The sequence below is a fragment of the Gossypium raimondii genome, chromosome 12 (assembly GCF_025698545.1).
Source record: "Gossypium raimondii isolate GPD5lz chromosome 12, ASM2569854v1, whole genome shotgun sequence".
NCBI lineage: Eukaryota > Viridiplantae > Streptophyta > Magnoliopsida > Malvales > Malvaceae > Gossypium > Gossypium raimondii.
In genome coordinates, this window is record NC_068576.1 from 9,167,628 (window position 1) to 9,239,716 (window position 72,089).

The 72,089-nt window shown below is 34.4% G+C and overlaps 1 long non-coding RNA gene and 1 pseudogene across 1 annotated transcript; one reads left to right on the top strand and one right to left on the bottom strand.

Moving 5' to 3' along the window:
• Nucleotides 1–15,408: 15,408 nt before the first annotated feature.
• LOC105763167 (ABC transporter C family member 12-like) lies at nt 15,409–55,044 on the bottom strand (annotated as a pseudogene).
• Nucleotides 31,725–33,334, top strand: LOC105763169 (uncharacterized). Its single transcript, XR_001124110.2, has 2 exons — nt 31,725–31,995; nt 32,283–33,334. It is a non-coding gene; the product is annotated as an uncharacterized LOC105763169 (long non-coding RNA).
• Nucleotides 55,045–72,089: the final 17,045 nt, after the last annotated feature.

The window sequence follows — 72,089 nt, forward strand, 5'->3', positions numbered from 1 at the left end:
TATGTTCCAAAATTATATTGCAATCTGATTTCTATTACCAAACTCACCCGTGACTTGAACGGTGTAACTAAATTTTATCCAAATCTTTGTGAATTTCAAGCAGCAGATTCGGGGAAGGTGATTGCCAATGCTAAAATGTGTGGTGGTCTCTACTTGCTCAAAGGGAACTCTCATCTATATGGACAAGTTCATTTTGTGTTTCTAACTCTCTCTAATTATGTTCCTGTTTCAAATGAAAATCAAGTCATGTTATGGCACTTTCACCTTGGTCACCCAAATTTTCTATACCTTGAAAATTTTCTTCCTCATTTGTTCATAAATAAAAATTCAAAGTTTTCATTGTGAAATATGTCAACTTGCTAAACACACGCGACATGTTTATCCTAGCATTCAATATAAGCCTTCACATCCCTTCTCTATAATTCATAGTGACATTTGGGGACCCTCACGAGTGTAAAATATTAATGGGGCTTGTTGGTTCATATCTTTCATAGACGATTATACTAGAACCACTTGGGTGGTCCTTATGAAAGAAAAATATAAAACTGAGGAAATCTTTAAGTCTTTTTATTCCATGATTCACACCCAGTTCAAAAGCAAAATTCAGATTCTTAAGACCGATAATGGTAGGGAGTATTTTACATCAGCCTTGGGTTCCTATTTCATAAAACAAGGAAGTATTCATGTGAATTCTTGTGTTGACACCCCTTCAACAAAATGGGATTTTCGAGAGAAAAAATAGACACTTGAGGTAGCTAGATCACTCATGTTTACTAATCATGTACCTAAACACTTTTAGGGTGAAGCCATCCTTACTGCCACCTATCTCATCAATAGAATGCCTAGTCGAGTGCTAAAACTTCAAAGACCTCGTGAAGTCCTCCTACAAGCCTTTCCTCATGCTAAATATTTTTCTTCTGATCTTTCATTCATATTCTTTGGTTGTTCAACATTTGTTCACATACACCAACGGCATCGAACCAAACTTGATCCCAAATCAGTCAAATGTATTTTCCTAGGATATTCTTCTAATAAAAAATGGTACAAGTGTTATTCACATGTTACTCCAAAGATGTACAATTCCATAGATGTCACCTTTTTTGGACACCAATCTTATTTTTCCAAACTCGAAATTCAAGGGGAGAACTTGAAAGAATTTTAACTTTGGGACATTCTTCAAGACACTCAATTCGTGTATGTTTCACCCCAAAGTGTCAATCCGGCATCCTTACCCCCTTTCGAGTTCTCAAATATCTTACCACTTCCGAGTCCTCAAAGTCTGAATCTCCATTCCACATCAGGTTCAAACAACACACCATCCGAGTCTCAGTTCCATGAGTCCACTAAACCTCAACTTGGTGCAAATCATCAAGAACTTCGTGGCTACTCTAGAAGGAGACGACTACTGAAAATCTAGAGAACGGAACTAAAATCGGATATTGACAAGAACTTGAATTGGAGTCTCCTGCTTCAAAATTTCATACTGGTATAGATTATTCAACTCGTGAGCCTCTTGATCCTTTTGTTGATGATTCTGATTTGCCTATTGCTTAAAGAAAGGGTGTCCGAACATGTACAAACCATCCTATTGAGAAATATGCAGCATATGGGAAATTACTTCCGTCATATAAAGTATATATTTCAACGATTGATAATATAAATATACCAAACTCAATTTAAGAAGCCTTAAAAAATCTAGTATGGAATAAGGCTGTTAGGAAGGAATCAGGTCTCTAGATAGCAATAAAACTTGGACTCTTACTGAGTTACCTCAAAGGAAGAAGCTAGTGGGTTGCAAGTGGATATTTGCATTTAAGCATAAAGCAGATGGAAGTATTGAGAGGTTTAAAGCTAGACTGATAGAAAAGGGCTTTACTCAGTCATATGGAATCGATTATCAAGAAAGCTTTGCACCTGTTGCCAAGTTAAACACAGTTTGAATACTACTGTCATTAGCAGTAAACAAAGACTAGTTGTACCAAGTAGACATCAAAAATGAATTTTTGAACGGAGATCTTGAAGAAGATGTTTACATGGAAATAACTCCAAGTTTAGAAAACTCTTCAAAAAACCATCAAGTGTGCAAGCTGAAGAAATCATTGTATAGGCTAAAACAATCACCTCGTGCCTAGTTTGACAAGTTTTTCAAAACAATAGTAAAAAATGGATACAATCAATGCCAGACAGATCATTCCTTATTTGTGAAATCCTCATCAAAAGTTAGAATTGATATTCTCATTGTTTACGTTAACAACATCATTCTAACTGGAGATGACTCAGAGGAAATTATCAAACTCAAAAGATTACTTACTGCTAAATTTGAAATAAAATATCTTGGCACTCTCAGATATTTCCTAGGCATGAAGGTTGTTCGATCTAAGGCAGGGATTGCTATATCCTAAAGAAAGTACATCTTATATTTGCTAAATGTGACTGGCATGCTTGGGTGTAAACCTATAGAGATGCTTATAGACCCCAACCTAAAGTTAAAGAAAAATGTGGAAAGTGTACCAGTGGATAAAGGGCAATGTCAAAGATTGGTGGGCAAATTGATCTATCTCTCACATATAAGGCCAGACATTGCATTCTCAGTTAGTGTTGTTAGCCAATACATGAATGATCTGCATAAGGAACATTTAAAGGCTCTGAATCGGATTCTCAGATACCTAAAGATGACACCAGGCCACGATTTACTCTTCAAAAAGAGTGAAAGTTGTGAGATAGAAGTTTACACTGACGCAAGTTGGGCTAGAGAATTGATTGAAAGAAGATCAACAAGTGGTTACTGCTCCTTTGTTTGGGGCAATCTTGTTACATAGAGAAGCAAAAAGAAGTCTGTGATGTCAAGAAGCAGTGCATAATCAGAATATCGTGCTCTTTCTTTGGGTATTTGTGAAGGAAGGTGGATTCATAGATTACTAAGAGAATTAAAATTTGATTTTAAGGACCAAATAAAATTACATAGCGATAGTCAATCTGCCATAAGCATTGCTAAAAATCCAGTTCATCACGATAGGACCAAGTATATTAAAATTGACAGGTATTTCATTTTAGAGAAGGTCAACAATGGAATTGTCCAATTGAACTACATCCCTACTCAACTGCAACTTGCTGACATTCTCATCAAAACTCTTTCAGAAATCAGCTTTGATGAATTCAACTCCAAGCTAGGATTGTATAACATATACACCCCAGCTTGAGGGGGAGTGTAGAAAAGAGCCAAATTAGCTTGTATATATTAGGAATTTACTGATATGCTATAATATGGTAGATTAGGATTTATTATTTAATTTTCTATGAAAAATAGGATCAGTCATTATTGATTTCTAATTAGTTTCTTTGCTAATTTATTAAGGTTCCTAACTTTGTGGGATTGTTCCATTATCTTTCCTAGAATAATGGACTGAAATGTCAGTCATCCTAATATATATGTTAGGTTGTATTTCCTTTATAAGGAGAAGAATTTTTTTGCATTAAATTTCTCACTTCACTTACAACAAATATCAACTCTCCAATAAAGCCTATAAAAAAGTGCAAAGTACAAACATAAACTAACAACAAATACCTAAGTAAAATGTAACACAAGCACTTATAAAAGATACATCAACACATATGATAGCTTCCTCGTGTAGATAAAATCACGATTTGATTTGCATCATTATCCAGGTTAAATTCCTTCAATGTTAATCTCAAATAAAATCTTCAAAGCCAACCAAAATAGTCAAATTGATCACCAAGGTTTAAAGGATAAGGATAATTTCTTGAGATAAGGCAAGTTAATCATTTCTCCTCTTCCTCTTTTAAATCCAACCATAATCATTGAAGATAGAGTAAAACATGGCTTGAGGATCATTTTCTAATAAATGTAACATATTATGAAGATCAAGATAAAAAAAAAATGTCAATAATGTATTGCACTTAGGCTATCCTGAAGAGATATTCAAACTATTGTCCAAATATATGTTCAAACATGATGTTTGAACAAGGGTTAGATCATGGTGTTTAAACATGCAATTCAGGACAATTAAGGTCTCAACATAATGGTTTGAGTTGCTAAACATACAATTAATATCTTAACATTTTGGTTGGAGATTGGGTTCCTCTACTTGAGATATGTTGCATATCCAAAGACTATAGACTTGGTTCGAACCATACATCAAAATGAAGAGGTCGGGAAGTTTTGACTACTAAAATGTGTGTGGTATTTGGATATAGTAATATGGTAAAATTTGTCTAAATTATATTTAGTTTAGAAAGTATGTGAAATGGTGGATTGATTTCTAGACGGTATATTGTATTTTTCTACATGTTAGGAAGTCTGTTTTTGTCTCACGGGATGTTCAGTTTGCCATATAATTATGCTTACTTCTCCCTCGTAATTTTCTTATTGTAATTGGTTCTCTTTTTAAGAAAAAAAAAACAAAAAATCGCAAAGGGATTTTCTTCCTTTAAAGTTCTATATGTTTTGGTTTGTTTGAGATCATCTTGTGTTTCATTTTGTTTAAGAAAGTTCACTTTACATCATAATTATGTTGTTATTTAACCGGTGTTATTGCATCATTTAAGTGATATTTTAGCCTTTATTGTTACACTAAATAACCATTATCGTACACTAATGGTGTTGAACATAATAATGTTATCTGAAACAAACATGGTGTTTTAAGTATTTTGTAATATGATTATATAACACTTTTTTCCATCTAAAACGAAAATTACTTCAATGAGTGAAATACCTATATTTCATTTTCAAGAGATAAATTCAGGTCTTAAGGGGAAAAAAAGTTTGAGATGTAAATTAAAGTGTGAAAAGAAGTCCTTTTAGTTTACTTTTCGATGTTAATTTTCAATATAGTTTACTTCATTGGAGTATCTTGATGAGATTGGTCCAAGATTTTTATTTTATTTTATTACTTCCATATGTAAATTAAAGTTTAATTTTAGATGGATTATGGATAATTTTAAATATTATATAAAAATAAATTGTGTTGATTACAAAAAAATAACTTTACGTGGAACATGAATTTTAAAAAAATGTTTTTAAAGTTTTGGGTTTATTAATCTTAGTGGTTTCTAAATTTTTAACTCCTAGCTTTTTAGGAGTTGTGGCATGTGGTTAAGTATTCAAGCATTCTAGAGCAAATCATTCTTGCGATATATGAGTGATTATGGATTTGTTAATTACATATAAATAACTTAATTAAGTTGTGGAACATGAATTTTAAAGGAGATTTCCAATTCAAATTTGTATAAATGTTTAAATAATTTCAAATAATTATAAAATAAATAAATAGTTAAAATATTTATATGAACACATAAAATGATACATCATATTTAACAAATAATCATAATTACTTCAATAATAAAAAATTATAATATTATTTTATTTATTAAAATTATTACCTAACTTATTTTAATAATTTCACGAATATCAAATAATTTAATATTTTCATTATATACAATTTTTAGTCTAATGCATTAAATAGTCATATTCTATTCTTATTTCACTGCAACCACTACAATTGATGTTACAATATATGCATTAATTAACTTTGGGTTGAGACATTTATATTTATGCACTATGTTAGTAACGGAAAAAAGTTTATCGGTTGATTCAATTAATAGTTGACCTGATTTGAAAACAGTGTCCATTAAAAATTCAGGGTTATGACTTCTAACGAATTTGACACTATTCACGATGCTAAAGTGAATTACCGACAGAAACAAGTTGATTTGAGATGTCAGAACGATGAATTGATTTTTGTTGAGTTTGCTAAGACTCATTATGGTTCGAATAAGATTTCAATGATATCTGCACATAAATTGATTCGGTAAGACCGTAATGCATTGTTAGCCTATATCTTAGATTCTAGAGTATCTAAAATAAAACTTGATCAGTTACTAATAGTTTTACAAGTTTACAGATGTTTTTCTTAAAGAATTATCAGGTTTATCACCAGAGCGAGAAGTTGAGTTTGCTATAAAATTAGTGTCAATGATTGCTTCAATTTTGATTTCCCTGTACAAAATGGCTTCAACTGAATTAAAATAATTAATAGTTTAGTTGTAAGAATTAATCGACAGAGATTTTATTATACCAAGTACATCACCTTAGAGCGCACTTGTTCTGCTTGTGAAAAAGAAAGATGGGTCGATGAGATTGTCTATATATTATTGGCAAATAAATAAAGTCATGATAAACAATAAATATTCGTTGCTTCGTATTGATGATTTATTCGATCAGTTGAAAGGTGCCACAGTGTTTTCGAAGATTGTTCTTAGATTGGTTTCTACCAGTTGCGAGTTAAAGGTGTTGATACACCGAAAATAATATTTAGGAACTGTTATGGACACTATTAGTTTCTAGTTATACCTTTCGAATTGATTAATGCTTTTGTAACATTTATGAATATGATGAATCGAGGTTTTTTTTAGCCAAATCTCGACAGGTTCATTGTTGTTTTATTTGCTAATATATTGATCTGTCATAAAACTAATTCAGAGCATGCTCAGCAATTAAAAAAATTGTATTACAGATGATTTATTAAGAATGCTATGATAATTGTATTGCTGAGGAAGAAGCAATTACAGGAAAACGTTAAATTTGTTGGATCAGATAAGTGTCAACAGAGTTTTAACTAGTTGAAAACTTTATTAACAGAAGCTCCGGTACTGATTCAGCCTAAATCCAAGAAGGAATTCGTTGTTTGCAGTAATGCTTCTCTCAGATGACCCTAAATTATGTTGGTTCAATTATCATAGAGTCGAGAGTTAAACCGTTAATTCTTCAGAGAATTTGTGAGTTGCAAAGAAAATATTCGAATTTGTTAGCTAAATGGGAACAGATTCAGAATGATTAGATCACTAATTTCAATATTGTTTGTGATAATAGTCTATATTTCCAAAATTGAATATGTGTGCTAAATAATTCTGAAATTATACGAAATATCTTACACGAGGTTCAGAGCAGCATTTATTTGATTTAAACCAGGCACCGACAAAATGTGTAATGACTTGAGATAGAGTTAATGGTGGTCGAGAATGAAACATGAAATTTCAGAGTTTGTATCGAGATGTCAGGTATGTCAACAGGTAAAAGTTGAATATCAAGTTTTCTCGGGGTTATTACAGCCTGATATAATTTTAGAATGGAAATGAGTTCTGAATGGAAATGAGAGTTAGTCACGATGAATTTTGTATCTGGACTATCTTTGACGTAGAGAAAGAAAGACTCAATCTGGATTATTATTAATAAACTGATGTAATCTGTCACACCCCAAAATAGGACTTAGGATTTTTAGGGGTATTTTAGAAATTTTAGCCTTCGAGTGTTCGGAATTCTATGACATGGCATATCGGTAATGTTTTCAATTATGATTTTTGGAAAATTAAATCAATTCCTAAAAATGAGTTTTAAATACCTTTAATTTTCAAAAAAGGACGGATTTGTAAAAGAGTCAAAATTATGAGTTTTTATGAAGTAATTAGACCATAATTTCAAAATCAACCTAAAAACCTCATTCAAACAGCTTCGTTTCACGTTAAGTTTTGCTCCTCACTTGCTTGTGTCATTTTTTCTCTTCTTTTTCTCTTCTAGTTTCTTTTCATCTTCAATTCCTAATTACCATTGAATTCTAACACCCTTGAACCTTAAATCTTCATAAAAACCAAGAAAATCACCCAAACCTCATCATCATCATCATCTTTTCCAAAACGTGAGTTTTCCAAATTGGTGTCAAAGCTTGTTTTTCTTTCGTTGAAGGTAACCATTAGACTGTCTATGAGTTTTAAATGATATCTAGTCCCTTAAACTAATTTTTTAGCCATTGAAACGCATGTTTTAAACAAAAGTAGAAATCAAGTCTTTAATGGTGAATTCCGGGTTTGTGGATAAAAAATTGATTTTTAAGTATTTTTCAACTTTTTTTTACATGATTAGAAGCTTTTTAAAGTAAGTTTGAAGTTTCGTCAAGGATTTCTCGGGTTTCAATGAATTTTTGTTGTAATGGCCAACACTTGTCAAAAAAATTTGATACCTTAAAAGGTGTAGTTTTGCGTAGTTTAAAGATTGAGAATTAGTCGTAGATGAATATGTAGATAAATGGAATTCATTTCATGCCAAAAGATTAAGTGTAGACCAAGATATTCGAATTTAAAGTTTTCTATGTTGAAAGTTTCGGTTAAAAGATAAGGTAGCTTAGGCTTATGTTTGCGACTGTTTTAATGAAGTTGATGACTGATTGTTGAATGTGTGTTTGTGTGGTTTGCCTTGTTGAAGCGTCAAAGTCAATAGGACCTTCAACGAGTAGAGATAAAGGCAAAGAAATTTTTTTCTAAGTTTTTAGGTTTTCGGCAAAAGCGAATATTTCGGTGAGTGTTTTAGAATAGCTGCTCATAAGCGATTCGTTGTGTATTTAGGGATTTAGAGGTAGCCTAAACCCCTCCTTTAAATTTCGAGTGTAAATGTTCTTTTACTTATGCTAAATATGTGATAAATATGTTTGTGATAAATATGATAAAGAGGATTATGATGTGATGAAATATGAACATGTTGGGATGACTATTGTGACAGTTATTATGAGGGTAAGTTAGTCATGCCATGTGACAGTGTGTATAATGTGCTAATGATATGATTATGTGGTGAATACATACAGATAGTTGGTAAGTAATATTTGATGACATTATGGATATTTTGGCCTTGTGACTTAATGAAACCGTTGGATATAGTTGGCATGCCATAGGATTGTGAGTACTCACTTATTTGTGATTGTGGTATATGGGGCGCTGAGGCCCAGGGATAGTTTTGGAGAGATAAGGGAATGTGAGCCAAGCTCCATTTACCAGGATATGTATGTGTGGTGTGTTGGAGAGCTTTAGCTATATGCTTCACTTATGGGATATGTTGACTCAACAAGTTTATGTGTAGTGTGTTGGAGATCCTTGTATTCGATGTGTGGTGATAGAGTGCACTTTATATTTCATAAACTCAAGAGTCAAATTATCATACACTGTGACTAATGTGACTAAATGTGCTTATATGTTCTTATATGTGATTGATGTGTGTCAGAAAATTGATATATGTATGCCTAAACATTTGTAAAAATAAAATGTAAAAGAATGCAAGGAATATGACTAAACATGTGAATCATGTCACTTAGTTAATGATGTTTTGGGAATAATTTGTATGTTGTTTGGTTGATGCATGACGACTTGTTTGCATAGTGGTTGTTTTGGGCATTCACGGAGCTTGTTAAGCTCACCCACTCCATGTTATCCTTTGTAGAGTAGAAGCATTCCCATTTTGAGGTGTGGTCATCGAGGGATTGATCCAAGCCATTCTTTACTCATTACAGTAGGAGTTTTGCTTATTCTAGTACTAGGGAATAAAAAGACAATGTGGTAGACATTTATATCAGTTTATTAAGACGTATTTGGGATTATTTGTATATTGTGTATGTTTGGGAAGCTTGTGAACTTAGACATGGTGTTTGGTTTATTGTTTAGACACTTTGATACATATGTGACTAGGTGAATGAAGCATGATGTTTAGAGACTAAGTTTTAATGATTTAAATTCTCTTATATGTTGAATTTTTGTAACCTGAAGCAGAGGTATCGATATTAAGGCTTTTAGAATGATACCTCTATATTTTCGAAACTGTAGGGAGTCAGGATATCAATTTGGTATCGATAGCTTGGCTCGAGTATTAATACTCATGGTGTAATTACCGATACCTTGCAAAAGGTACTAATATTTTCCAATGTTTTGAAATTTGGCGAGAAACAGAATGCTAGTTTGGTATCGACACCTACGTAACATTTTTGGGAAATTTTGCTAAGTGGGCCCAATGCTTGAGATATGTATATTTTATGTTTCTTTGTTGTATGTTAGTATGATTAAATGCTAAACTAAGCTTTCCTGACTTGATATTCTCATAAATGCTAGAATAATTAAAGTAAAATGAAACTGCATGTTTTTCAACTCTGATAATTACAATGAAATTGACGTGAGATAGTGGTGTGGCATCTCGGTATTCGACCTGATGTCCAAGCTAGGTATGGGGTGTTACAAAAATCGACTCATTTTATTGTAGTCAGAACGAATTACTCGCTTGAAAAGCTAGTTGAGTTGTATGTATCTAAGATTCACCTTTAGATTATGGAGTAAACTTTACAGAGCTATAGTAGAAATAGACGGATAGTCGGAACAAGTAATTCAGATTCTGGAAGACATATTACAGTGTTGTATCATTGAGATCAAGAGTAATTGGGAAAATGTTTATTGTTGGCTGAATTCGTTTATAATAACAACTATCAATCTTGTATTAAAATGATACCGTTTGAAGCTTTTTACGAACAGAAAAATATAGAGCTCCTTTATACTGGTCAAAATTGAGCGAGAAAAAGCTAGTTGAGATAGGTTTAACTTGGAAAAAAAACCGAAGAATCTTTGAGAACACAATAACCAAACTATTATCAGGTGAGAAATTTCGAGGATGAAATTTTCTATGGGGGAGAGTTGTAACAGCCCATTTTAGTGGTGCAGGAAATAGTGGTTTTGAGACCATAAATCTGACAAGTGAGTCCGCAAATATTATTTTTTAATATTTATGAATCAAATATAATATTATATTGAATTTTGATTTGATAAATTTTGGTAATTGGACGAATAGTTAAGTTCAGTGATTTATCTTTAAAGTAAATTGGTTTTGGAAAATGAGCTATCGGGACTTCATTTATGTAAATCAAGCGAAAATATTTTATTAAATATAATAAAATATTTCTGAGTTACTATATAGGTGTATTAAATTTAGTTAGAAAATTTTAACTTTTAGATAGTTATTTAAGTAAAAAGAACTAAATCGTAAAAGTCGCAAAAGTTAATCGCTATTAGTTTATATGAGCTAAATGGGTATAAATGAATAATTTGATGGTTTTAAATGACAAATATGTCATAATTATTGTTTTCGGACTGTTAGTGATGAATTATGGAATAAAATAATGTTTAAATTATATTAATTAAGTTAAAGTACAAACAAATAATAATGGAAATGCATAAAAAAACTATCATCTTCTTCTTTTTTATCTTCCTTCCACCGAAACACCATGGCAAGAAGAACACCAAGATCGGCCAAGCCATTTCCTTTTGCATGGTATGAATTGTAAGTCCATTTTTAATGCTTTTTATGTTTTGAGACCGTTGTGGCTTAATCTAGCTAATCCAATGATTAATTCGTAAAATTGTTAAATGTTTTGATTTATGTCATTGATGAACTTGTGATATTTTTGAAGTTTGATAATAGATTATTAAGCTTGATAGTTAAATAAGACTATTTGTAAAGTGGTTTTGGTTGATTTTAAAGTTTAAGGACTAAATTGTTAAAATAGTAAAGTTACTTGATTTCTTGTGAAAAATTGATAACTATGATCTGTATAGATATTATATAAAATTTTTCTAGCATTGATTTGATTAATTTGTGATAGATTTAAAAGTTTCGGCTTTAGGGACTAAATTGAATAAAAGGTAAAAGTTTAAGGTAATAGTGTAAAATATTATTAAAGTATTGAAATTAGATAATTGAATTAAATTATTATTTTTAGTGAAAGAAACGGATCAATCGATTGATAATCACAGGAAAGGAATAAAGTCATTGAGTAATCATCGTCGAGGTGTCAGTTGCTATTGTGTTTTGGTAAGTTCGTAAATTGATTAAATTAATTAGTTGTTGTATTTTTTTATTTAATAATTATCTATGAATGTGGTGGTTAAGTTTGTTTGCTTGATAAATGGTAATTGATGAAATGAAATTAAGTTGCATTGTTAATAAAGTTAAATGTTATGATTGAAAATGGAATACTATATAGTTGAGTTCTTGTGATGAAGTAATGTGTATATATATAATTAAATGATACGGCTATGAAACATGATGCGTATGAACCTCGTGAATACTTAGGATACAAATGACATGTCATTAAGGTTATTTACTGTTTCAGGTGCTGGTCTTGGATGTCCTACTGATGGTTGAGGTCTTGTTTTTGTTGCCGATTCTCCACAGCTCGTGTGAGCAGCATCGTATAGTCTAACATCCCAACCTACAACTCATGTGAACAGACCCATTTTACAGCTTGTGTGAGCATTGTTCTCGTGTATCCAATGCTATTTCATTGTGGTTCATCAGGTGAAAACTGAATAAACTGTTACAACCTTACCATTTCTTAAGCACTAATTACAAAATAAGCATTACATCATTACCAAGACCATAAGCTTAGTAAAATCATATACAAGCACCATCAAACTCACAAGTTAGTAAGTTCATACATGATACATATGAGTTCAACCATATAATAAGTAGATTTCATGTACACATCATTTAACTCATTAAAATTTTCATAAGATCATGAACCATTATCCAATTGTATACATACCTTGCCATTAACCTTTACATACTTGTTAAATCATCTAGAATTGCATTGGACACTCGAGAATGCTCACACATAGTGTGCCTTTCCAGATAAGCATAACATTTCCTTTTCAATAGTGCTCACATGAGTTGTGAAATGGGTCTGCTCACACGAACTATGGAGAATCCACAACAAATGTAGGACCTCGTCCATCAGTAGGACATTCAAGACCAGCACTCGAAACATGAAATCCTTAATGACATGTCATTCGTATCCTAAGAATTTTTACGGTTCAAACGGGATTATTTATCCATCAATTACTCAAACATCAATTTACACGTATTTTCAAGCCAGTTTATGAATAACACAATATAATCGATAATTAATCAAACTATCGTTAATAAGATTATAATTTATACGAACTTGTCTCGATAACTATAGTTGTAGAAGTAGAATTAGAGACTATCCACAGCTTTCGCCTTTCCTCGATTTAAATCTAGTTGTTGTTTATCTTGACCTAAATAAATAATTTCATTCAATTAAGTACTTCAATTAACCTCACATATTCAATTCAATCTTTAATTCGTATAATCATAAAATTACAAAATTACCCCTTTTATTTTAACTTTTTTACACTTTAGTCCTTAAGCTCATAACTTGAAATTTAACTATTTTAACCTAAACCCATGTTAATTGGTTCTACAAAGGACCTTGGAACAGCCCATAATTACCAACAATTCACATTAAAACCATGGATTTTTACACTTTTAACAATTTAATCCCTAATCCCAAATTCATCAAAAACCACTTAACAAAACAAGTTTGTATAACAACAAGATTGATAATACATCAATTAACATCAAAACACATTCAAAAGAAATCATGGAAAGTCCCTCAAACTTTAACAATTTTGCAAATTAACCCATGGGCTACCGAGACTAAGCTAAAACGAACTCAAAAACATAAAAATCAATAAAAATGGGACTTGAAAACCTACCATGCCCAAGATACAAATGATTGAATGCTCCAAGCTCCCTTTCTAATGGTGATTTTGGTCAAAGGTTGATGAAATGAGGAAGATGATGATATTTGGCTTAACTAACTTTATGTTTATTTACTAATTTACCATATTACCTTTATTATTAATAAAAAATTTCAATTAAACATTGTCAATAGCTATCCACTAACTTAATTATTGTATAATTACCATCTAAGTCCATTAATTTACCTTTACATAGTCATTTAGTTCTTTTAACTAATAGAATTCAACTTTTGCACCTTTTTCAATTTAGTTATTTTTACTTAATTAGCCATTTAAACTTCAAAATTTCTCAACAAAACTTTAATACAACTTTAATATAACCTCATAGACCTTAAATAAATATTAAATAATGACTCACTTATTAGATTTGTGGTCCCGAAACCATTGTTTCTGACACTACTAAAAACGAGTTGTTACAACATCATTTCTTCATTTTAGAATCCCTATGAAGTTCTGGATGATATGTCAAATATATAAGACATGATATGCTTGTGGTTACCCTAAACATTCCCCAAATTCCGTATTGTAGCTAGAATTCTTGTGGCTTCATCAGATATCAAACACAATCCCTTAATATTTTGAGCCATATATAATCATAAATACGTTAGAAAGAATGCCTAAGCCTCCTCCATCTCTTTCTCTACCAAGGAAAAAGAGGATCAACATTTTTATTCCAATCCTAAGAAACAACCACCAACAGTTTCTTCTTGTACTTACCATAGAAGAATGTGTCATTTTTGAACAATGGGTTTAAAGTCTAAAAAACTTCAATAAGTAACTTGAATGTTTAGAATAAACGATGAAATATATGCGTTCCTTAAACAAAATTAGTAGCTAGTTGTACGATTGCACCCGATCATCATATAATCACCTTATAAACTTTTACTTCACCTACCATGCTTTTTTGTATGAGATGGGATAATGATATCTACTCCGAATCTCGAGAATTAAAACTAAAACGGGCATGTGCAAATTTGATACAACCAATGCAATGATGGAATCACAAATTAAGCTATAATCTAATTTTGAATGATCTTTCAATACCCTTGTTCAAACGCAAATATGTGGGTTGTTATATTTGTAAATTTTCCACATATGTTTCTTTCGTATATAGGCTACTCAAATCAGTTACATGCATACCTAGTCATATTTAATGCATTTACATACATAATCGTTAGCATTGACTCTATGATATTGAAATTTGATGACTATAATGTTGTAATCCTCAGTTCTTCTAGTTGTACGATTGCACCCGATCATCATATAATCACCTCATAAACTTTTACTTCACCTACCATGCTTTTTTGTATGAGATGGGATAATGATATCTACTCCGAATCTCGAGAATTAAAACTAAAACGGGCATGTGCAAATTTGATACAACCAATGCAATGATGGAATCACAAATTAAGCTATAATCTAATTTTGAATGATCTTTCAATACCCTTGTTCAAACGCAAATATGTGGGTTGTTATATTTGTAAATTTTCCACATATGTTTCTTTCGTATATAGGCTACTCAAATCAGTTACATGCATACCTAGTCATATTTAATGCATTTACATACATAATCGTTAGCATTGACTCTATGATATTGAAATTTGATGACTATAATGTTGTAATCCTCAGTTCTTCTCTTCATAACATCTTTCGATGGAAAAAGTAGTCTGAATGTGAGCTCACCATTGTCATCAATTGGAGGGTAATTCAAATCAAATAGTTCATGAGCATATACGGGAAATTCATGGCCACAAGTGTGGACACCTAACATCCAATAATAGCATAGCAATATATATATATGTACAATGATTGTGACTCATTCAGATAGAAACTATTGGTTCGTCTTACAACTTAAGATCATTGGCAACTACAGCTTTAACATCAACTTCTTTCTAGGCTTGGGCTTTGGCTTTAGTGAAGTCACTAAAGTCATCATATGTGATTTTCCCAATCTCCAAAATCAAATCTTTAAAGATCATTTAGAGAAGAACTGAGGCTAACGGGTAGGGCAGACTGTGCATCGGCAATCCAATGGGGTGAAGCTTGCCCTCTCTTCTGACCATCTAACTGCATGGCATGTTCCTTACTGAACCTTTTTTCGTCACCTTCAAGAACTAAACTACATAAGTATTCGGCATTTGCAGGCTCTGTACATTAAACCATTTTTGAGAATGCGCTTTCTCTGTTAACTATCAGTTCCTTTGGAGTATTGTGTTCTAGAACCTGAAAAAGCAACATCAAAAGTTATCTAGTCACCAGTAATGAGTATCTTTGTTTTTATTCCCTAATCCAAAGGTAACTTAATCAAGCACAGTAAAGTATATAGTTGGTAAATATTTTCCAAGTCACTCTGAGAATGGAGTCAATCTTGCCTTGAAGATATCATACAACTACAAGCAATCTATTAAATGAGATGGAAATTTTGCAAAAAGGAAAAGAAGCCAGAAATATGAAGGAATAACACAAGTGAGAAGGAGCACCTAACCAGCATCAAGTACAAGAATCCGGTCATAGTTAATGATGGTATTTATTCTGTGAGCAATAATCAGGATGGTGCAAGATTTGAATTCTTCACGAATGTTTTCTGGATAAAAACATCAGTCTTAACATCCACTGCCACAGTTGCTTCATCAAGAACCGGAATCTTTGACCTTCGCAACAATGCTCGGGCAAGACACAAAAATTATCTTTGCCCAATACTAAAATTCTCCCCACCCTCCAAAATCTTGAGGCAGACGATGAGAATATTATATCAACACTTGACTTCTTGCTTTGATTAATTTATACATAATTTTCTTCATTGACAAAATGTTATACATATTAAAGTTTACTTTAAATACCATTCAAAGCTTAATAGACATAGAGTTCGAGCAAATATTTGTAGAAACACATGATTTCCTTTTTATTTTTGACTATTTTTCTGTTTAATACCTCTGCATTCACACCAAAAGAGTTCCTCAAGATGACATCCTTCAAATGTGCCCTTTCTAAAGCCTCCCAAAGGTCATCATCATTGTGCTCATTAAATGGATCCAAGTTTAATCGCACAGTTCCTGGATAAATTAAAAATGACCATTAAGATGAGAAACTTTAATGTTGGATGATATTCTCTAGCAAATATTGTGCCATAAAGCATAATAATTTAAAACATAAAACGAGAACTAGGTCGAGAACACTCAAGAGTAGGGGATTGTAGTATGATATTAAAAACCTTCTGCACGTCTGTCAGTCCAAATCTGGCAAGATCACAACCATCAATCAAGATTCTTCCTTTTTCCAACTCTACAATTCCAAACAAAGTATACAACATGCTGGATTTCCCCGCACCAGTTCTTCTAACTATCCCTAGCTTCTCACTTGGAGAAATAATAAAGGACAATCCACACAGGATCGGTGGAAGTTGAGGTTTATAACGTAGGACAACATCATCAAAGTGAATTGACCCAGATGATGGCCAACCAGATGGAGGACTGCGGTTCTCAATTACGTTTGGAGCCTCTAGAGGAAAATTGATATATGTACCCACACGTTCCACAGCATTCAAGCTGTTCTCAGCTTTGCTTGCTTGTCTTAAAACACCAATCAATAGCCTAGTGATATTTAGTGTATAACTGAGAAGTAGACCCATTGTTCATGCAAATGCTGCCTTGTTTTCTACTCTTCCATTTTGCAGAAGAGTGACGGTTGCTGTTAACCAAATAATGAGGCCTCCTAAAGTTTCTAATCTTATAGCCAGCCAATGATTTGAACTAGTTTTTGCCAGCGTGAATCTGATATTATTATCCATGGACCTCCCAATAACATTGGCAATCTGATCATAAGCTCTGTATGCACGAATGGATGAGAAGGCATCGAATGCTTCTCTAAATTGTGCATAAATAGGTGATCTAGTAATAGAATCTAAGCGTTTTACTTCACAAGATGTGCTCGGCAAAAGCAAATGGTTATTGAAATTTGTGAAGAGAATATATGTGCTAGAAGAAAGATAATAATTAGTAAAGAATACTTAAATTTCACGAAACTAAGGTAGAATACTTGCTTATATACATACTGAACTAGGAAAATAAAATGGCATTTACAGATCACAAATTGAGTGAAAATTATGATGCTGGAAAGAAGTCTCAACTTTCAACCTATGTTATTTGGACATTCAATTTCCCAAAGTACCAGCGTCCAAAAAATACTCAAACATGGTATGAGGTCTAGTCCTCCAAATATATGGAAAAATTTAGAAAAAAATTGAGCATAGACATATACAAGGAACACACCCCTGAGTCTAGGGAATATAGATCTCTGGTAATTAGAAAGTATTTTTTCTTAAATTTCCACATGTAACTAACAATTATGGAGCATACCTGATAATATAGATAGGCTGCATAAAACAAGATGAGAAGTGGCATGATGGCCCAAAACGAAAATATGCTCACGATGCTTATGAGTGTAAAAGTTGAAAGAAGTTGCCACAACTGATTCAAAAACATATCCATAGAAGTGACAACTAAAATATGTGTAACCCATATATTTTGGGATATATTTTAAATTTATTTAGGTAGATAAATCTTAGAATAAATCATTTGAGATATTCTAAGAATATTTTATTTTATCTTTTAGTAGTTTATTAGAATAAGGGAATTATTTTCCTTATCTTTTAGTACTTTATTAAAATAAGGGAATTATTATCCCAATTAAGTTATGACTCTTTTCTCTATATAAATTCAGTTGTTTAGTTAATAAAATATAGAACAGTTTTATTAAATGCTCTCTTGAAAACTTTCATGGCATTTGAGCTAGGTTATCTCTAGTAGCATCATGGTTAAAATAGCCTTCATTGGAGATAAAAGATCCAACAATCAAACAGAGGAAGAAAGTTTTACAGTTGAAACTACTAATGAAAATTATGCGGGCCAAAGTTCTCTAGAAGGGTCTCCATTCACTAAGGAACAACTAAAGCATCTACACAAGCTTTTTCAATCACCATAATTTCGGATGAATTCTTATCTTCCTAACTCATCCAATAATCTTTCTTCCTCCTTTGCCCAACTAGGTACTAATTTTTCTATTTTTTTAGTGCCAAGCCTTGTAAAACAAACACGTGGATCGTTGATTCTAGAGCTAGTGATCACATGACTATTAGTCATTTTCTTTTTTCAACTTACACACCTTGTGCAGGAAACAAAAAAATCAAAGTAGTAGATGGGTCGTTCTCGGGAATAGCCAGGAAAGGCACTATTAAAATTTCTCCTTCCTTGGTTTTACATGATGTTTTACATGTGCCAAATCTAGCTTGTAATCTCATATCGGTCAATAAATTATCCCAATCCTCGAATTGTCATGTTATATTTGACTCATCTATGTGTAAATTTTAGGACATAGTCTCGGGTAAGATGATTCGCAATGCTAAAAAATCTGGTGGAATTTACTTTCTTGACGACGACCATCTAAGTCAACCAACAACTACTTTATGTTTAAATTTTACTTCTAGTTTTGATAAGGTTATGATTTGGCATTATAGGCTTGGACATCTTAATTTTTACTATTTAATATATTTGTTACTTGATCTATTTAAAAATAAAAGTCCTTCATATAATTGTGAATTTTGTGAATTGGCTAAACATCATCGATCATTCTTCCCACCTCAAAAATGTAAAGCTTCCAAACCTTTTTCGTTAATTCATAGTGATGTTTGGGGACTTTCAAGAGTCTCAACCTTTTCAGGAAAACGTTGGTTTGTCACATTTATTGATGATACTCGCATTTGTTGGGTGTTTTCATGAAAAGATAAGTCTGAAGTTAAAAATGTGAGAATAGAAGTACTTCGGAGTGACAATGGTGGGGAATTTTTTAGTGACCAAATAGGTGTTTTCTTAACCAAACATGGTATAGTCCACCAAAGCTCTTGTACAAATACACCACAACAAAATGGGGTTGCAGAAAGAAAAAATCGACATCTTTTGGAAGTAATTAGAGCCTTGATGTTCACTAGTCAGGTACCACATTATCTTTAGGGTGAATCCATGTTAACAGTTACATATCTTATTAATAAAATGCCTAGTAAAACTCTAAACTATAGAACTCATACTATAGAACTCATTTCAATCTCTTTAAAGATAACTTTCCTAACTCTAAATTGATCATAGATTTACCCCTCCAAGTTTTTGGGTGTAGTGTTTTTGTTCATCTTCACAACCAAGGTAAACTAGATCCTAGAGCAAAAAAATGCGTCTTTATTGGCTATGCTTCTAGTAAAAAGGGTTACAAATGTTACGATCCAATTGATAGGAAGATTTTTGTTACCATGGATGTCACATTTGTTGACACGCAATCTTACTTTGATTCTAATCTTCAGAGAGGGAATTATAGTAAGGAAGATTCTATAATTGATCAAGAAAACACTAAGAATATACAACATAGGGATTCTAATAATAGGGAGGGTGAATTTATGATTAACACAAAAATTAATGATGTTAATGTTGTTAATAAAAAGGAGTATGAAGGTGTAGAGTCTGATCATGAGAATAAAGAACAAACAAATGAGTTAATTGTCATGAGAATAAAGAACAAACAAATGAGTTAATTCTTTACTCAAGAAGAAATCGAAATCAAGAAAGTGGAATCACCAGATTCATCACCAAGAATCCAACCCACAAGATCTTGTCAAAAGTTCAGGTAAAGCTCATAATCCAACCAATGAATTTTCTGATTTAGATATTCCAATTGCTAAAAGAAAAGGTGTTAGAAATGTTGTCAAATATCCCATGTCTAACTTTGTATCCTATAAAGCCTTGTCTTCGACATTCTCAACCTTTGTTTCGTGTCTTGATACTGTGAAAATACTCAAAAATTTGAAATATGTTTTACAAGTTCCTGAGTGGAAGGAGGCTATTTTAGAGGAGATGCGCGCTCTTGAAAACACAGGTACATGAGAAACAGTGGAATTACCTGTAGAGAAGAAAACTGTGGGCTGTAAATGTGTGTTCACAACCAAATTCAAACCGGATGGATCTTTAGATAGATACAAAGCCCGACTGGTGGCTAAAGGGTACATTCAAACATACAGGATAGTTTATCTTGAAACATTTACTCCAGTAGCCAAATTAAATTATGTTAGAGTTTTTTTATCAATTGCTATTAATCTTGGTCCTTACAGCAACTAGATGTGAAGAATGCTTTCCTAAATGGGAAACTTGAAGAATAAGTTTACATGGATCCTCTTCAGGTTTTGAAGAAAAATTTGGAACTGGAGTATGTAAGCTCAGGAAATCTTTGTATGGTTTAAAGTGGTCTCCTCGAGCTTGGTTTGAACGGTTCACTCAAGTTGTTAAAAAACAAGGTTACTCACAAGGGCAAGCTGATCACACAATGTTCTATCAACACTCACAAAGAGGTAGAATAGCAATTATTATAGTTTATGTCGATGCTATCATTCTTACAGGAAATGGTGTGGATGAAATAAGGCGTCTCAAGGAGCATCTAGCAATGGAGTTTGAGATCAAAGACTTGGGTCCTTTAAAATACTTTCTTGGATTGGAAGTTGCTCGATCAAAGAAGGGTCTTGTGGTCTCTCAGAAAAAAATATGTGATTAATCTTTTAAAAGAGGCTAGGATGAGTGGTTACCACCTAATTGACACACCAATTGATCCAAATGTAAAATTTGGAAAAAAAGAAGGTTGATTAGTTGATAAAAGACAGTACCAAAGATTAGTTAGTAAGTTCATTTACTTATTGTTGACACAACTTTTTGAATGAAACGGGGTCGACTTGGATTTTGAAAAACAAAAACGAAAACGGGAGTCGCCACCAATCCTTTTTGATAAGGTGTGATCGGATCACCTTGAAAAGTGGTTGTTTTTAATAAACAATTTAATTTTAGTAAAACAACGATTTTGGTCAACGAAATTTAGAAAAAAGGGTTTGGGAGTCGGTTACATACGAGGAAGGATTAGCACCCTCGTAACGCCCAAAATTGGTACCTAGTTGACTACTTGATGTCTTGGTGTCGAAAATTAAAAACTCGAAAAGAATTTAAAAATACGATCCCTCTTTATATTGTGTTATTTTAAAGTTACTCGAATAAATTTAAATGGAAAATGCCTCCTTATCTCGAAGTAACAAGATGTCACATCCAGTAAGTTAGGACACGACACCTCATATTTTTGAGAGTAAGCTTGCCTTTTATTTTCTTATTTAAACCTCATTTATTTCAATTTTAAAAGGATATTCGATAATTAGGATCAACACGAGAAAGTTCGAAGCCCAGTAAGTTAGGGCACGATTTCTCGAATTTTCTAAATACGGAATATTGCCTTTATTTTTAAAATTTTATGTGTTTGAAAATTTAAAAGGATATTTTACTATTTAGGTTTAACGAGAAAATCGAGACCCAGTAAGTTAGGGTACAATTTCTCGAATTTCCAAAATGTAAAATATTGTCTTATTTGAAATTTTTATTTTTTGAATAATAGCGTGTACAACATTTGAACGAAATACGTTTATTTTATTCATGACGAAACATAAAAGTTTATTATAAATATATAAAAATCGAGCGCAACTTTTGAAGTGATGAAATGGAATGATAATGGAGCATGAAATATCAACTTACGAATAAAATGATACATTAATGCATGGCAATAATATGAAAACATGAAGAAGCTAATTATAGAACATATGCAAGCAACAATCACGTGATGCACATCATTTTAATACTAACATTAACAAATAGAAGAAAACAAGACAAAATATCATGCAAAAACAATTTAAAGTAAATAACAATTTAAAATAAATAATTTACAAGAACAAATCAAGAATAAATAATAAAAGGCATCAAAAATATATATAGTATATAAAAGCTTAAAGTGAATATTAATAGTTTAAAACAAATAAATAAAAGGCATACCACAATTTTTTGGGATATATATATATATATAGGAATTTAAAAGAGTATGTACATATAATGATTTAAAATAAATAATATATTAAAAGAATTAAATAAATAGTATGCAAAACAGTTTATAATAAACGATAAATAGGAAACTTAAAACAAATAATAATAAAGGAAACCCCGTTTTAAAATGATAAACAAAAGATAAAATAAAATAAATGGACTAGGGATGATACTGAAACCAAACTAGAATCTGGGGGTTTTAATTGCAAAAACCATAAACAGGTCACAAGGGATTAAAATGGCGCGCGCGCGAAGAATGAAGGACTAATCGAGCAATATACCCCAGTCCTAGAGTGCAACATTTCAGCGCAAAGGACCATACATGGTCAAAGGACCTAATTGAAGCAGAAACAAAAATCGCGGCCCAAATTAAAAAAATAAAAAGGTCATATTGCACTTCAACACAATATGGAGGGACCGAATGCGTAAATTACCCATTAGGGCAAAGAGGCGCTGGTCACCCCCATTAAACGACGCCGTTTTAATTACTATAAAAACCAAATTTTTTTTGCTTTTTTCTGCTGTTTCATTTGCTGTCAAAGAACACAAAAAAGTAAAAGGAGGTCCCCTTTCTCTGCTAGGGTTTTAGACCAGGAACCCAGCCGCCGTCACGCCTCCACTGCCCGGTGGCTGGAGCCTTGCGAGGGCGTCTCCCACCCGCGCGTTGGAGCGCGTTCAGAGACCAAGGCCCTGAAATGGGAAACGGGGAGAAAATGGAAAGCCCCTGCCCCCTCCTTAACCCGCCTTCGGGAACGGCGAAGAGCCAATGACGACGTCGGATTCAGGGGCCGATTCAAGTGAGTTGATTCCTTTTCCCCTTTTTTTATCTTCTTTGTTAATTGTTTTGAAATAGATTAAAAAGAGAAAAGGAAAAATAGATAATAAAAAAATATAAAAAACGGAAAGAACAGTTTTAAAAAAACAACCTTTAGAACTTTAATTTCTGACTTCGATTTTACCGATGTCTGTTGGTAAAAAAATCTACAACGATAGTATCTTGGCCTTTATAGCCACGTTACAACCCTTTGATTTCTATTTTCTTTGTCGTTTTGTTGTTTGGTTTGTTCTGCTGTTGTGTGTAGTCTTGGTTTGTAGGTGTCAGGAGGCTGGTGATTGGCGAGTGGCAGCGGTGTGGGGTGGTGGGCATGCGCAGAAGGTGGCAGCAACAACATGCGGCTAGGGTTTCTTTTTGTGTTTGAAAGCTGGTGTAATTTGGGCCAGTTGGGTTTAGGGTTAATTTTGGGTAGTGGGCTAGTATTGTAATTTGGGCTTGTGGGTTCTAATGGACTGTAATTTTTTTATTTATTTTTGGGTTGGTTGGTTTTGCTAGTGGGCCGGGCAGAAAATGGGTCTTACAGCTGCCCCTCTTTGCTCGTTGTCGTGTAACGAGAATAGAACAAAGACTAAGAAAGACCAATTTTGCCCGGTCTCGCCGAGTCTTGACTCCTTGGTGCCTTTCTTCTTCAAGTAGCCTCACTCTAGTCCACTGCGTCTTATTACTTTGATCTACTCTACTGTAACTCTATGGGGATGAGATTTGTGGTTTTAATCCGCTCCACTGCAACATCAGGGAGATAGGATTGGTTTTTTTCTGCCTGCTCCACTACTGCTTAGGGAGATAAGATCTATGGTTTTAATCCGCTCCACCGCAACTTCAGGGAGATAGGATTGGATTTTTCTGTCTGCTCCACTACTGCTTAGGGAGATAAAACTTGATGCGATCTGCTCCACTACTGCTTAAGGAGATAAGATCTGTGGTTTTAATCCGCTCCACTGCAACTTTAGGGAGATAGGATTGGTTTTTTTCTGTCTGCTCCACTACTGCTTAGGGAGATAAGACTTGATGCGACCTACTCTACTACTACTTAGGGAGATAAGATCTGTGGTTTTAATCCGCTCCACTACAACTTCAAGGAGATAGGATTAGTTTTTTTCAAATTGACTGCAATGTCGGGGAACAAGATTCGCCGTCGTAGCTTCAATCTATTCCACTGCACCGTCAGGGAAGTAAGATTCACCGTTGCGGCTTCAATATTTTTAATTGCAATGTCGGGGAAGCAAGATTCACCGTTGTATCTTTAATCTGCTCCACTGCATTGCCAGGGAAGTAAGATTCGCCGTTGCGGCTCTAATCTTTTAAATTGCAATGTCAGAGAAGCAAGATTCACCGTCGTAGCTTTAATCTGCTCTACTGCACCGCCAGGGAGGTAAGATTCGCCGTTGTGGCTTCAATCTTTTTAATTGTAATGTCGGGGAAGCAAGATTCGCTGTCGTAGCTTCAATCTGTTCCACTGCACCGCCAGGGAAGTAAGATTCGCCGTTGCGGCTCTAATATTTTAAATTGCAATGTCGGAGAAGCAAGATTTGCCGTCGTAGATTTATTCTGCTCTACTGCACTGCCAGGGAGGTAAGATTCACCGTTGTGGCTTCAATTTTTTAATTGCAATGTCGTGGAAGCAAGATTCACCGTCGTAGCTTTAATCTGCTCCACTGCATCGCCAGGGAAGTAAGATTCGTCGTTACGGCTTCAATCTTTTTAATTGCAATGTCGGGGAAGCAAGATTCGCCGTCGTAGCTTTAATCTGCTCCACTGCATCGTCAGGGAAGTAAGATTCGTCGTTGCGGCTTCAATCTTTTAATTGTAATGTCGGGGAAGCAAGATTCGCCGTTGTAGCTTTAATCTGCTCCACTGCATCACCAGGGAAGTAAGATTCGCTGTTGCGGCTCTAATCTTTTAAATTGCAATGTCAGAGAAGCAAGATTCACCGTCGTAGCTTTAATCTGCTCTACTGCACCGCGAGGGAGGTAAGATTCACCGTTGTGGCTTTAATCTTTTTAATTGCAATGTCGGGGAAGCAAGATTCGCCGTCATAGCTTTAATCTACTCTACTGCACCGCCAGAGAGGTAAGATTTGCTGTTGTGGCTTCAATTTTTTAATTGCAATGTCAGGGAAGCAAGATTCGCCGTCGTAGCTTTAATCTACTCCACTGCATTGCCAGGGAAGTAAGATTCGCCGTTGCGGCTTCAATCTTTTTAATTGCAATGTCGGGGAAGCAAGATTCACCGTCGTAGCTTTAATCTGCTCCACTGCATCGCCAGGGAAGTAAGATTTGCCGTTGCGGCTTCAATCTTTTAATTTGCAATGTCGGGGAAGCAAGATTCACCGTTGCGGCTTCAATATTTTAAATTAAAATTTCAGGGAAGCAAGATTCGTCATTGTAGCTTCAATCTGTTCCACCGCATCGCCAGAGAAGTAAGATTCACCGTTGCGGCTTCAATCTTTTAAATTACAATGTCAGGGAAGCAAGATTCACCGTTATAGCTTCAATCTATTCCACTGCATCGCCAGAGAGATAAGGTTTGATAAGATCTTCTCTACTGCAACTTTAAAGAGATAAGATCTATTTTCTTCGATCTACTTTGCCACCAGTATGGGAAGACAAGATTTACATCTTCGATCCACTTCCTACCAATATAGGAAGATAAGATCTGCATCTTCGATCTACTCCGCCACCAATATGGGAAGACAAGATCTACATCTTCGATCCACTTCCTACCAATATAGGAAGACATGACCTGCTATCTCCGATCTACTTCACGCCAATACATGAAGATAAGATCTGTTTTCTTCGATCTATTTTGCCACCAGTATGGGAAGACAAGATCCGCATTCTTCGATCTACTTCACGCCAATACATGAAGACAAGGTCTGCTTTAATGACTTCAATCCATCCCACTACAACTTCGAGGGTATAGGATCTGTTTCTTTGATCAGTTCTCTGGGGAACATGACCTGCAAAATCCATTTCATGGACCTATTTATGCCTAGTGTTTAGGATGTTATGATTAGAATGAATCAAATGCTCCTAACTAGATGTGTATGAATGATATTTGCATTGAATGATATTTGTATAAATGCAGAATGTCATTTTTTGAGAATGATCATCTTCTACTGCTTAAGTTGTCATTACTCGCTGTTCGTCAATGTTCTATCACTGATGCTTGTTCAGCTGATATCTTTGACAGAAAAATCAAAGAAATAGTCACAATTTAGACTATTCTTTCTCCAATGCTTCTAACCCTTAAGTCAGTTGGTTCTAAACAATAGCCCTATTTCAAGTCCTCGTACTATTTAGAAGCTTTTTAGAGTAATATGCAGAACTCCTTCTGCTTGAATATTATCAGTCCATTAATTGTTATTTCAATGAAAAATGCTTGAAAAAGATTATCAAAACAGACAAGATGAAATTTTATTGAGAGCAAAGCTCGAAATGAATGAATCAATCAAGATAGCAAATTTTGCTAGAATACAAAATGAGAATAAATTAATCAATGTGGCGTATTTTGTCAAAAATACAAAAAATTAATAAAATGAAAATAGGTGCCCCAGATATCGTAGCATGAGCTTCTCTGCTCCAAACTTCTTGAGGACCCTTTTGAACTTGATATGTGTTTAGAAGTCCTAGAAGACTTTATTGATGCCCCAAGATGTAGCATCTCTCCTTTTTATTAATTCAGATAGGACAAGACTACTGCATGCCCCACCTTCGATCAAAATTTGAACTGCCCATTCCTGAGTTTTTAATTCAAAACCCCTTTGGTCTCAAGATGCCCTTTGCGGGTTTTCACCTTAGCCTCTCCTTTTTCTTTTTTCATTCTTCTTTTCTTTTCTTTTCTTTTTTGAGTGAAGTATTTATTTCTTGAATCAGAATTCTCAAGGTTAGGCAATTTCTTACCACCCATCTTAGTCAATATCGACGCTTTTTCAAATATGGCCTTCCACATAAGGTCCTTTCCAGTTTGGCATCCATTTTCTTCTAAAGTCCTTTTGTATGGAAAGGATCTTCTTCGATATCAGGTCCCCCTTAACGAATTTTTTTCGGGGCAAACCTTTTTTGGTGAGCTCGCATCATTCGCTTTTGGTACATTTGACCACGACGGATAGCTTTCAACCTTTTCTCTTCAATCAAGTTCAGCTGATCATATCGGGATTGGACCCATTCTGCTTCGTCCAACTTCAACTCTGACAAGACTCGAAGGGAAGAAATATCACCTTCGATGGGTAGGAATGCCTCTATTCCATATACTAATGAGAAATGAGGTGCCCCGGTAGAGGTTTTTTGTTTTTTTGTCTCTTTTGTTCTTTTTTTGTTTTTGTGTTTTTGGTTTTTATGTTTTTATGTTTTTGTGTTTTTTTACCTCTACTGAACCGTTCATTTTGGGGCGACATGGTCTTAATCTTGAACAGACTGCAAACTTTTGATGTCGTGCCCTTGTTCAAATTCAATACATTGTCTGATATGAGCCTTTTGGCATTCCATACCGATATATGATTTCTTTTTCAGGAATTTACTGACTGTTAGATTTGTGATATCGGCATATGAAGCAGATTTTACCCACTTAGTGAGGTAATTGACGATCATAAAGATGAATTGATGATCGCCAAAACCTTAAACGAGATTGGCTTAATGACATCCGTGCCCCTCATAAAGAAAGTCTATGGAAAAGTCATAACATGAAGAGATGAAGGAGACACGTGAGTCATGTCTCCATAAATTTGGAAATTGTGGTATTTCTTAGTATAACTGATGCAATCCTCTTCCATGGTGGACCAGCAGTACCCATATCTCATGATTCACTTGGCTATCGCAAAATCAATGCATGTGTTCCTCAGACACCCTTATGGACATTTTCTAATACTTTCTTAGCCTCAACAGCATCCACACATCTCGGTAGTTCAGGCATATCTTGATCATATGAAAACATTATTGAATTCTTAGAGTAACTTAATGACATCTCGCTTTGTCTTTGTAGTGATACATGCTCCGATCTTCACCTCTTTCTTTTCTCCTAAGCCCACAATCTCCGTTGATTTTTTGTAAGGTAGGATCTGTTTTTCGACTTGCTCTATCATCCTTAACAAATAAAGAGATAAGCTATAGTCTCAATCATCTTCGAAGTCTTGAGGTTCCTCTAGACACATAACTTGCTCAAAAGAAAGTTCTGAGTCAATAGCAATATCGCTTATATCATTGATATCTGGAGACCTGTTTTAGGGACGAAGGAAGACTCAAAGAGCTTAATGAATCAAAGGATAATTATCTGCATGGTATGAGTATGAATGAAATGAAAGGAACAAAAGAATGTTTGCCAAGACAAAACACAAAGATGCATTTCATTGAAATAAAAAATAGTGGACATGTACCTTTTTCACAAAAGGATTTTCTATTGCTCACAGGCTTAGAGCAATAAGAGTGTTCCAAATATTACCCTAAAATGATCCTAAAAATTACAAGAATCTCCTCCACAGTCCAGTTGTTAAGAACGCCTCTAGGGATGTAAAAACAAAATCCTGATAGTCTTTTTAGTTCCTTCTTCAAAGGCACAAACATCTTTCCTTTCCATATCATCGATATCTTCAAAGAATTCCAATTTTATCATCTATCTGGCTCTGTACTAGAGTTCTGAACTCAATACACTTTTGGATTTTTGGAAATTTATTGTATGCAATGAAATGTAATGTTGATGCATGAATGCAAAAAGGGGTGTTGATCTTGATTCAATTCTATTAGAACAACTTTTCTAGAAAAAAAATCTCTTTACATAAAGTGGATATATATACGGTTTTGCCCTCATAGGCGGAGACATTCGATCCTCTTCTTCATTCGAGCGTTAAGATAAATCTCACGAACTTTTCAAAAGGGATGTCTCTTCTATCTCTTTTTTGCTTCATCCGGGCCACGACTCGTTACTCACTCATCCTCGTGATGTTCGTTGGCTTCTCTTTAAAAAAGTTCAGTGGCTCTCAAATAATCTTTGTCATCTTGAATCCTCAGACAACGGAGCAATAGTTGTGTAGTCCTTCATTAAACTATCATCCTTCTCTTATCACGTTTTCTTGGACTATATTCAGACAACCGTATTGTCATCCACTTTATCAAAAAACCCATTTTCTTATGACAAGCTCTCTATTTAGCAACTGAACGTGAATCAACACCTCTTTTTTATGATGAAAATGCAATGCAATCATAACCAAAAAGACAACAGGTTAGTACAAAGCAAAAGCAAGCAAGAATAAATAGAACACCTACTCGGGTGACCACTAGGGGTTTGAAGTGGTTCTTCCTAGGGTGGGCTCTTAAGTTCACTACATGCGGTTCAGCTCTAAAGTAAAGGCACCCGAACCAGCAGATTCCTTGATCCTCACCCATTATAGGCTCATACAGACCAAGTTCAGTTCAAGGGAATACATTTCCTTATGGCTACACGGAGATGAAAATCTCATGAAGACATAAGTACGGATGTATCCCGGAAGCAATCCACTATCCTACACGGAGGTGAAAACCTCACGAAGGACTAGTTTTTCACTCCCACCTAGAAGGGTGTGACCCATGGTCATGCAATGCAATGCAGTAGTATACCAAGCTTAAACTACAACAGCAATCAAATCACAATGATAAAAACAGAAATAAAGACGAATGAGATGCAATGAAAGGATCATAGATTTAAACCAAATCTTCAATTTTCGACAAAAAGACAAAAAGTAATCAACTCGTGGCTTGACTCTTGTGCTTACTTCCCCAGTGGAGTCGCCAAGCTGTTGACAACATTTTTTGAATGAAACGGGGTCGACTTGGATTTTGAAAAACAAAAACGAAAACGGGAGTCGCCACCAATCCTTTTTTATAAGGTGTGATCGGATCACCTTGAAAAGTGGTTGTTTTTAATAAACAATTTAATTTTATTAAAACAACGATTTTGGTCCATAAAATTTAGAAAAAAGGGTTCGGGAGTCGGTTATGTACGAGGAAGGATTAGCACCCTCGTAACGCCCAAAATTGGTACCTAGTTGACTACTTAATGTCTTGGTGTCAAAAATTAAAAACTCGAAAAGAATTAAAAATGCGATCCCTCTTTATATTGTGTTATTTTAAAGTTACTCGAATAAATCTAAATGGAAAATGTCTCCTTATCTCGAAGTAACAAGATGTCACATCCAGTAAGTTAAGACACGACACCTCATATTTTTGAGAGTAAGCTTGCCTTTTATTTTCTTATTTAAACCTCATTTATTTCAATTTTAAAAGGATATTCGATTATTTAGGATCAATGCGAGAAAAATCGAAGCCCAGTAAGTTAAGGCACGATTTCTCGAATATTCTAAATACGGAACATTGCCTTTATTTTTAAAATTTTATGTGTTTGGAAATTTAAAAGGATATTTGCCAATTTAGGTTTAACGAGAAAATCGAGACCCAGTAAGTTAAGGTACAATTTCTCGAATTTCCAAAATGTAAAATATTGCCTTATTTGAAATTTTTTATTTTTTGAATAATAGCGTGTACAACATTTGAACGAAATACGTTTATTTTATTCATGACGAAACATAAAAGTTTATTATAAATATATAAAAATCGAAATAACTTTTGAAGTGATGAAATGGAATGATAATGGAGTATGAAATATCAACTTACGAATAAAATGATACATTAATGCATGGCAATAATATGAAAACACGAAGAAGCTAATTATAGAACATATGCCGGCAATAATCACGCGATGCACATCATTTTAATACTAACATTAACAAATAGAAGAAAACAAGACAAAATATCATGCAAAAACAATTTTAAGTAAATAACAATTTAAAATAAATAATTTACAAGAACAAATCAAGAATAAATAATAAAAGGCGTCAAAAATATATATAGTATATAAAAGCTTAAAGTGAATATTAATAGTTTAAAACAAATAAATAAAAGGCATACAACAATTTTTTGAGATATATATATATATATAGGAATTTAAAAGAGTATGTACATATAATGATTTAAAATAAATAATTTATTAAAAGAATTAAATAAATAGTATGCAAAACAGTTTATAATAAATGATAAATAGGAAACTTAAAACAAATAATAATAAAGGAAACCCTGTTTTAAAATGATAAACAAAAGATAAAATAAAATAAATGGACTAGGGATGATACTGAAACCAAACTAGAATCTAGGGGTTTAATTGCAAAAACCATAAACAGGTCACAAGGGATTAAAATGGCGCTCGCGCGAAGAATGAAGGACTAATCGGGCAATATACCCCAGTCCTAGAGTGCAACGTTTCAGCGCAAAGGACCATACATGGTCAAAGGATCTGATTGAAGCAGAAACAAAAATCGCGGCCCAATTTAAAAAAAATAAAAATGTCAGATTGCACTTCAACGCAAGATGGAGGGACCGAATTCGCAAATTACCCATTAGGGCAAAGAGGCGTAGGCCACCCCCTTTAAACGACGCCGTTTTAATTACTATAAAAACCAAAACTTTTTGCTTTTTTCTGCTGTTTCATTTGCTGTCAAAGAACACAAAAAATTAAAAGGGAGGTCCCCTTTCTCTGCTAGGGTTCTAGACCAGGAACGCCGCCGCCGTCACGCCTCCACTGCCCGCTGGCCGAGCCATGCGAGGGCGTCTCCCACCTGCGCGTTGGAGCGCGTTCAGAGACCAAGGCCCTGAAATGGGAAACGGGGAGAAAACGGAAAGCCCCTGCCCCCTCCTTAACCCACATTCAGCAACGGCAAAGAGCCGATGACGACGTCGGATTCAGGGGCCGATTCAGGTGAGTTGATTCCTTTTCCCTTTTTTTATCTTATTTGTTAATTGTTTTGAAAGAGATTAAAAAGAGAAAAGGAAAAACAGATAATAAAAAAAACTATAAAAAATGGAAAGAACAGTTAAAAAAAAACAACCTTTAGAACTTTAATTTCTGACTTCGATTTTACTGATGTCTGTTCGTAAAAAAAAACTACAACGATAGTATCTTGGCCTTTATAGCCACGTTACAACCCTTTGATTTCTATTTTCTTTGTCGTTTTGTTGTTTGGTTTGTTCTGCTGTTGCGTGTAGTCTTGGTTTGTAGGTGTCAGGAGGCTGGTGATTGGCGAGTGGCAGCAGTGTAAGGTGGTGGGCGTGCGCAGAAGGTGGCAGCAACAACATGCAGCTAGGGTTTTTTTTTGTGTTTGAAAGCTGGTGTAATTTGGGCCATTTGGGTTTAGGGTTAATTTTGGGTAGTGGGCTAGTATTGTAATTTGGGCTTGTGGGTTCTGATGGACTGTAATTTTTTTTATTTATTTTTGGGTTGGTTGGTTTTGCTAGTGGGCCGGGCTGAAAATGGGTCTTACACTTATCACATACAAAGCTAGACATAGCTTTTGCAGTGAGCTTAGTGAGTCAATTTATGCACTCTCCAATGGAGAAACATGAAGAAGCAGTGTTCCGAATTCTGAGATACTTGAAGAGTTCACTTGGAAAGGGCTTATTCTTCAAGAAATCTAAACAAAGAGGAATTGAAGCTAATACAGAAACAGACTGGGTAGGCTCAATAACAGACAGAAGATCTACATCAGGATACTGTACATTTGTTTGGGGAAACCTTGTGACTAGGCGAAGCAAAAAACAAAATGTTGTAGCAAGAAGTAGTGCAGAGGCTGAGTTTAGATGAATGGCTCAAGGAATTTGTGAAATGATGTGGTTAAAAAGAATTATGGAAGAGCTGCAGAAACCAATAACTTCACCAATGAAGTTGTACTGTGATAGCAAAGCTGTCATTAGTATTGCTCACAACCCAATCCAGCATGATAGAACTAAACATGTTGAGATTGATAGACACTTTATCAAGGAGAAGATTGAAGAAGGCCAAGTGTGCATGCCGTTTGTTCCTTCAAAACAATAGATTGCTGACATACTCACCAAAGGGCTCTCTAAGACAAGTTTTGATTTTCTTGTAAGTAAGTTGGACATGATTGATATATATGCACCAACTTGAGGGAGGGTGTTGAAATATGTGAAACGCATATATTTTGGTACATATTTTAAAGTTATTTAGGTAGATAAATCTTATTTAGGTAGATAAATCTTAAAATAAATCATTTGGGATATTCTAAGAATATTTTATTTTATCTTTTAGTAGTTTATTAGAATAAGGAATTATTTTCCTTATCTTTTAGTACTTTAGTAGAATAAGGAATTATTTTCCCAATTAGGTTATGAGTCTTTTCTCTATTTAAATTCAGTTGTTTAATTAATAAAATATAGAACAGTTTTATTAAATGCTTTCTTAAAAGCTTTCAGCAACATTACGATCTATATCACCTAGATCTCTTGAAAACCTATTGATTACTCGCCCAATTGGATTAGTCTGGAAAAACAACATTGGAGCTCTTAGGATGAAATTTAGCATCATATCATGCAATCTTCTGGCTGCACCGAGACTTGAAGTAATAAGCCAAAACGAGTTTGTCAGAATCACAGTTACCTGAATCCATTAAAATGGTAACTCATTGTAATAAGCACTAAAATAAAAGATGAAACAGCTATTGCTTTATGAATCAATTTTTGGTTCTGGCAGGAAGACAGACAGACCAGAGAAAATGCCTAACATGTTATACTGTTTAGCTTATGCTTATCTACTTCTAGGAATTCTTCTCCATATCACTGCATTCATTGCATATTTTACAGTATATAAAAGTTATATCCTACAAAATTACTGCTCATTTAAAAAGATAACTTGTTCTTTGAATAATCATATTGAAAGCTAAGCCATTTCTTAGCTTTCTTGATAAGGTAAGCAGAGTATAAATAGATATCAATACAAACCACTTGTTAGATGCAGATAAAGATGCACTAACCTGACTAAATCCTAGAAGCGCATAAATGAGAATGTAAAATTCAGGCTTATAACTCTTTGAAGCACTTTTATCTGTCCAAAAGCGTAACCACATGCTGCTTAAAATTCTAAGAACTTCAGTTGAAAAGTAGAATGTAAAAAGTATCACAACCACCCATAGGCCTCCTATAGCATCCTTATACCTGCAAAACAGTAAAAGAAAAATAGGTTCTAAGCCCATCTCAAGTTGAATTGATGTGAAGTGCAGTTGATTTACATGTGAATTATGTTAAGCATCTAACCTCAAACCTATTGTCAATAGGTGGAGAGACTCGACACAAACAAAAAATCATAGGAAATCTAATAGTTAATTGATGAGAGATAACAGCATGTAAGATTGTATCATTTGGTAGCTTAATAGGGGCCTACACATGGACAACCTCATATCTTTTATTTTTAGGAAACCTGTGTTAAGATTTTTTTTCTTTATTGTGTCATTTTATGTAATCTCTTATTTTCAGTATCTGATTCTTTTTCCTTTATTAGGATTTGATTAGATTTCATAAAATACAGAGCGCATTCTCTTAGCCTTTTTCTCTCTATTTCTTTAATAAGATGGAAGCAATTATTAAAATCAAAGTTAATATGAAAAGCACGAGGTTTAGTGTACTAATGAGTATAGGGTGTTATCCTATATTACCTCATAAGAACATTCCAGCTGACCAGACCTGTTTCCCTTTCTTCTTGCTTTACAAGTGTAGCTTTCATGCCTTTCATCCTGTTTGCAGCATTTGCATCTTTTAGAATATCATTTATCTTATTCTCAACCATCTTATTGGAATTTGGTTCTAAGTTTTCCATGTCTATGCATCCTTCATCTCCCTTCCCTTCTCGTTTTTCCATTTTCCCAGCATTTTCCATCAACTCCTGAAATATCCTTCCTTTTCTGGAGACTTCCTCAAAGGTACCCTCTTCTTTACTTACACCATTAGAGACAAGAAGGATGTAGTCTACATGTGGAAGAAAATGCAGCTGGTTTGTGACAAGTATTCTGGTTTTTCCTTGTAATTCTTCCTTGATACACCTATAGAAAACCTGCGAATGACTTCAGATTAGACCATATAGCATAACCACAAGAAATCTATTTTGAGATCAACGAAGGTTGAAAATACATTAGAAAGAAACAGGAATTGTGGAAAGAATATACGAGAAATATTTGGGCTTATGTTCTTTGGGTTTCCGGCTATCATTTTTCATTTATGACTTTGGAGCTATTTTAAGCCAAATTTATTCAAAAGCTTCCTCATCCTTTCTGGAAAAGAAGTTATAGATCTGTAGTTTCCCACTGGAATCTTAGGAGTCTATACATTATGTGATCTTTACATTAAAAAATAGAACTATCCTCATATAAGATTTCAGCACTGCTGCTCTTATTTCCTCACCTAGGTAAATCTCGTTTCTTCACCTCAACTTCTAAACCTATCAAATCTCACACAAAAACTAAAATTCTTTGGCTATGTCCACCTTTTTGACCTTATTAACCCGAACACTTAGCCTCAAAACTTAGCTTTCTTGTATCCAACAGAAGCCCTAGATTCATATCGGTTTGATGCAAACCTTCATGCTTCCACATAGAATGTGAAAGAAATTGCATTAATCAGAGTAAACAAGTTACCTGTTCTGCAACATGAGTGTTGACACCATTTTTTGACAAAACGGGATCGACTTGGGTTTTGAAAATGAAAACGAAAATGGGAGTCGCCACCAATCCTTTTTGATAAGGTGTGATCGGGTCCCTTGAAAAATGGTTGTTTTTAATAAATAATTTAATTTTATTAAAACAACAGTTTTGGTCCACGAAATTTAGAAAAATAGGTTCGGGAGTCTGTTACGCACGAGGAAGGATTAGCACCCTCGATACGCCCAAAATTGGTACCTAGTTGATTACTTAATGTCTTAGTGTCGAAAAACTGAAAACTTTAAAGAGATTTAAAATAAGATCCTTAAAAACTCGAATGACATGGATTAAGATTTAAGAGGGTATTTGGCTATTTGGTTGGACGAGAAGTCGAAACCCAGCACATTAGGGCGCGTTTTCTCGAATTTCCAAACGCAAAACACTGCCTTATTTTGAAATTTTTAAAAGGATATTTGGCTATTTGGTCGAACGAGAAAAATCGAAACCCAACACATTAGGGCACGTTTTTTTGAATTTCCAAACGCAAAATATTGTCTTATTTTGAAATTTTTAAAAGGATATTAGTATGCGTAACAAAATGTTAATGAATACAACGGTGTAGCATAAATAATGCGAGTAACAGTAATGAAAATAAATTAGATAAAAAAAGGCAAATCTATGACAAACAAAATAACAATACATATAAGCACATAAAATCAAAAACATTCTTTCAAAATAACAATGAAAATGTAAATAAAGAAATAAATAAAGAGAATGAATAGAACTATAAAATATAAAAGATATATACATGTGTATATACATAAAATTATGGAAATATGAAAATATATGTATGTTATATATTTCAAAATTATTGTATAAAATATATACATATATAAATATATAAGTAAGCATATGCATACATATATACGTATGTACATTAAAATATGTATATGTACATGCATGTATATAAAAATTATAGAAGGTATATAAAAGTATGTATATATATATATGAAAATAGAATATGTACATAGATATATAGATATACATATAAGTTATAAAATATAAAGAATGTATAAGTATATATATGTATATGTAAACAATGTATAAAAATATGTACATGTATATATATTATAAAAACACATGTATGCATATATATATATATAACAAAATTTAAAATTTAAAAGTATAAATGAATAAATAATAATAATAATAATAATGGTATAATATGATAATGATAATAACATTGAAATAATTAACTGAATAATAAAATTGCCAAAAAAACACAGACTAAATTGAAATAAAAACGAAAATATGGGGCGAATTAGAAATAAAAAAAACATAAAGGATTAAATTGTGATACGCGCAATAGGAGGGGGACCAACACAGGGAATAAACCAAGTCCCCAAAATGCAGCGCTGCAATGTACTAAAATGAAATAAAAATAAAACTATGCAGCTAATTTAAAATAAAAGGAAAGAACGAAAAAGGGTCAGATTACAACGCGTTGCAAAATCAGAGGGACTGTGCGAGAAAATATCCCTTTTAAAGAAAACACGCGGATCCCTTTGCTGGAGGGGATCGGATCTGGTCGGCCTCCCCAAAACCACGCCGTTTTGGTGCCTGGGGAGGCCAAGCTAAACGGCGTCGTTTCTCAGTGTTATAAAAGTAAATTTTTTTCTTAAAATTTTCATTTTTTTTCTTTTCCTCTAAAAAAAAACCAAGAACCTCTCAAACTCCCCTCTCTAGTCCGGCCTAGGTTCGACTGAAGGCTTCGGCGCACCTCCGCCGTAGCTCCGCCGCACCTCCGCCATAGCTCCGCCGTAAGCGGCGGCCGAAGGTGCAAAAATCGGCCTTTCTTAGCCCCGTTTAGAGCTCGTCTCTCCTAGAACTTGGATTCAAGGCTGAATCCTTTGAAAGGTGGCCGCAAACCCTAGAAACGGAGGGAAACCGTTCGGTTTCTCCTCTTCCGGCGCAGCGCAAGTGATGTTTTTCTACTCCTTTTTCTTTTGTTTTTTTGGTCATTCAGTATAACAAAGATAAAACAAATAAAATAAAAATAAAGCGGAAATAAAGAGAGATCCGAATAATAATAAAAACCTCCTGTTGTATTCTGTTTTTTAATCTCTTTTCATACAAAATCCCCCCCTTTTACATAGTTATTTTCATGCTTATAAAGCCGAAAAATCCATCCTTTTCCTCCTGTTTGTTTTTACTGTCTTTGTTTCTGTTTATTGGCTATTGTTTTCGCCTATTTTGCAGGTAAGATGAAGTCAACGAGAGGAGTCTTTGCCATTTCGGTGCAAGGCGCAGCTGGCGGTGGCAGACCTCGAGAGTTGTGCGCGCCAAAGGTGCACATGGGCAGTAGCAGCGTGAGGAAAAGCAGGGAACCCTTTTGGGCCCAATTGGGCCGTTAGGGTTTTAAAAATTGGGCCATTTTAACCCAATGTACATAAACTGTTATTTTGGTTTTGTTTTGGGCCCGGGCTAAATTGGGCCTCTACAATGAGCATCAAGGGCACTTAAAGGGTCATCAAATATGTACACATCTGAATTGGAATAGACAGCTCTAGCCATGGAAACTGTCTGTTTCTGCCCACCACTTATGTTCACACCTCTTTCACCGATCTCAGTGAGGTCATGATCCTAAAGGACTATGTTAAATAGTTAAGGAGACATTCCATAGTAGAAAAAGAAATTATAAGATGTTTTAAATCCACGTAACAGGAAGGATGCCAAGATCCTGCTGTAGAGTTGTCACATCAATTATCTTCCAATACCGTTCTGGTTGAAAGCTAGACCCAAACAAAATGTTGTCACGAACCTGTGAAAATAAATTTTAAGTACATAAGCAAGCATGCTATAGAAAGGAAAATTTCTTAGTCAAAGAATATTGGAAGCTGTAGAAAATTGAAATGGAAGTAAACATCAATAATGAACATAAGCAACGCTGCAACTTACAGTAGCATTAAAAATCCATGAAACTTGAGGAACATAAGCAACAGTCCTTATAATGACATTTGAATTTGCATCTCGAGGAACCTCCCCTAGAATCGCCGATATAAGGGATGTTTTTCCTTCTCCAGTTCCACCAACAATTGCGAATAAGCTGCCAACCGGTACATCTAGATTGATATTTGATAAAGTGGGCTTCTCTGCCTGAGAAAAGAAGAAATAAAAAAGAAATTCCAAATTGTCTTTATCCAGAAAAGTAACATCTTGCAATATTAACAATGTTGAGGTTAATAAGTGCATGAGATCTTCCTCACTATAAAGCAGGAAGTAGTGCATGGTAAATCACTAAGCTGCTATTGCTATTTCTAAGCTATCATGTCCTATGTATCCAAAGCTATAATTCTACAGTCGATCCCTTCAGACAGAACAAAATATCTAACAAGTCAACTTGCTTTCCGTCTTTCCATTCACTTACAGAGAATGAGGCAAACCAAATTGTTGGTGCACTAACAGAAAATAACAGACTCGGCAAGTATCTTGTGCAACAAGCCTCGATGCTTGCTGAGCAAACAAATGAATTCGAGCAGGAAAAAAGAAAAGAAGAAAGAGCTAGAAAAATGGAGAGTATTTGATGAACAAAGTTTGATTCATTCATGGAATTAACAGTGGCAAAATGCCAATACATAAATCAAGCTCTAAGCTTGTCAAAAAACAGTAAACATCCACCTAATGGTTACCTAACACCACTAAACATTGAAACTTGAAGTAATTAACTTGTGCATACAAGCAAAGCTGAATTAACGGCTCATATGACAGAAAATTACATCAATCATCTACCTAACATAGTTCTGAATGAACTAAATTACATTTCATTGACTAGAAATTACAAAATGAGCAAAATAAGCTTGCATCAGCAGCTCCTGCATGGCTTGGTCTTCATGGCCTGCTTGTTGTCGAGTGTTTGCTTCATACTGACCAACTTCATCACAAATTTATCGACTGATGATTAGTAAAACCCTTCACAAGAAATATTAAATACAGAATTCCAGTCTAGAAAGCACTTGACTCATAATTTGAGAGTTATAGAAACAAGAACAGAACTTTAAAATGACCTTTAAATCCCATGACAAGTTTCCATTCTTAATTGAGATGGCTTGAAGCCCCGGCTAAAGAGGTGGATTTGGTGCTAGAACTCTCTCTTCAGCTAAGAAAAGCTCCTCAAGACGTTGCAAAGATACATTTGCATTTGCAACCTAAAAACCAAGTATTAGACTGTCAAGAATCCAATAGAAGCTATTTAATAACTCTATTAAGCTTAATGACTGGAGAATCTTGAAAATTGTAGCAATTACATTGCAAATAATGATCAACTAAAAACTAAATACATACACCTTTTAAGCTTATTTTTCATTCATGGCCGTAATATCATAAATTTTCTTAGACATCTATTAAGTTGATGAGCGACAAACCAGTTTTATTGTCTGGCTAACAGTTAAGAACTTAGATAAATGAGAACAACTACTGAAGGTACAAAAAATTTACCGCATGAAACTTAATTCTCAATAAAAGAAAAATAAATACCTGAGAAACAAATTATAAAAGTTTTCCCTCCAATAAGATTTCAGTAATGAAGAATATACAGCTGTAAGGCAATTAAATTATGCAAAATATAATGATGTAAGGGGTGAAGTAAGTTAAACCTGACTTAACAAATTAGGAAGACATTCCAGAGGAATTCGTAGCAATGCAAACAATGAAAGTGATGTGAATGCCCTTGCTGGTGTCAGATCCCCACCAAGCAAAGTGAACATCCCAAATGAAACTACTATTACAACAACTGGTATGCTGTTCAATATGAAACTGTTAAACTGCAACAAAAGGCAACTTATTAAAACAAAATATGGTAAAACAGTCATATTTTTTGTGGCCTGAAGACTAGCAGCATCAACAGCTGCTCCAACAAGAGCAGTTTAAGATTAGCCACATAGATAAATAAGCATTCAAAGTGCGTTTACATTGCATGCAACTTGCATAACTGACATACATACTATAACATCTAGTTTATAAATCATGGATTTGTAGTCACAAGATAGGCTACCAATTCCCGGAAACTTGCTTAAAATGGAGGTTCAAATATTATGCTGGTGGCCACTGGCCACCAAAATCACATTTCCCTTAGAAAAGAAAATATATCAAATGACGAAAGCATTGCATGTCCTGGATTATGTTTGATAGCCAATAACTGCATTTTCCAGAGCAAAAAGCAAGTGCAACTATTGGTGAAAGGTAATTTTCGCATGCCAACTAGAAACATCGTTTTATGTTTTGGAATGTTCACATAAAAAACACACACTCAGAAGCAATATTATAATTCCACTATCATACAGCAGATAGTAGTTGAGCTCTCTGAAGCCATGATAGCTCATCATTCCGTATACTGTGAACTCTAGACTGAAAGCATTTCTCCCATGCATAAAATCTGAAAAATTATCAAGCACAGATCAGTAATCACTGTCAAATATGAAGATAATATAGTGAAACCTAAGGAAGTGCTTTCTGAATTAGACCATACTTCACAGTGTCCACAGCAGCTAGAATTTCATTCGTAAGATTGACCCTCCTGTCAGTCCACTCTAGTCTTTGCTTGGTCATCTTTTGCATTTTGCTAACCACAATAGTCTTTCTCCATGGGTAAAACAGAGAAATCAGTTAACACATGATCAATCATCAGATAGATGATTTAAATTATTTCATCTTCAATGAAAGTAGTTATCAGAAGATCATTGACATGGAAAATGACTTCCCAATTTAAAATCATTTTGCTTGCCTTGCTGGCAGATTTCTCAGTGAGACAACGTTTAATCTACTAATTTAGTTTTTCTAACCATGTCATTCTTTGAGGCTCTTTTGCTCTCTTTCTTTTTTTTTTCTCCAATAGAAGCAGACTGCATGAGTTATGGAGGTTAGTTATCAGTAAACTTCACGGACAGGGTTTAAACTACAATTAAGTTGGCAGAACATCATGCCAATGGCTAGCATCAACTTATCAAGTAAATTCTCATTTTGCTAAGAAAATGAAATTGTCGAATAATGTGGTAACGTGTGTGAGTGCTTTTGTTTTAGTGGACAGTATATCAGAGATAGGTATTTTAATTTTGTAGGATACTAGTTACTAATTAGTTTTCCTAGTTTGATAGGATCAAATGTGTCTAAATAGGACTGTAGAAGCTGTATTTTCACAATTGAATTAATTCCAGTGAAATCAATTCTCCACATGGTATCAAATGTTTTTGGTTCTTTCCTAGGTGTTTTTTTTCTGGTCAAATTCTTGCTTCTCGTGTTTATTCCATGATATCAGATGTTTTTGGTTCTTTCCTAAGAAGTGTTTCTTTTCCTGGTTGAAATCTTGCTTATCTTGTCCATTCCATGGTATCAGATATTTTTGGTCCCTTTCTAAGAAGAGTTTCTTTTTCTTGGTCGAGTTCTTGCTTCTCCTGTTCTATTCCCAAGTTCTTTTTTTCCCTATCATGTCAGACTCAACCAAAATCAATCTCATCGTAGAAACTACCATGATTTAAAACATGGTTTCTTTAATCACTACAGCTGGAGATTTACAAAACACCCAACCGGTTTGATTGACACAAGATCCTAAATCAGAGGCATGGATTAACAAGATTCCATGTGATGTCTTGGTTATGGGATTCAATGCTTCCAGAGATTAGTTATACGTGTATGTCCATTTCCTCTACCAAGGAGATTTCAGATGTCCTTCGGCAAACCTATTCCAAGTTCAAGGATGCTGCCCAAATCTACGAAGTTAAGGCAAATATTTCAACAATCAAACAAGGGAAACGATTTGATATGGTTGAAAATCTGAGAAAGAAATGACCAGAGAGAGAGAAGAGAGCACAAGAATACTGAGTAGAGAGAGAGTGTGAGAAAACCAATTCCAATTTCATAACCACCTCCTCTGCCTGATTGCTGGCTAAAAAGGAGAAAAACGGATCCTTAACAGCTGTCATAACTAAGCTGAAAACTCACCGTTTCATTAAACGGTCCCTCTATCCTAAGTAACAACCCGACCCCCAGAGTCCAAAACGCAGCATTTACAACGAAAAAACACAACTGAAATAAACAAAATTTTAAACAATGACCGTTGTTTGACCGAAGCTTGACTTTCATTTTGGTCCATAACACGATTTGTTATGGAATATTTGAGCCTCTTACAAGGTTTATGGCAGGAAATAGATCAAAATCATCAAATATGTAAAAGTTGTAGTGAGGATGTTGCAACCCTAAAATGGTTCATGGAAAAGGATCGTATCTAAGACTTACTCTCATGCCTTAATGCGGAACTTGATGCTGTGATAATCCAAATTTCGGGAAAGTAAGATTGCCTTCTTGATGAGGAAATATCTACCATTCAGAATGAAGGACAAAGGGGTGTTATGTTGGAGAAACCAATAGTAGATGGATCTGCTATTGTTACCAACACTACCAGATTCAACGTCTGGAGCTCTACAATTGACTAAAGTCTGGAGGTGGTTGCTTCTGCTTATATTCAATCCAAACTACTGAACTTTCCAAACCATGCCCAAGGACTTTGTTTTAGTCATACAAGGATTTCTTCAAAGACAAACTTAATTTCCTATACTCCCCCTAAGCAACAAATCTTGGTGGTTACTCCGTATAAATTTCTTCTCGAAGATCTTTATGTAAGAAATCACTTTTTAGTATCCATCTGGTGTAACAGCTAGCCAGTCATGAACAGATACAAACCAAGATTAACCTTAATTGTAAATACCCACTTGCATCCAGCAACTCTTTTTCTAAGAGGAAAATCAATCAAGTCCCAAATATCATTTGCATCTAATGCATTTATTTCCTAGATCATTGCATCTGGCCAATCGAAATGACTCAAGGCCTCCTGAATAGTATAGTGAATAGACACAGAATCTAAAGAAGCGATTAAAGAACAAGACAAAGGGAATAGATGATTATATAAAATAAAATTAGCAATTGGGTAGGTGAACTGACATTTACCTTCGTGACAGGGCAATAGGAAGATCAAGACCACCTGGAGTCGGATCTGATAACAAAGATGTCGATATAAGACATGTATCACGAGTCCATTGTCTTCTAGAATAAACTCAAATAATTGGTAGCTTCTCAAATGCAAGTGCAACAGATGTAGGTTCATCGGATTGTGCAATAGATAAACTTGAAGGTGTGCCAGCGTAGATTATCTATTCATTATTCTCAATATGGTAAGCCAATTTATGCATGATCCTCAAGAACCTCACATGTAGGTTGTTTTTTGCGTTCTACGCTATCTAAAGTCTACCTCTTTTTCTCCAAGTATGGTCACCTCGAAATAGAGGTCTTCACAGATGCAGACTGGGCTAAATCTCCAGATGATAGGTCTACATTTAGATATTGCATGTTTATGGGAGGAAGCCTAGTTACTTGGAGAAGCAAAGAGCGACGTGTAGTCACTTGATCAGGTGCTAAAGCAAAGTACATGGGTATGGTTCAAAGTGTCTGTGAGCTTTTGTGGTTGTGAAAGGTGTTGGAAGAATTAAATTTGTCAAGAAAAGACAAATTATCCTAGTGTTGTAACAACAAGGTTGTCCTCAACATATCGCAAAATCCAATGCAACATGATCAAACAAAGCACATAGAGATTAATCGACACTTCATCAAAGAAAAATTAACTATTGATGCCTTGAGCTTATTTAGTGAGACATTTGACAAACAGTTAGCTGACTTATTCATCAAATGACTTAGCAATAAGATTTACCATAATTCGGTCTGCAAGTGGAACATTTTTTATATCTATGGCACCAACTTGAGGGGAGTGTTAACTAATTGGCCATGTATAACTAATTTTTGGGGATTCAATTAGCTTAAATTTAAGGATGGGCGTTACTAGTTTCCTTATTCCTAGCTATTTTATGTGTATAAATAGCTTTGTTACCGTGAGATATATCGGCAGCTGTGGATCGTTTGATTGGAATGGGAACACTTTAACACTATTCATTGAATCATATCAAATATAATGGTAAGGTTAAGTGTGGTGACAGAATTCAGGTCAATGTCACTTGATGATCTAAAGGTAAGATGGGAAGGTCCAATGCGGTTGTACTATAACAACAAATCAGCAATCAACATTGCACACAACCCAGTGTGGCATGATAGAACCAAGTATGTTGATGTAGATAGACATTTTATCAAGGAGAAATTCAACAATGCACTTAGCGTCCCATTTTATTCAACAAAGGATCAACTAGCAAATATACTTACTAAGGGGCGGAAAATAATGTGTTTCAAGACTTTGTCAACAAACTTGGAATGAAGGGTGATCGTTCACTAGCTTAAAGGGAAGTGTCAGATAATGTGATAATGTGAGTGTTTGAGTTTCGGAAGAATGCATATCAGAGAATAGTGTATATGCCAGATAAGAATTCCAATTTTGAAGGATGCTAGTTTTCGATAAGTTTCCCCAGTTTGATAGGATCAAAACTGTATAATTAGGAGACTGTAGAAGTTGTATTTTCACAGTTGAATTAACTCCAATGCGATCAGCCCTCTACAGAAATTACCTGAAGTGGGACGATGAGAACTAGTATTAGTGATCCGAGAAGTGCAGCAACACCGAGTTGTTGATAAAGAAGAACCATGGCACCAATAATTCTAAATGGAGCAGACCAAAATATATGAAGCTGTTAGCATACTTGCTGAACAAAGTAATAACAGTTCAAATCAATCCTCTAACTTCCATGAAAAGATAAGCACAAGATTATGGTCTTATCACTTCTAGTTGAAACCAAAAGATTAAATAAAAAATAAAGAAGAATAAGTGCATCATTTGCAACTCATAAATTTCAAGCATATTGTCTAAGAATCTGCAACAGTTTAAAAGTTCCCATACATTATGTTTCTCTTGTTAGGTCAATCATGTTGGATTTTCAACTCAGCAAAACAAAGTTTAAAATCAACTAAAATGAATGTTGAGATGTTTGAAAGATAAAACCAAAGCAAAAACAAGAGAAGGTTGAATGAACAAGATGATTTCTTCATTACCCGAATAAGTGCATGGTTACATACATAAATAGAACAAAAATACATAGAAAGAAAACAAAGCTTGCTTGTGCAAGTAACTAAAGGTTTACATCAACTTAATAATAACCTAAAAGAGCTACAAAATCAGCTAAGCTCACAATTAACCTTAGCTGACCAAAGCATAAAATGATTAAAGCATTAACTATCAAAAGTCAACAAAATAAAACATGCTGCTGTTGAATTACACCATGGACACAAGCATGCATCGGCTGGATTTCTGGTTCTCTTCATGCAACGTGCACTTTGCATGGTTTCTTGCATGCAGCTGCTGTTGTTGCCACCTTTGAACACTCCTCCTTGGCTACAAAGCAGCAAACCCCAATCTTATCCTTCAAATACTCAAACCTTAAAGCAGCTAATGGTTTGGTCAGCAAATCAGCAAGTTGTTCTCTCGAGCAGCAGTGAACTAAGTTTACCTCTTTGGACATTTCAGCTTCTCTCACAAAATGATATTTAATTTTAAAATGTTTGGTCTTACCATGAGAAACCGGATTTTTGGCAATAGCAACAGCAGATTGATTGTCAACCTTAATTACTGTGGCCTCCTTTTGATCAGCATTCAAATCGTATAACATTTTCCTAAGCCAAATGGCTTGATTTACAGCAGAGGCAGCAGCAATGTATTCTGCCTCAGCAGTGGATTGAGCCACTGTCTGTTGCTTCTTCGAGCTCCAGCAAAAAACACTTGAACCAAGGGTGAAAAAGTAGCCTGATGTGCTCTTCATGTCATCAGCTGAGCTAGCTCAATCACTATCTGAATATCCCACCAGTTTTAACTCCTCATCTCTTTCAAACTTTACCCCACAATTCAAAGTCCCTTTGACATACCTTAGGACCCCTTTTGCTGCTTTAAAATGTGCAACTGTGCAGCAATGCATGAATCTCGATAGAAGACCAACAGCATGCATGATGTCTGGCCTAGTTGCAGTCAAGTAGAGCAGGCAGCCAACCAAGCTTCTGTAATTCTTTTCATCCACTCGATCTTCATCTCCTAAGCTGGTGAGTTTTTCTCCTAATGCCACAGGAGTGCTAGCAGGCTTGCAGTTTGTCATGCAAAACCTGCTCAAAACCTTCGATGCAAATGCCTTCTGGCTTATGAAGATGCCTTGCCCATTCTGGTTCACTTCCATACCAAGGAAGTATGTCATCAGGCCAAGATCAGTCATCTCGAACACACTTTGCATTTGCCTTTTAAAGATCTCAATTAGCTCCCTTTTACAACCAGTGACCAGCAAATCATCAACATACAATGAAACAATCAGCAAAGTCTCACTACCCTCCTTCTTAACATAGAGAGTAGGTTCACTGGTGCTCTTTGTGAACCCGAGCCTTGTCAGGTAGGCATCTATTCGATCATACCAGGCCCTTGGAGCTTGCTTGAGGCCATACAGGGCCTTCTTGAGCTTGTAGACCTTTTCTTCTTCTCCTTGAACTTCAAAGCCTTCAGGTTGCTCTATGAAGATTTCCTCCATGAGAAATCCATTTAGAAAGGCTGATTTGACATCCAGTTGATGCACCTGCCACTGTTTCTGAGCTGCTAAGGCAAATAGCATCCTTATAGTATCCAGCTTTGCAACAGGAGCAAAGGTTTCAAAGAAATCGACTCTCTGCTGTTGGCTATACCCTTTCACAACTAATCTTGCCTTGTGTCTGTTCAGTGATCCATCTGCATTGTTTTTTATCCTGAACACCCATTTAACCCCAATGATCTTTCTATTTTCTGGCCTATCAACCAGCTCCCAGGTTTCATTCTTTTGAATCATCCTTAGTTCAGCTTCCATAGCCTCTTGCCAGCATTTCTCTTTCGAGGCTTCAGCATAGCAGGATGGCTCAACCATGGTCACAACACATCTTTCATAGATGTCTGCCAATGTTCTGGTTCCTCTGACAGGCATATCATCAAAATCATCCACAACTTCATTTTCAAGTTCAGCATGCTGGAGATGAAGTTCCTGCAAGTCTTCTTCAGCCAAGCTTGCATCTGTCCCATTCCACTTCCAACAACTTGCGTCATTAAACTTAACATCTTTGCTTACAATCACCTTCTTGGTTGATGGATCAAAGATCCTATAACCCTTCTTCACACTACTGTAGCCTACAAACACACCTAGCACAGACTTTCTTTCCAGCTTGGTTCTTTTCTCTGCTGGCACCAGTGCATAGCACAAACATCCAAACACTTTCAAGTGTGACACGATTGGTTTCTGCCCAAACCAGGCCTCAAAGGGTGTTTTACCCTTAACTGCTTTAGTTGGCAGTCTATTCAGCAAGTAAACAGATGTGTTTCTCGCCTACCAAGTTGTTTGGCATTTTGGCCTCAAACAGAAGGCATCTGGCCATATCGAGAACAGTCCTGTTTCTCCTCTCACAAACACCATTTTGCTGTGGTGTGTAGACAGTGGTCAGTTGATGTAGGATGCCAGCATCATCACAAATCTTTTGGAACCTCTGAGACACATACTTAGCTCCATTATCTGACCTTAGGCTCTTGAGCTTACTGTTGGCTTGGTTTTCAGCCAAAGCTTTGAACTTGCAAAAGAAATCAGTTACATCTGATTTTTGTTTCAAGAAGCTTACCCAACAAAACCTAGTGCAGTCATCAATGAACAAGGCAAAATACCTGCAGCCATTTAGTGAGCTGGTCTTCATAGGCCCACAGATGTCAGTATGAACCAACTGAAGTTTCTCCTGGGCTCTCCATGCCTTGTTGACTGGAAAGGGCAGTCTAGTTTGCTTGCCAAGCTGACAGACTTCACACACTTCTTTGCTTGGCTCGAACTTAGCCATTTCTTCAACCAAATTCAGTTTTTGGATTTGCCTGAGTGAGTTGTAGTTCACATGCCCCATTCTTTTGTGCCACAAACTTGCCTCATTAATCTGAGCTGCATATGCTCTTGCTTGCAACTGATTTTCATCCACATTGAAAGTTCTATCTTACATAGCTACTACTGCTAACACTTGGTCAATAGCATCTTTGATTGTGTAGATTTTGCCTTCAAACAGGAGAGAGTAACCTTTCTCCAGTAGCTGACCAACACTTAACAAATTTTGGTCTATGTCAGGTACATAAAGAACTTCTGAAATGGTTTTAATACCTGACTTGGTGCAAATCATTGCTTTTCCTTTGCCTCTGGCCTTGAGAAGCTCACCATTTCCAATTCTGACATTGGACTCAAAAGAGGTGTCATGCTCCTTGAACATGCTTTCATCTGAGGCCATGTGATGAGTGCATCCACTATCGATCAGCCAAATCTTACTAACTTTGCTCAAGCTTGCAAAGCAGGAGGCTGTGAAGACATGTTCTTCCTGTGCCTCGATGTCCTCAGCTGCTTGAGCTTGATTTTTATGCTGTGTCTGAGCTTTTGGTTTGTTTTTGCACACTTTCTCAATATGGCCAAGCTGTTTGCAGCCTCTACACTGAATGTTAGGCCTGTACCAGCAATATTTCTCAAGGTGAGTTGTTCTTTTGCAGTGAACACAGGGTGGAAACTTCTTCTTGGTAGCTTCCTTCTTTCCTCTTTCTTTCTTTTCTGACCAAGGCTTCTTGCCTTTGTGATTCGAGCTCGAGCTTGAGTTCTCTCTACTTCTGGCTTGAAAAGCACCTTCAGAGTACTCCTCCATTCTGTTTGCTCTTCTTTGCTCCTGCGCATAGAGAGCATTTATCAGTTCTGTCAAGGGAATGGCAGATAAGTCCCTCGAGTCCTCCAGGGAAGAGATCTTTGATTCATACTTCTCTGGCAGGGTTGTTATGACTTTCTCCACTACTCTCTGATCACTAAATTCATCCCCAAGCAATCTTATGTTGTTGACAGTAGCCATAATTCTGTCAGCATACTGCTTGATGGTTTCTGAGTCTTTCATTCTCAGATTCTCAAAATCCCTTCTCAAGTTGACGAGTTGTTGCTGCCTGGTTTTGTCTGAACCATGAAACTCCTCCTTGAGTTTGTCTCAGGCCTCCTTTGGTGTGTCACAGGCCATTATCATCGTGAAGATAACATCTGAAACTCCACTTTGAAGGCATGACATGGCCTTGTACTTCTTTGCACAGTCTTCATTATACTGCCTTATCTGAGCTATCGTGGGATTAGCTCTCAAGGGTGGTGGCTCTGTGTCATTTTAGACAACATTCCACAGGTCATGTGCCTGTAGATATGTTTTCATTTTGACAGCCCATATATTGTAGCTTTCACCAGCAAACACGGGTGGAGGTGGTGGTGAGAAGCTCATCTTCACGCAGCTTCAAAAAACTCTGAGCAACAAAGATGGCTCCTGCTTCTTTTCTATCAAACACACAGCACACAACAAAAGGCCCTCAAAGACAACAGGCTCTGGATACCATTTTTTGGATTTTTAACTCAGCAAAACAAAGTTTAAAATCAACTAAAATGAATGTTGAGATGTTTGAAAGATAAAACCAAAGCAAAAACAAGAGAAGGTTGAATGAACAAGATGATTTCTTCATTACCCGAATAAGTGCATGGTTACATACATAAATAGAACAAAAATACATAGAAAGAAAACAAAGCTGGCTTGTACAAGTAACTAAAGGTTTACATCAACTTAATAATAACCTAAAAGAGCTACAAAATCAGCTAAGCTCACAATTAACCTTAGCTGACCAAAGCATAAAATGATTAAAGCATTAACTATCAAAAGTCAACAAAATAAAACATGCTGCTGTCGAATTACACCATGGACACAAGCATGAATCGGCTGGATTTCTGGTTCTCTTCATGCAACGTGTACTTTGCATGGTTTCTTGCATGCAGCTGCTGTTGTTGCCACCTTTGAACAAATCAGGGTCCAGAAAAATCAAGTTATGATAAGAGAAGGTGTCAGATTTTAACATATCAGATTTTTCACATTTAAAAAAAATGAAGAAAAAGTGCCCAATATATCCCATGTTTAGGGTATAAAGGTGTAGTACTTCATTTGATGTTCCAAAATGTCAAATTTCAGTTTGACAGATATTTATAGTAGTAATTACTGTGAAAATTGGTTCAACAACAACCTTTTCTTTCTTCTGAATTACATCATCATCTATCTTAAAGTAATAAAGTAAGGCATAATTCAAAAATATTTCAAGACATATACCAATATGCTATCTTCTGTCTTCATGGTGGATTCTGATTCTGAATGCATAATGTACATTTTGGCATCTATGAGCATCAACATTTTCATATAAATTAAACAAGAGTCATACCTGAAGTGCGTTGACATCTGTTGTGATCATATTTGTTATCCTCCCAGATGGGAAATTCTTGCGAACCTCATGAGTCAATCTCAAAGATTTGTGAAATATAAGGACATGAATCAGTCTCATACATTAACTTCCTATTCTAGGGGCTTACATGAAAAATACTAAATTTCTTGCTATAATAAAATTCTGAAAGCTCATATATTATGAGAGTATGGAATGAGTGTATATATAGACCACTGAATTGAAATGGATAACTGAAAGGCCAAATGTCTTCCGACTAAAGCAATAGTGCTATAATTGAAAGGAAAAGGAGGCATAATATAACACCTTCAAAATAGCTCCATGCTAGTTTTTATCTATTCTAGGATGAAGAAACATGTTACCAGAGTAGACCGTAGATGGAAAACCAACACGCCAGATATTCTGCACATACTGAGCCTCAAGTAGTACAACACATAACTGACATGCGGTGAAACAAGTCAAAACATCAGAACTGCAGCAGCAGCTTTCCAAGGAATCATTTCATTGATTAAATTCTTATTAATTACCGGAAGAGGTAACAGAAGCCACAATTTTTTATCTTTGGCTGAAAGAGCAAACTAAGAACCTACTTTGCTCATGGAAACACTTGACCTAATAGATGTAACAGCATTTGCATGGAATGAAAAGAAATAAAAAAATGGAATAGTTTTCAAAAAAATATATATGGATAAAAGCAATGTTACCAACACCTATTCAAATAACAGACGAAAGGAATATAAAATTTGAAAAGCCCAACGACCATTCAGTAGGTGGAAACCACCACTGAGATTCAGAAATTATTGAAAAAACATAATCCATAGCACGGATATCATATTATGTTATGAATTATTTTGTACAAATGAAAATCTCAAACTGAATGATTTGATTTGTATTAAACCAGAAGTCAAGATAAGGAACATTGTCTTAAACAAGAAGTCACAATAAGGAAACACGGAATACGAAATCATACCACTCCAAGAAACATCAAGAAGGCAATATCCAAACCAGGCTGGGTCACCTTGTTGTATTGACAGCAAATTTTAACAAGAGAATTACAAATTTAACACAAGGCATCATCTCTAAAATTGGTCAATTAAAGGATTGACTACCACAAAATTTTCTGTGGCTAGTGGAAGAAATTATTGTTTTATTGTTATTATTTAAAATTTATCCAATTTCTTTAAATATGAACATCATCATGGAACCCTAGGATTGGCAAATCAATAGAAAAAGAATAAAAAGCTCAATCAAATACTCCTTGAGAAAATACACTAACCTCTAAGAGATGGTTTAATAAAATGGGCTCTGTATACTGACAAAGGATAAACACATCCTCTGATGTTCAAATATGAATCTATAAGCTTGCATTCAAAAGTTTGTAAAAGTAAGTAATTTTTGGTAAATTTTCCATTGAGTTGGAACTTGATTGAAAGGCAAAACAAACTCGATAAGAATCTTAAATATTAATATTGATATTAAGTTTAATGTAATTAATATTTAGAGTAAACTACACAAATAATTGACTAATTTACCTATAAAGACCCATTTTCAAGTATATTTACGGAAATGGGCTAATTTCTGCATTATTTACTGGAAAGGGCCGATTTTAGCAAAATGCGTCCACGTAAGAGCGTTTTAGGGTGAAATTTCCAACAAACCGTGCCCATGTGGGAGCGTTTTTGCCATGCCAGCACAAAACGTACTGACGTGGCAAAAATGCTCCCCTAAGGGCGCGTTTTGCTCCGTGTTTTTGCCCCCAACAGGTAATTTATTTTTTGACATTTGGGGGCTCCAACAGTAAAAAAAAAAAGTATAAAACCCCTCTCCTATTATTTCAGACAAAATTTCTTCAAAATTTAGCATCAAAATTTAGCAAAAAAACTCTCAAGTTTCTCCCTAAATTTCTCAAAGCTCTCTTTAATTAATTATTTCCTTTAATTTTCTTTCTAAATTAGTATTCTTATTTTTTAAATTTCAAAAATATTTGATCGTGTTAGCAATGGCCGAGGAATTAATTCGTCTCAATCACAAACATATCTCCGTCGAACAAATGAAAATGGTAAGGGTTAATTTTAATTTTTGAATATTATTTAATATTTTTTTAATTTATGTAATTTTAATTAATTTGTACTTTATAGTTTTTTATAACAGTCTGTAGATCAGGTGTTACAATGTTATATTCATAACATGTCTGGTCTTCCATCACCGTTGATTGAAAATTACTTGAGGGAAGCAGATTTTTGACACGTGGTCACGATAAGTCGGGGGTGCAAGTTGGACCTGAAACTCATCTGCGCGTTAATAGAGAGGTGGAGACTCGAGACGCACACATTTCATCTTCCATACGGAAAGCGTACCATCACTTTGGAGGACGTGCAGTTACAAGTAGGATTGTCAGTGGATGGGTCCGCACTCACCGGGTATGTTCAATCTGCTGATTGGGGAGTCATATGCTACAATCTTTTAGGTGCGATTCCGGATAATATTTACAGAGGTCGGATCAAGATGGGCTAGTTACAAGACACATTCCTGGAGCCGGGGAATGATTCGACTGAAGTAGAAAGAATACGATATGTTCGAGCATACATCCTTGAGATGATTGGAGGTTATTTGATGCCGGACTTGTCACGAAACATCGTACATCTGAGGTGACTGTTGAAACTCGTTGATTTTAGAGTAGTTGGAAAATTTAGTTGGGGGTCTACCGTGTTGGCAACATTGTACCGGGATATGTACGGGGCGACGCCACCAAATAAAGCCAAAATCGAAGGTTGTCTATCACTACTACAATCATGGATTCGATTTCCCTTTCCATTTTTACGTCCTCGAGTGAACCACCTATATACGTTCCCACTCATAACAAGGTAAAATTTTTATTTGATTTTACAAGTATTACATAGATTTAAAATAAAATTGTATGCTAAATATTTATTTAATTAGATGGAACCATCTGGCAAGTTATGTTGGAATACCTACCGCTCTTGAAGATATACGACTTCTATTAGACCAATGGTTAGAAGCGCAAGTAAGTATTAAATAAAATATATATACATAAAATAGTTGTTTCATATTTAGTATTTAGTATTTAGTATTATGTATATAACTAATAGTTTTATAACGTTTATATAGTTTCAATGGACACCATACGAGGATCCGGCAATTCGGGCAGTAATTGCGGATAAATCTTTCAAAATCCAAACATTTGGTATGTTAAGTTCCCATTGGTCGACTATGCTACTGTCGAGATGCACCAGACAAATAGAGTGTTGCGGCAATTTGGATTCTGACAATCGATTCCTGAGGTACCTGAGGTGCTCGACAAAGAGCACAAAATTGACTTACGACAAATGAATACGAATTGACCGGTATGCTTTTCAGAATATATTGAAATTTAGGAAAATAAGTATGATCATATATCTGCTCGTGAACCGATCATCGTCCCAAAGTTAGCGTGCGTGCTGGATTACATGCTATGGTTTAGGATCCATGGTAAGCCATATTTACTGTCGGAAGAGCAGAGGCATCGGCAAATCCGTGTCGAAAGGGAACCACAGGGCCCTTTAAATCCAAGGAGAAGGGATAATGGCACGGGCCCATCAATAGCGCCCACACAATCACCAGGCCCAACGCCTCAACTGACGACACCCATAACACAGCCCCTTCAAATTATGCCAGGTGCGTATCCTAGCCCTTATATGTATCCTAACCCTTACATGTTTCCTTTTCCCAGTCCTATGCCAGGTTGAAATGTATGGCCCGATGCATCTCTTTTTTCGATGACTCTGACTCAACCAACAATATATAGGCCCGGAGGGATCGCACGAGGCATCGTCGGGGAGCTCATCTCATTACCAATCCTCATCGTCTTATGGGATTCAAACACCTCCACCGTGGGTGATGCAAACACCTCCACATTTTTTATTCTATCAAGGTGAGTCATCCTCCCAACACCCACAACTGGAGCAACCACAACCCCTGCCAGAAGCTGAACCAATGAGGAATCCAACGCATAATCATCGACCACCCCCATGTGGCACTGATTCCGACTGGCACATACATTGATTTTTTAATATATTTGTAAAAATTGTTTTTATATTATTTCATTTAATAAAATAAAATTTATTTTTAATATTTTAATGGTAAATTTTTTTTTATATTTTTAATAAAATAGAAGTTCTTTTGAATAAGGCGCAATAGAAATAATGCAACATAGTTTCATTAGAGCAATTATCATCTATTTCAATTTGGACATGATCGAATTGTATGACCTGGGTTCCTACACCATCTACACAACTTTTGTTGGTTTGTTCTTTCCCGGATATCCATATTATTACGTATTCTACTCGAGTAAGGTCGACCTTTTGGTTTACGACGCAATTCTCTATCCAGTAACAACTTAAACGGAGCAAGCGATACAGACGGCCACTTACGTTCATTTGGGATCGGTGGGAATAAGTATCTCCACACATTGTACATGTATCCTATTTTGTACACTTGGTCGACATATCTCATGGGATCCAAATAGAGATTCTGACAAGCTGCAATTGCATGAGCGCATGGATAACAAAGTGCGTCAAACGTCCCACAGTCGCAAGTCCTATTTATCAAGTGTACACGATATTTCCCATCGATAATACATTGGCTCGGTCTGTCAAACTCCATCACACGAAACTATAGGTTGTCGCGATCGTAACACACTGTGTGTATGGTGTTGGCATGCGCCTTCGCCTTGTTAATTTCTTGCAATACCCTCCAGAACTATATATAGCCTCTCTGCATTTGGCCTTTATAACTCGCTGTTCAATTTGGAAATAGTGCTGCCAAACGAAAATATATCTCTCGCACAACCGAGGTTATCGACAAATGACGTGTTCCTTTTAGAACAGAATTTATGCATTCAGCCAAGTTTGTGGTCATATGACCATATCGTAGGCTACCATCATATGCTTGTGTCCACTATTCGAAAATTATGTTACAGAAGTAGTCTACGCCTTGATCGTTAACTGAACACAAAATCTACAACATCTCATGAAAATTATCCTTATTGATTTTGTACCCTGCCAATATAAGTTGATAACGAAAATTACATACCACTATTCCATTCAAAATAAATTGATTATTAAAAATAAAATTATATTAATAGAGATTAAATACCCATGTTGATCATTTTTCATCGTTCAATGGTAAATCGATATTGCCTGTAATAGTTGGACGCAACGTGCCTTAGACAATACCGATAGTGTGTGCGATCCCATAGGCTTCACTGTCGTTCAATTGCGGCTAGTATTCCAGTACCCTGATCCGATAAAACGCAAATATCAGGTTAAGGGCATATATGCCATCTTAACCTAGAAAAAAATAAATCTCAGCCATCACCTGACTCCCCCGATTTTATTGCAAATGCAATTGGAAGGATTCTCCCACCGCCATTCTGTGCCACAGCTAGCAATAGCTGATGGGTATATCTACCATACATAAAGGTACTGTCAATTTATACCAATTGCTTGCAGTACACAAATGCATCCCAATATTGCTTAAAGCTCTAGAACAGACGCTTGAACACTTGGCATCCATAAAGCAATCGGTCGTTGTAGTACACAGAGACCGTTTCAAGGTCTGTTATGCAACCTGAGACATACCTCTCCAGCAGCTGACACCAGTGCCACACATCATTATATGAAGCGTCTCACCCATTATGCATCTTTTCTAACACTTTCTTCTTAGCTATCCAAGCCTTGCGGTAAGAGGGCATGTACCTCAACTGGCTATGAATATTGGCAATTAAGACCGACACAGAAGTCCTGGGATCCGCCTTCAACATTGGTAGTATTAAGCTAGCCATCATACCTGAATCCATCTTGGGATGATCTTGTGAAACACATGTCAACAAAGTACGTTAAATAATGCAACATTAAGTAATAACATTATTATTCAAAAACCCTAAACACCCAGTGATACTGTACCGACAGCACAGGTATGTGGACTTTTGTACTTTTTTATCTCCCACAAGTCTGTCTTTTTCCTAAAAGAAGTCATGATTTTCCATGAACATGTACCATCTTACACTGCACACTTGGCCTCGAACTTCTCGGATTTAGATTTATCCACGTTGTAGTTAACCCCGTGATTGATGTTATGTTGTTTCAATGCACCAAGAAAACTATCCTTACTGGAAAACTCCTTATCAACTTCTAATTCACCCAAATCCAATGAAAAACTTGTACGGTCACGCCTTCTGTGTGGCAGATCTAGAAACTCCAATGCATCATCTGTCGATATATTGACATTATGCATGTGGGCTGGAGGCGAGTATGCCTTGAATCACGGATCTTCTTCTTCTTTATCTAAACCCCCTTCAACGTCTTTAGGTTCAGATGGAACAGGCTCCGATTCAGAAAATAATGCAACTTCTGCACCATTCGGGGCCAGGCTCTCGAGGTGAATCCACATCGAACTCATCATCTAACCCACCATCATCTGCAACGTACGAGGTCCCCTCACTGATGGACATCGTAGGGAGTACATCATCCCTTCTTGTGGAGATTTCATAACGTCCCTAATGATGTGGATTACCAACCACTAGAAGTTGATGTCATTCTCCAATACATATTTCCAGCTTCGAACATCGACCCACCGATGTGTATGTCCCATCCACTAACCGAGTATCGTGCAGGAGTTATGTATTCAATACTGCCACCAAACACGAACGCTTCCGTGTTCTGTCTCCCACTAACGGAGTGTCGGGTAGGGTCGTGTCTTCCTCTCGAACAGCAGTAGATGTTGAAGTTGCAAATGTTTCATTTGGCAATGAAAATTGTACATATAACTCAAGATAGGGTGACCCACTAGCGAGATGAGTCTGCACCATCGCCTCAAAGCTACGACCACATTTGATATCAAATGAGTCATATGTCACGGGATCAATCAAAGGACAAAATCGATACTTAATAGAAGAAACCCTCATTGGCATCGTTCCGAAGATTTTGTGCCTAAATATTTTACTAAAATTTGTCAAATCTATAGTCTAGTTAAAAACCATTCGCGTTGTGTTCTCCGATAAAAAACAACGCCGTTCTCGGTGTCACGAACCTCACCATCATAGTAAATAACAACACTAATACATTCACTCATCTTCAATTTCTATTCTGCTTAGCCTCTCTAATTTTTCTTGCTGTAATTTATGCAACCTGAGAATGAAATTTGACTCATTTATAGCCTAAGGCCAAACATGAACTACTGTAGAAAAAAAGTATCCACGTAGGTGTTTTTTCAGTAATTTTGCTAACAGTGCATCCTACTTGAAGCGTTTTTTTACACTATTTGTTTAGAAACATCTTCTCAAAATTATTTTTTAGGAACTACTGTAGAAAAAGAGCGTCCATGTAGGAGCTTTTTTCATCAATTTTGCTGACAGTGCATCCTGCTTGAAGCATTTCTGACACTATTTGTTCAGAAACGTCTTCTCAAAATTATTTTTTTCAAGAACTACTGTAGAAAAAGAGCGTCCATGTGGGAGCTTTTTTCATCAATTTTGCTGACAGTGCATCCTGCTTGAAGCGTTTTTTACACTATTTGTTCAAAACCGTCTTCTCAAAATTATTTTTTCAGGAACTACTATAGAAAAAACCAAAATCCAAATTGTCAATATAATTTTCCCTAAACCTTAAACCTAAACACAATATTATTTTTTTTAAAACTAAACTCAAATTTAATTAATTTTCTTAAAAACACTAAACCCAAATTTAACTAATTTATTTAAAACCCCTAAATCCTAATTTAATTAATTTTTAAAAAAGAACACTAAATCCTGATTTATTTTTAAAAATTCTTAAAACCTAGAACCCTAAATTATTTTAACAAAACCCTACAAACCTAACCCTAAAACCCTAAACCAAAAAACCCTAGGGACTAAACATGCAAAAAGCTCTAACCTAGAAAAAACACAGAGCAAAAGGCGCCCCCGGGGGAGCGTTTTTTCCACGTCAGCAAAACACATCCACGTCAGCGCATTTTGTGCTGACATGGCAAAAATGCTCCCCTAAGGGCGCAATTTACTGGAATTTCACCCTAAAACGCTCCTACGTGGACGCGTTTTACCAAAATCGGCCCTTTTCGGTAAATAATGCAGAAATTGGCCCATTTCCATAAATATACTTGGAAATGGGCCTTTGTAGGTAAATTAGTCCAAATAATCACTCAACTATGAAAGTGTTTATATCTTGGTCACCCAACTATAATTTTTTTTAGTTAGTCACTAAAGTTTTCGAAATTATATTTTTTAGTCACCTGAGGTTAAGTTAATAAATGAAGTCTAACATGGCATTTTCTAATTGGCTTAAAATAATTTAGTCCTTCAATATTCATACATTATATCAATTTAATCCTAACTCTAAAAAGTAATTTTAGCTCTCAACATATACAAAATGCAAGCCTTTCAGAACTGGATCGACAATCGAACCGATTAAACCACTGGTTCTAGTCCGATCAGTTTGTCTAGTTCAATTGAATAAATTATTAAAAAATCATAAAAATAAAATATATATTTATAAAAATTAGAGAAAATTGATTCAACTATCAATTCAACCGATTCTGTCAGTTTACGAGTCACCGATCTAACTGTTGGGATCTAGTGACCTTAGTATAGTGATTTCATCTATATACTTGTAATTTTTTGAATAATTGGTTTAATAAAAAAATAATTTATTGTCATTAATATTTTTTTTATATTATCCTCAAGAATTTTTTAAACACTCCATATCCAACCCAATCATCGGATCCAAATACATGATGTTACATTATGTTACAAAGCGACTTAGGCTATCTCATTACATAATCATAAAATTTACAAATCAATACTCTATCATATATACAATTTTATACTTCCATCACATTCCATAATTTAATCACAAGTTGACAACCCCGGGTAAAATGAATTTTTTCATTTAGGCCCTTTAAATTTTTGAAAATTTAAAATAGTAAAGATAAAATTACACTTTAGCCCCCTAAAATGATAAAATTTAATTTAATCCTTTAAAAGTTATAGAGATATAGGCTATTAAAATGGTGAAATTACATTTTTACTATCGTAAAAATTACAATTTAATTTCGACCGCTCTTAAAAACTTTTCTGGCTTTGCCCCAACCTTCATGAGACAAGTATTTAAACATTACCTTAAACAATTTACGTTTATCAAGTTATATATTGAAAACAATTCATGAAAGCACAAACTGGAATAGCTACTTGTCTACGACCTTCGCCTTTCCTTTATCTCCAGATGGTTTAATGTCTTCTTTAGCTACGCATGATAATTCGATTATAAAAACATTATTGGTTTTCACATTATCACATGTAAGCACATAAATTAAACATAGTTTTAGTCCCTATATCCAAAATGGTTATATCTTTCAATATTTAGTATCGAAACAAAATATGATTTTATATTTATTTACTAGGAACCTCATCCTTTTAATCTATAACATAATTTCTTAACAACTATCAATTTATTCAATTTAGTCTTTACTAACGTTAATATTTGAGACACTCGTATGCCACAATTCATCCGACCAAATTTAAATTCGCTTAATAAATATAATACAGGACCTTCTACAACTATTATTTTGCTATCAACCTCAAAATTTTTATTCCTTATCATTTAGTCCTAAATAAAACATAATTTATCAATTAATCTAAGCTTGATTCAATATCACCTACCGCATTTCTAACATATTTTTCCATCAATTAATTTAACTAGGTTCATGCATAAATTCAAGTTATTTATATCCAGATTTGCAAACTTTCTAACAATGAAAATCTAACTTAAAACTTATTAATTGCATAATTTATTGCATGAACTTTCATAAACTAACATTATTAATCAATAATTTTACAAAATTAAAAGTATAACTCACCTATCTTCCCCAATTGAAGTTACGGCAATGGTGGAAGAAAAGGAAAAATATTTCTGTACTTTATTTAGTTTGGACAGCAAGAGTGGGTGGAGAAGAGAACTTCTCTCTCCCACTTATACCACATATATATAGTTAGATTAGAATTGCAATTAAATTTAATTAATCTCCTTTAGTTAATTAACAAAAACCATTACTTAATATAATTCATAATAATGATGACAGATGAATTTAACATGTCATCCCACTAACTATTAACTTGGTCTAATTATCATTTAGTCCCTAGTTTAATTTCTAACTAGGTCCTTCTCCCTTTCCTAAATTAAAATTTAATAGCAACTCTTTTACAATTTAATCCTGTACTATTTTTAATAACTAATTTAATTCAATAACATTTAATAATTCAACATTTCTTATCCATACTTGACTTGTAATTATTCTATTTTAATTATTTACTAACTCAACTCAATTAATTCAATCTAAAATCAAACTTTGCAACAGTGTTGAAAATCGGGTCATTACAATTTTTGCATGCAAAGCAAAACGAAAGTAAATATTGGCTCACTGGTTATCTAACATTTAAACTAATATTAAACGGTATTACCTAGTCGGATTATAGTGCAAGAAAACAACTTTGATAAGTAGATAATCTAAACGCGTCCTTAGTCTAATCGAAATTGAGTAAATTGATTGATAGACTAATATGTTGTCTATCAGGTTCAAATGGGGAGATATTTTGTCTTGGGTATTGGAGCGAATAACTCCTAAAAGATAGAGATATAGATGTGACTGGTTGAACTAACAGTACATCAGACAAGACCCAAGTAGAATAGATCATTGATTCGTTTATGGATTTATTCACTTGTAATGTTCAAAGTGTGACTTACCTCAATTATGAATAAGTCGCTATGTGTGCGTGACTCATACACTTTGATGTATTGATAGCCTGTGTTTGATTGATAAATGAAATGGAAGTTGATACATTGAGTATACGAATTTTGCATGACATAACTTCACTTACAATAGTGGAATTCATAGCCCTATAAAAGGTAAATGATATCCTCTCACCAACATTACATGATAGATAGAAAGTAACATGGTCACGAGTCATTTGTCTTAGAGATAAATGATTTAATTACTATTTTTTAATAATTGATTTTTCATGAAGAAAGATGTAATGATTATCGTGAGATAAAATAGGATCATATTGGGAGAACAAATTAATCTCAAAGTGATACATACACGGATGGGGTGAAATTTATTAAATTTCATTCACCAAAGCTGTCATTTTTCAAGTTTGGAAAATAAGTCAACTTGCAATGACTTTTTAGATAGGATCCAAACATTTCTGGGTTGATATGTCTCAAAGAGTTCGAAGATCTATCTTTTAACTTTGAAACACACTTTGAATCACTTGATTCGGAGTCCGAGAGCTCAAGTTATGACAGTTTTATTGAAGACTGTGCAAACAAAATTTTTGGATAGGATTATTACGGGAAATTACGAGTTTCAAGCTTTAATTCCTGTTTAAATCATATTGGGTTCGAGTTTAAAGCCTAATTTTGATTATATATGAGCTCAATATTATATATATTATATTTTTATTTTGTTATTTATTCTTAATTTTAAGATATCTTTAATGTTTAGTTCTATTAAAACTACTTCTTGTTTAGATTAATTAGAGTTTCATTGTACTTGAGAATTTTATTTGGATGTACTTAGCTAGCCTATATAAAGGCCTCCTCATTGTTCATTTAAGGCATTGGTTGATTCATTTATTAATAATTTTTTAAGTCTGGGAGTTAATTTCTTTCATCCTTGGTTACTTCATTGTAATTTTTAGAAGTGGTTGTCTTCTTAGTTTTCTTCAAGGAATTGTGGGAATTCATTATTTATCCTTCAATTTTTCAAAGATAATTTCTTGGAGGATTGGTTAGAGTCATTAATTAAATTTGTCGGGGTTTATATTTCAAAGGGTTTAGTTGGACAACTATTTTCTATCCATATCTATCAGTTTATTCGATTCATCTTCTACCTTTTAATCTCCATTTTCTTTATTTATCTATGTTTTAAATCTTAAGTTTTCTTTTATTCTTAAATTTATTCTTTTAGTGGTTTTCGTTTTCTTTGTTTCTAAATTTGTTTGTTTCTTCTTTCAAGTCAGATCCGAATTATTTTTCAAGTCGAACAATTTGAATACAATCTTCCTCCACCCCTTATCATTTGTTATCAAATTTGAGCATTTTTCAATCATTTCCTTGTGCTAAATAAACTGTTTTCACTAGTTTTGCTTAAACAACCTCTAAAATTTATTTTTACTCTGAAAATTTTCAAAAAAAAAATACTGATTTCAATAGGTAAACAAATTCAAATCAATCTAAAATTTGGTATATTGTTTCTTGGCACTTTGGTACGCTGAAAAAAATATTTACCTAAAAAGTAAAAATAAAAATATTTTTGGGTTGAATTTCTAGCCCAAAATTTTTAGATATGATATTTATCATATAAAGAGGCTCCAGTTTAATTTTCATGATTTTAACACATCGAGAACACCTCAAACAAAAAATTCAAGTTGTTTTCTATTATTTCAGTTTTTTTTTTGTTGGGTAGTTTGTTTTCTTTGATTCTAGCATTAGGTTTTCTTTTGTTTTTAGCTTTTCTTATTCCATTATGCATTCTAACACTTTTTTTTATGAAAAAAATAGACTAAAGTAATAACAAGAGATTACAAAGTAGAAGAATAAAGTACCCCTAGCAATATCCTCTTCTAAAATTTCTTAAATCTCCAAAGGCGAGGCTTCAAATAAGCATAAATCTTCCTCATTTGCAAAAGCTATTTTAGCTACAGTATTCGCTGCCTAATTATCCTCTCAACGAATGTGTCGTACGAATCACATTTCTTCTTGAGATAAAATATGTTGAATTCTCCTAACGAGAGAGATATTTGATCCAGTTGAATTACGATCACAAATGACTTTAACTACATCTAGATTATCTGACAGGATTGTGTAACACCCCACAAATTGCTATATTATAAAAGTAGTAATAAATTGAGTAGTGTATAATTGATTTTTAGGTAAAATGAGAAAAGTATATAAAGAGGATGGAAGAGAAGATTGAGGAGTATTAAAGAAAATTGAATTGAGAAGTATGTTGTGGGATACTAAATTAAAGTAAGGATTATATCGTAAAAGTGTCAAAAGTTTTGAGGTTCAAATACAATTATTCAAAATTTGAAAGGTTGAAATGTAAATATGAGAAAATTTGAAGGACCAAAATGAAAATAACCCGATTTCTTATGAAATGAAATTGGTGTGTAGGGACTAAATTAAATAAGTGAAGAAATATGAAGGACTAAATCACAATTTTACAAAAAGTAATCTAATATTTTTAAAAATTATTTTCTTTGTTGTAAAAATCAATATTTTATTCTTAAATATGAAATTAAGTAATCTAATGAAGGGAATATTCTAAAATTTATTTTGCAGGTTTTTGCACCCTCTTGTATATGAAGAATATCCAAAATAAACGGAAAAAAACCATAACAGAGAGACTTCCAAAATTCAGCAAAAGTGAAATGGAGACTGTGAGAAACTCCCTTGGTTTTCTTGGTCTCAACCACTACACTTGGTAACATATATATGATCCACATAAGCAACAAAATTAGAATGTTGGGTTTGCTTGTAAGTCTTGAATTATGTTTTATTTTTTCTCTCCAAAAAGTGTTTCATTCCTTCATATGAACTTGCCAATTTGTGTTTGCAGTTAACAACTGCTCGTAATGGAGTGCCAATTCATCGTCGGATAATATTTGTGTCTCTTGATTTATCATAATTCTTATTACATCAACCCTGCAAAAGTTTCTAAACCTCTATTTTTACCTTTTATTTTTATAAATGACAGGAACAAATGATCTTGAATCTCATATTTTCTGAAGCATTGTACACTTTATAGGAGCTATTTACAAGAATTAAGTAAATGATTAGCATATTGGTTCAAACAAATGATTCTTGAGTTTTGTTTTATTTAAAACTTTATTTATGTAAAATAATTACATTCTTTTCGTTCCTGGAATAAATTATTTTCTCTAAAACTTATGAAAGTTTTTAATTATGCATTCATGGATGAAAATGTTCATTAACTATATTAATTTTGTACTTGTCTACTTTCTTCTATTTTAATAGAAATAAAAATTAAAAATATATGCCAAAACCAAGCTATGTGACATCAAGGGCAAGCGAGATCCACTTTAAATTATTTTTCTTTCTTATTATTTTAAATTTTTATTATATTTTAATTGTTTTATTTATTTTGTTAAAATTTCTACTGGAATTAATTTTGGCACTTAATTTTATGTTATTCTTATATCGGTCCATAACTTGATTTAAGTAAATTCATTTATTATTTTTATTTTTACTAATTGTTTGAACTATAAATTGTCATACAACAAATCAATCAAATACATGAATTTTTGAACTCTTCAATTCAAAGAAGAAGCGATCCCTTCTCTTCCTAATATTAGTTCATCCCCATATCTTCTCTCTCAACAACTTATTCTTATATCTTGTTGTTGGTGAGATTGATAAAAAAAATCAATATTTTTATGCATGGGTTTTAGTTAAAATTTAAGATTTCTTTACATTGCATGAGTTTTTGTTGGAAAGTAACTAAAAATCTTTGATTAATAGAGAAAAAAAAACACCCACACAAAGAGTACATGCAACCAAGAAACAAACAGTACCAATCTCAAGTGCCAAGTAGCAGCAAACATGGGCACGACAGTAATAATTCGAACTGGACGATAACTTACAACGTGTGAGGGAAAACAAAGCACTATACACACACAAAACAATGAAGAAAAAGACAACTATCATCCAACAGAGAGCATAACATTTTTCACTCACGTAGTTACAACATTGCGAAAATCACAAAATTACATTACCCTCTCTCCTGGCTCTTTCATTTGCCAGATGATCCACAATATTTTTTATACACCTAGGAATTTCAACTATTAACCAATCCTTAGTGTTAAGTCCTTAGGATGTTATCTCAAGAACCACCTTCTTTAGCATCTCGGAGACCTTATACGGATTCTAAATTTTTGGTACAACTCCTACCCAAGGTAGCAAAGACGGCACAAGCTTCTTTGATAGCTTGTAATTCCACAAAATCGACATCAACTTTTTAATTTGTGTTTTTTTTAATAAAGACATCAATGTAATTCATTGCACAAATTACCTCCAACACTTGGTTTACATGTACAACCATTAATAGAACCATCGACATTAAATTTTAGATAACCATCATTAATAATCCAATGCAATGCTAAGCTTGTATCATTCTTTGCATTTGTTGACCATTTGACGGCAAGGTTAATTTTGTGGTTGTACAATTCTTCACTGCCAAGTTGGCATATTTTAGAACAAAAATATTGAGCTATTTTTTTATGATATTTGGACAAGTTAGAACCTCAAACATGAAGACCAATTGAGTTGAAATTGTAAACTTGAAGATTGATTTCTTCCGGATTAAATTTGGTTACTTACGGAACAAGTAAAGTCACTTTCTATAATTGAAGACAATGGATCACTGGAAAAGTGATTAGATTATAACTCTTATGTAAGCAAAACTTAAGTAGTATATAAACTTAATTTTTTTCTAACTTAATGTCATCACTAGAAAGTAACCAAGAGATTGAGAGTCTGAAAAAGCATAAAATTGTTCAAGTTACGAATGTGTATGTGTGCATTGCTTTTGTACGCAATCAAGAGAGTCTTTTGAATTGCAAAACTAAGCTTTTAAGGAGGAAGCTTAATGGGAGAGTGATCTAGTCTTTGTACAATGGTGAGATCACTAAATTGGTAAGTGTTAGACCAATGTTAGGACTTAAATAATTGGTTGTACTATGACAAGGATAGTGGATTATTGCTCTGGGCAAGGTCCCGCAAACGTAGACTGAGGTCAAACTACGTAAACAATCTCAATGTTCATCTTTATCTTTTATACATTTTTAGTTTTGTGGTTGAAACTATAACCACAATTCCAAGCACTATTATGCCATAGTTTTTTGTTTGTAAAGCAAGTACCTCTTTATTTCTACAATTGGTATCAGAGCTTTTCACTTAACTTAAATAGTGATTGACATGGTTGATATAGTTGCTTGCAATGGAAGGATCGTCAATCTCACATCCCCCCTTATGCTTGATGGAGAAAATTATGCTTATTGGAAAGACAAGATGAAAGCATTCATCAAGTCAATAGATGAACGAGCCTGAAGGGTTGTTTTAACTGGATGGACTCATCCATTTACTAAAATTAAAGCAATAAAAACTCCCAAGTCCGAGGCAGCCTAGACCATTAAAGAATAAATATTACTCATGCCAACTCCAATGAACTTTTTGCTATTTTATGTGGAGTAAATGCTCAAGAGTTTAAGAGAATTTCTAAGTGTATTGAAGCAAAAGAGGCCTGGGAAATACTAGAGACAACTCATTAAATGACCAATTCAGTGAAACGATCCAAGCTTCAAATGTTGACAACTAAATTTAAGACTCTAAGGATGTAGGAAACAAAGACCATTGGAGAATTTTATGCAAAACTCTGTAACCTGGCCAATCAGCCTTTTTTTTCCTAAGAAAGTGAGCACTCAAGCTCCAAGCTTGTAAGGAAGGTTTTTAGGTCATTACCTGAGAGTTTCAGCATCAAAGTAACAACTATCGAGGAGGCGAAGGATATTGATACCATAAGGATTGATGAGTTAATTGGATTTCTCCAAACCTTTGAGATCAACTTGGAAGAGGATAAGAAGGGTAAGTTAAAATTTGAGAAGAATATTGCCTTTTCAGTGGCAGAAACTATGCCCACTAAACAAAGTACTGTTATCAAAGAGATGCAAGAATAGTTGGATTTGTTTACTCAAAGTGTTCAACTAGATGGCCAAGAAACAATTTGCAAGGACTAAACAATTTGAGTAATCCAAAGCTATCCTGAAGGGAAATTTTAAGAACAAATCTAAGTCAAATAAACCTGTTAAGGAGAAGAAATAGGGAATTCAATTTCATAAGTGGCATGTTTTTAGGCATATCCAAGTAGAATGTGTTAATAATTTGAAAAAGAAAAAAGAAAAATCTCTATGCGTGACCTGGAATGATGATGAAACTAGTTTAAAATCAGAGTCTGATGATCAACAAGTGAGCAATTTTGTGTTAAAAAAAACCAGATGGCTCTAATTGTGAATCATTCGAGTTCAATAAAGAAGAGGCATATAAAGAATTTTTTAAAACCTAAAAGCTCATGTTGGAAAAAATGGAATCTTTTGTGTGAGGTAAATCTAAAGCTTTCCACTAAGAATAATTTTATGAATAAGAAAGTATCCATGTTGACTGGTCAAGTAGATGTAAAGTTAATGGATCTTGATGAGCAATCAAAAAGGGTTGAAAAACTTGAAGAATAATTAAAAGATGCAAGGTAGACTCTTGAGGAGTTCAATTGTAGCACTAAAAAATTGAATGTAATGATAGCAACTAGAAAAAGGGACTAGATGACAGGAAACCTAAGCTTCACAGATAAAGGCAAAGTTGTTGCGAAAAATCCTAGAGTGTTTGTTAAGGCAAGGAACAATAAGTTTCTTGGAAAAGCTTAAATTTCATACCAAACCAGCTCAATCAACTAGGAGAAAGATCATTTGCCACTACTGTGGTGTTTCGGGACATATTAGGCCCCATTGCTTTAAGATGCTCAAAGATCTTCGACGAAATAAAATAGTGCCACAAATTGTGTTTACTACTGCTCGCACTATTTGGAAAAAGGAAAGATTTGTGCAGAGAAGAAAACATCAAAAACATTTCATTGTTGCACACTAGTCCTTCAAAGCTTCAATTGATAATATATGGTACGTTAATAGTGGTTGCTTATGTTATATGATTGGTAATCTCTCATTTTTAAGCAACTTTGTTGAAACCTATGAGGGTAGTGTCACTTTTGACAATGGGAAAAAAGGGGAAGATTCGTGGCAAAAGACATTTGTAGTTGATGAAATACCTAACCTAAAGAATGTGTTATATGCTGATGGCTTAAAAGATAACCTTCTCAGCATTAGTTAGCTTTGTGATTAGGGAATTCTTGTGAACCTCACAAAGGTCAAGTGGTTGATAACTTTAAGATAGAATGAAGAAGTCATGGAAGGTGCCAAGACATTTGACAACTGCCATAAAGTCCTTCTACCATCCATGTACAATAAAGCAAAAGTGGTCAAACTAGAATTGTGGCATGAGAAATTGAGACACATTCACTATATAAGATTACAAAGACTTGTACATTATGATGCAATTCGAGGCTTGCCAAAACTAGGAGGAACAATTTCTAAAGTCTATGGATATTGTCTCAAAGGGAAGCAACATAGGGAGTCTAATAAACTGTTGGCACATATTCAAACTACAGTTCCACTTCAACTTCACGTAGACCTTATTGGACCAATGCAAATTAAGACCATTGGAGGTAAAAAGTATGTGTTGGTTTGTGTTGAAGAATTTTTACATTACACCTAGGTCAAATTCTTGAAAGAAAAGTCTGACACCTATAGTGAGTTTAAGAAACTATGCAAAAATGCTTATGATCGAGAAAGGAAAAACCATTGGAGCCATTGTCAAGGTTAGAAGTGATCATGGCAAGGAGTTTAAAAACCAAAAGTTTGTTGAATTTTGTGATGAGGAAGACATTGCTCATGAATTCTTTGTTGCTAAGACTCTTCAACAGAATGGAGTAGTAGAAAGGAAAAATAGAACCATTCAGGAGATAGCTTGAGTAATGATGAACAACAAGAGAATCTTGTAGGTTTTGGGCTGAAGTATTTTGCACTACTGCTTATGTCATCAATAGGGTTCACTTGAGGCTAAAGACTTGAACAACTCCATATGAATTATGATGTGGTAAGAAACCTAATGTGAAATATTTTCATTTTTTTTTGGCAATTTGTGCTATATTCCAAGGGATAGGGTGTTGGATCTGGTGCCTTAAGTATAGTATTTTCGTTTATGTACACTTGTATTTTTTGAACAGATTAGTTTAGTAAAAATATTCATAAATTATATTAATACCATTTGTATATTGTCCTCAATGGTTTTTTTTCACACAAAGAAAAATGTAAGCAAATATTATTTCATTAGTTATCTAAAGTTTAACTAATATTAAGGGGTATTATGTGATCGAATCGTAATACGAAAAGACAACTTGTATTAGTAGATAAATCTAAACACGTCCTTAGTCTAATCAGAAATGAGCAAACCGATTGAAAGACTAATATGTCATCTATCAAATCCAATTAGGGAGATGATTTTTCTTGAGGATCAGAGCCGATGACTCCTAGAAGATCGAGACATAGGTGTGATTGACTGGACTGACAGTACATCAGAAAAGACCCAAGCAGAATAGATCTTAAATCCATTTATGGATCTATTCACTTGTGACGTTTATAGTGTGACATACCTTAATCCTGAGTGGATGATGGACTATGTATGTGTGACTCATATACTTTGATGTAAGTGAAAGCCTGAGTTCAAATAGATAAGAAACCAAAAGCAAGTGTGTTGGGTATACGACTTTTGCAGTATGTAGCATCATTCACAATAGTGGAATTCATAGACCAAGAAATAAGTAAATGATATCCTCTCATTGGCATTACATGATAGATGAAAAGTAAACGTAGTCTCGAGTTGTTTGTTCTTATGATAAATGACTTAATTACTATTTTATAGTAATTAACTTTTCATGAAGGAAAATGTAATAGTTACCATGAGATTAAATAGGATCATATTAGGAGAACAGATTTATCCCAAAGGGATTAAGGGTATCCTATGAGGATAACACACTTATGACAAGGTCATTGGACGAGCACTGATCGAGTAACTTTCATAATGGTATGTAATTAGGGAGAGCTCAATCACGATACTATAGTGGAATGACTTTGTGACTAAATGAGTTCATAATTAATAAGCGAAAAGCTGAAACTTCATTATAAATCATTTGAATCCTAATTATATATTTCCAATCGGTCCTTCCACTAGCTTGTTGAAACCAAAAATGAATTGCCTATATAATCAAATGAACATAAATGGATGGAAATGATTAAGTTAGAATAATGGGTCACATTTGGAAATGAATTTAATTTCTCACTAAGTATGGAAATGCCGTGAGAATTAATTTAAGTTTTTCAATTATTATTTAATCAAATAATTGAAGTTTGAAAATGGATTTAAATTAATTGCTCATTATGATTCTATTGAATATGGAAATTAAATATATTTTCTTACATACTCTTTTACATAAATTTTCCATGATTTTAATGGAATTAGGATTGGGTTGAGAAAATTATTTAATTGAAAAATTAATTTAATAAATAATATTTATTTTGGGAAATAAAAAAACATGTGTTGGGTTGGATTAAATTATAAAATATTATGTTAAATGTCCAAGAAGTACATATAATTGAACTCAATACAGGAGAGATCTCAAGCCCCTTATAATACATATGAAAGGCAGCAACCTTAGTATAGCTTACAAAGGTTTGCCACCCCCATTGTAACAGCCCGATTTAGGGCCTAATTGGAATAGTGGTTCTGAAACCACAAATTCGTAGTAAAAAAGTTTTATTCCGATTAAGTTATAATGTTTATTGTGTGATTGAACGACTGTGTGGAATTTTCGTTATGAAATTTTATTGTTTGGGTATCTGAATTAATATTTAGGACTAAATTGAAATAGATGAAAAATGTGTGTTCTAGTTTATAAAGGTACTTGAGTAGAATGGGTTTTTAAATTAGAGGTCCTTAAATGGTAATTAGACCATTGGTTAAATTGTTGGACAAAAATGGACATGTGATAAGTGAAATAGGATATTTTTAAGTTAGGGGCATTTTGGTCATTTAGTAATTAAAAGAATTAAAAAGCCAAAATTAAAGCAAAATTGTGTCCATCTTCAAGCTATAGCCGAATGTTGCATGAAGAAACCATGGCTAGGGTTTTTCAAGTTTCCAAGCTCGATTATCAAGGAAAATGAGATTCAGACTTAGAACGGGGGAAAAACAAAGAATATGACGAATAAGTCCTTTTCACTGATTGTGGTACCGAGGTAAGTTCGTATGTAAATAATATATTATTTTTACTTATGTTATA